Source organism: Callospermophilus lateralis, chromosome 7 (genome assembly GCF_048772815.1).
Source record: "Callospermophilus lateralis isolate mCalLat2 chromosome 7, mCalLat2.hap1, whole genome shotgun sequence".
NCBI lineage: Eukaryota > Metazoa > Chordata > Mammalia > Rodentia > Sciuridae > Callospermophilus > Callospermophilus lateralis.
Genome location: NC_135311.1, coordinates 29,511,104 through 29,583,192, shown reverse-complemented (window position 1 = coordinate 29,583,192; position 72,089 = coordinate 29,511,104). Strand labels below are relative to the sequence as shown.

Here is a 72,089-nt window from a genome sequence, read left to right as displayed (position 1 = left end):
GCATAGTTTCAGGAAAGATCATGTTACAGGTACAAGTTTGTGAAATTGAAAAGAGCGTGGCCTAAGAAAGAAAACTTTTAAGAAATTTGCAGGCTGATTTAAGTGTGGGCCAAGGGAGATTTATCCTCTCTGGTTTATGTTTCCTCTTCTCAAAAATATTGCTTAATGCACATTGCATGATAGCTGTAGCATTCAAATGGAGAATGTTTATGAGTATACTTTCTAAAGTCACTCCCAGGGTTTGTTTTAGGGAGTTGAAGTAGTAAAATCTGAGGGTGGGATGTAGGGTACACTGGAATACTAAAGAGGTTAAATGGAGAGAATTTTCCCTTGTTAAGTGATAAAAGCAGACCTGGAGGGTCCTGTGTAGTTCACAGATGCATGGAGTGTCATGGGACAGGGTCCCTGAAGAGGAACGAGTATGTTTTCTATGAAAGTCATATTGGGAGGTAAATCACTGTGCCTGGGAAGCAGCCATGTAGCAGGAGGTAGGTATAACTGGAGCTTCCCAAAATTTACCAATTTTCTCCAGTTTCTGTTCATGTGTGGAGAAAAAGACATTTTTCCCTCTGCCCAGTTAAACAACTAGCAAGCTGCTCATGAGATCCATTTTATAGGGACTACTTTGTTTCAAGGATAAGAATACCTGGGCAGGCCATTTCTTTAAAGAAATGCATGAGATCTTTCTAAATTCATACCAATAATTTCTCTGTGCCATGATAGGCTACTGTGTTTTTAACGAGTGAGGTAGAATTGCTTAATATCTAAAGGGTCTTTTATAAATTCAGTTGTAGGAAATAGTGAAGAGCATCATGATGAAGAAAAAGCATTACTTGAGTCACTGGCCCCCAGGGAATCATCACGGGAGGGTAATTATCAGACAAAAAGGAGCACACAAACAGGCCAAAATAGCTGCAAAGGTAAAAACCATCTGCTGGTGTCACTGGTTTCCTTTGCTAAACCACTCTGTATTGCCTGTTTTCGGTTGAGCATTTTTATCATCTGTCTGAGAAGTCTTGGGGATTTTCTCCCTTAAAAAAACTCAGTTGTTCCTTTAAAAGAACTAAAATGAGAATGACATGAATAATTTCTTTCTGCAGTGTTATCCCAAGATCCTGGTCAGTTCTGCCATAGCAAAAATAGCAGCTACACAAACAACACCAATATATCATATGATGTAAAAATATTGACAGTAAGAAGCCTAGAAGGCACAAGTTCTGTGGGACTTTCCACATGCAGGAAGCTACATTCACTTGATGGGAGAGTGTAAAATTCAACTTTGGTTATGCATAACGTTGACTCACTTCTATGATTTTCACTCTGAACTCTTTTCTGTATCCAAAGCTGCTGTCTTGCTCTTCTCTGTAACTGCCACACTGACGCAGAGCCAACTCTGTGTCCAAATACTATAAAAATTATTATTTAAACACATGGTGCTGTTTCTGAAATCACACACTTTGCAGGCTGTTTTGCCTTCTCTTCCCAGCTCCCTCAGCTCCACTCCCTCTTTCTCCTAGGAGGCATGGTCTTCGTAAATCACTGGCACATGGATGCTTTTCTAACACCTATCTTTTAGAAGAAGCGTAAGTCAATGTGTAAGTCTTTTCTTCATTCAACCTATAACTTTTATACAAATTAAAACTTTTAAAAAAATTAAAACTGACAGAAGCACTGATTACAAACCCTAGAGTGCAATGTGGATTATAGGTGTGAAACAAACTGTTCTCAGGACAGTTTTCTTTTCTTCACATCTGCAGAGTAATGTGCAGGACTCTGTATGTGGCACTTGTGGACTCATTGAAGGGGACAGTAACTAGAAGGCTTTAGATGACACTGTAAAGGGACTTCATTGTAATAACTGTGGTATGCAACCACTTTAATGCATTCATTGAGTGTAACCTGCCTCAGTGCTTGGGCCTCACTGGAAACTGTGAACACAGAGATGGGTCGAACATAATCTTAGCTTATACAGAATTGTCAGTCTTGTGAACAGCAAGTGAAAGAATTGATAGTGGACTCATTGGTGAGTGTAGCCAGTGCTGTATCAAAAAAATGTTGGTAGTCAGGTTGATCCCCCTACTGGTTGTTTCCAACAGGTCCCAGCATAATGATGGATGACTTCTCAGACCAACACCTGCTCTCCAGTTTGGCTCATAGAAATCCATATTCTCAAGATCTGAAGATGATTTTGATGACATCAATAGATACTGAGTATGTTCTGGCCAGCTGGAGAAAGAGGCAGGATAAGTAAGACACATAAGTTCTTCCTTGCGAAGATTATCGTGATGTTTTCTCTAGACCTCAGCATTTTCTGTCCACTTCAAAACAAACTAATATTGTCATTCCTCAAAGTTCAACTCTTGTTTTTACTCAAACTTCATTTCAAATGCAGGTAAGTAATTGAAGTAATTTTCAGGTTTGCAGTCCAAATGGAGGAAGGTGTGGCTAAAAGCCTGGCTTTCTGACATTCAAGTGGATGAGAGTCGATGACTCTTGTGTTCATAGAAGCAGAATAAACTAACTCCCCTGCTTTGCTCCTCAGTTTACCCTGTGATGTGTATAAAGTGTAAAATCTCCATGTATATAGAGAACTTACATTATAAGTGAGTTAAACCAAATGAATGCATTTGCTGAGCTTGTACAGGTAAAGCACTGGGCTCATTTCCTTGCAGCATGCTAGGAAGGGTATCCAATCCTTACTGAAAAGAGCTTAATGTATCTGCTTCAGATTCAGCCATGGTTCTCAGTAGGTGAGAACATTGATAGCAGACACCAGTTGCCTGACCTAGGGAAGGGAAGATTGCCATGAAGAGCAGAGTCAGCATTGGACATTATCTGCTTTGGACTTAGTAAGAGGGATCTGGAAAATTTCTTCCAATGAGTGTTCCACAGTTGAGGGTTCACAAAGACTTAGCATGGCTCCCCTCCATGTTTCTATTCTCCTTTCCATGTTCCTATTGCCTGAGCCAATTGGAACTTTTATAATAAGTAAGGAATTCCTTCAGAGTCCTATACACCAACAGATGTCCCAGTGAGAGAAAAGAGGCCACAATAAAAATGGAGTATAACAAAATAATATTGAGAGAGTACAAAAAACAATTTCAAACACTCATGGTTTACTCTTTGTTCTGTATTTTTAGTGGATTTTGAAATAATGACTGCATATTCAGAGAAGAACATTATGACTATATTACATTGACAGTTTTGCATTGTTCCCTTGAGGAAAAGCCTTATGATCCACTTTATTATTAAGGAAATAATGAGGTGACCACTGGGTAGTCCTGTAGATAATTTTAACTTGTTGGGAAACCAATTTTACTTTGAGGATTCTCAACATATACCTGTAGGAGTAATGTGAAATATGGTGTTTGGAGAAGGGAACAAAGAAAAGTTGGTATCATTGGCATGAGGGTACACAAGTACTGAGACTGCCCAATGAGTGGCGGTCGACGTCTGTAGTGACCTTCTGAAGAAACCAGTGGGTCAGCCATCATGAGGCCATTGGAAGGCAGAGGCTCCCACATTCCATGACATCTCCTACCTTCTGATTCTGTTAGACTGTTACCTAGCGCACTCAGCCCTACCTCCTCATTTCTGTCTTGAGTCCATGCTATAGACTCAGGTGTGTAAATCTGTGAATGAAAGGTGAAGGAGTTTCAAGTGTTGTGGACTGCTGAGTACTTATTCTCAACAGTAAGTGAATCATGACAGCTTCTGTCTTCCCTTAGTCCTGATGAATGCTACTTCGGTTATTTTATTTTTTTTAAATATTTGGGTCAGAAGCACTCAAACACTGAGCCACATATGCAGCCCCTTTTTTTGTATTTTATTAAGAGACAGGGTCTCACTGAGTGGCTTAGCACCTTGCCATTGCTCAAGCTGACTTCTAACTCTAGATCCTTCTGTCTCACCTTCTGAGCCTCTGAGATTAGAGGCGTTTGCCACTGCAGCCAGCTCTTGGATTCACTTGTTTTTAACCCATAACATGTTTGGGTTTTCTTTGCAGGTCCTGGCTGTACATTTACTGTACAAACATGGCAGTATTCTTCAGCCCTTCCCCTGATGGAGGGGCTGAAATGAACCTTGACAGAGAGCCTCAGATGAAACTTCAAGAAATCATACGGGGACTACAGGCTGAATTACAAGAACACAAAATGAATTTCCGAGATCTGGAAGAAAAATTCATCTTATGTCAATCTACCATGTATACCCTGGCCAACCAGTTCCAAAAATATCGTAAGTTGTAGATAGGTTTATGGTCACTAAAGTGAGGTATGATTTTCTGTTTCCCCTCTGAGAAAAAGATTTTCTCCAAAATTTTTTCTCCTCTTTTCTTTCATCAAAAGGAAATCCATCATTTCCAGAAGTAAAGATATTGTTATTTTGCCTTCAGTTTACTAACAATGGAATAATGAAACACAAAGACTGTAACAACTTTTAGTTTACAGGGAAGTGTCGGGTGGGCATAGGTTAATTCCCAGTTAGTGATTTCTACTGGAGACATGAAAATGCCTTTTCATCCTCAAGAATAGCTCAAACCTTTTTTAACAATATTCTGTTGTACCATATTAGATCCACAGACATATAACAGCCGTGTTGGTAAAGGTCTGGGACTGATGATTCTTCATTGACTTCAGGCTTCCCCTGTGTTTGTAGTGAGTGATGTAGAAACTACTCATTGACTGACTGGAAGTTTCTGAATTTGATTTCAGGGAGTGGTGCAGAGGAGGAGAGTGGAAAAGAACAGGAATTACTGGCTCCCAGGTAACAATGAGTGTTAATAGCCTGAAAAAGGATGGGTTAAATATGAGGAGGGTCCCCAGATGAACAAACCAAGAGGTACAAAGTGTCCACACAATTCACATGCAAAGGCAAACACAACCTGCTGGTATGACTGCATTCCTCAAGCATGGAAGAAGTCCATCTTTTTTTTTTTTTTATTGTTGGTTGTTCAAAACATTACATAGTTCTTGATATATCATATTTCACACTTTGATTCAAGTGTGTTATGAACTCCCATTTTTACCCCGTATACAAATTGCAGAATCACATCAGTTACACTTCCATTGAGAAGTCCATCTTTTAAGGAGGTGTTTTTCTTTTCTCTGTGGTTCCTGTCTGTATCCAACTAGAAGTAATTAACTAAATGTTTTTTTGTTTTTGTTTTTTTTTTCTTCCTCAGAGAATCTACATCTCCTGTCTTGTATGGGTCCATTGACTATGAGATATAAATCTGGTTTCTTTCTGGTTGATAAGACTTTTTGGCAGGAATGTCATAGCCTTGGTGGGGGGAATCCACATACACACACACACATATAAAAATGCATGCACACACACACACACACAAAGTCCATTTTCTGTGTATGCTGTGGCTCATGGTTGTATCACACAGGGAGAGTGGAGTCTCTGTCCTCACCTCTTTTCTAGTTAGTAGATTGAGCCCCTCTTTCTATCTCCTGTCATGAAGACATGTGCACCCTGCCCACATCCTAGGAGGATCATTTTCTTTCTCTTTGAAAGGAGTATCCTCTTGCCCTTCTGTGACCACTCCCTTAGGCCTCTATTTAGACCAACTGGGACTCATATTTACTACTCTATTTTAATCGTACTCTTTATCCCTCCAGTCTGAGACAAGCCCCACAGGAGGTGAAAGAAATCCTGCAGGACGTATTGAATGAGGGCTGTAACACTTGCCCCGGTCACTCTGAATCATCAGATATCCACCAGCCCCCCTGCTTCAGTGCTGATCTCTTGGGTGAGCTTGAAGTCTCCCTTTGTCTAGCTGCAGCTCATGACTACCCCATTAAAACACAAATGCACTCCTATTAATTATACTTCTGAGGGTCCCGTGACAAATTCAGGATGGTAAACCTAGAACTAACAAGAGCAGGGAAGTTGTAGAGATTGTAACCTACTCACAGGCACCATTTATGTGTGTGCATATCAGGGCTCTGCATGACCTTATTCTTACAACCTAGGACAACTGATCTCTCCTACAGTGTTCTTACTCATGTTTGATCCTTTGATTACAAGCACAAGCCTATAATCCCAGCTGCTCAGGAGGTTGAGGCAGGAGGATCTTGGGTTTAAAGCCAACTCAGAGGGCATGGGATGTGGCTCAAGTGGTAGGACAGTCACCTAGCATGCATGAGGCACTGGGTTCAACTCTCGGCATCATAAAAAATTAAAAAAATGAAGATATTGTGTGTCCACCTAAAACTAAAAAAATTTAATTGTTTCCTTTACTGTAAAGAAGCTTTGCGGTTTGCCATCTCATTTATTGATTCTGGCCTTCTTAGCATTCAGGCACAGAAACCAAAGCTGACATATCCATCACACTCATGATCTCTGTCACTGTAGCTGAATCACAAGCTGGTTTCCCCAACAGACAGGGACATAAGAAATGGGCATTCTGGGGGGAGGTACTAAAGACAGAAAGAACTGGGATAGTTATTGAGCCCTCTTCTCTTTTTAGGTATCTCTGAAAAGGGCTGCCTCCAGCAGCCTTTGTGTGGGCATGTGAGCCCCAGTGTGTCAGAGATGCAAGCCTCAGATGTACACCTGGATGTAAATGCCCAAATGAGTAGTTGTCAGGGGACAATGTTGGATCACCAGTTAATCTATGGTGATGGTGGAGCCAGGCTGAGCCTTTCCTCTGCTCTCAATAGCTGTGTAGCCAACACTGACCCTAGAAAACAGTGGATGCTCTTCCCAGGTAGGAAAGGAAAGGTAATTTGTAAACTCTGATCCACGTGTTGGTTGTCAGAATATTGTGGGTGGCAGAGATGGTGGGCCTGTTCATGTTCTCTCGGTCAGACTTAAAGCTTCGATTCTCTGACACAGTGATGTGAGCTGGAGCCTGGGGCCTAGGGTTAGATACACTCTCAGGTCCTGGGCTAGCCTTTATCAAGTGGGTATCTTAGGTGCTTTTATCTCTTTTATTGTTTATTAAAATAATTTCCATACTACCAGTTCAATAAAAATAAAAACTTTTAATGAAAGCTTTTACTCTGTAATCTCAAATCCTCAGATAACTTCTGGTGATTTGATAAATATAATTTCACAAAAGATATTTTTATTTTATACAGAACAATTTTTCAGTAATAGTATCAATCCTGGGCCCACAAGTCTATGTCCTGACATCCAGCTCACTTTTCTCCTTTCCTCATCTCTTTGAATTAATGTGACACCTGCACACAGAAAGTGCACAAATTGTCTCCTTGATGATTCCACACTGAGTCCATCCTCTCCATTCATCTGTCTCCATAGCCATGTTGTCATTGTCCTCATAAGGACTCAATTCTGCTCAGATGTGAAGACTGAGTTTCAGTCCCTCCTGCCCCCTTAATCTGGGTTGTGTGCATCTTGATTCTCTGTCTCCCTCAATGTCAGCTTCTGGAGCCTCTGGTTCTCATGTCAGGTGCCACACTCATCTGACAGATGTGGGCACCCTTGCCCTCATTACAAACCTCTGAGGGTCATGCAAGAGAAGAAACACCTGTCCTTCATGTAGAGCACTCTCTGGCATGGGCTCAGTGTGTGTCACTGGTGTGTAGTTCTTGAAGCACATGTGATAACTTAAGGAGGCTCACCATCTTTTCTTCCTGCTGGACTCTCTAGGATGCTCCCATAATCCCAGTCAAGACTCAGCCTACCAGCTCAATTGGGTGATAGTGTTCTGGTGTCTCACAGGGAATTTTTGAACATCTGCTTTTCAAACATCTCTCTTTTTTTTCTTCAGGTTTCTAAATTATTTCTGACTTCTAAGTGGCCAGAATACTGATATTATACAATCCCACATGTAAATGTTCATAATTATCTGTTCATCAGATGTATCCATTATATGTTAGGCATATACAGTAGTTCTATTAGTAATAATGCCTGTATATAAAATAAGTCAGTCATAGTAAGATTTAAAATATCCCAGGGATGATTCTTCCCTAGTTCTCTACTTTCATATAGTTTTCCTTCTACTATGATTTTGCTTAACTTTAATAATCTCTCTCTGACTAAAAGCTCTGTCTAGATCTGTAGTGGTATTATTGCCTTTTATATTGGGGAGCTATAGGTGTCTATAACTTCCATATTTCCTGAATATTTTCAAGAATTGGAAGCACACTTGCCTCCTGTCAAGTTTATCATACTGGATATACCAGAATCATCAACAAAATGAAAGTATCAGTCTCAATGTCTTTATTTTGATGTGGTGCTGAGGATAGAACCCAGGGCCTCATGCATTTGAGGCAAGTGCTCTAACTCCAAGCTACAACCCCAGCCCTTAAAGTATCAGTCTCTATAAGCTACACATCAATACTTAGACTTTCTTGTGCAACGCTGCTTTCTTGATTAGGTGACTCTTTGGGATCAATAGGTGTGTCACAGGATAATACTTCCTGTTTTATTTTCAGAACTGAATTTGGATACTTGCATTGAACGGCAGAACCTTCCCACGCTTGAGGGTGATGCCCTTGGAGGCTTGGCTGTCAAAACACCTGGATGTGAGCTGCGTGTCCTCACTGATACCAGGAGTGTCCTGGAACAGAAGATCATGAAAAGAAAACAACTCTTCTGCAAGTGGAGAATGGCATGCAGATTCCCAGTACTTCAAGCTTCGGGTAGAGTGGTGACAACTTTTGTGGCTCTGGGATGCACTTTCCCATTTTAGCTCTCTCTATGAGGATGTAGCTCCTTTTGCTGTGATTTCTCTTCACCATTGGTTCTTTCCAAAACAGATGGAGACTGTCTGGTCTTATGTCTCTATTTTATGGTCTCCCACCCTGAGAGGCCCTTCCATCTCCACCTCCTGTTTGCATTCTGAAGTCTGCTCTGTTCCTACATCTGCTGTCCTGATATTCCCTGTAACTGCCACAGGAAAGCCCAGCCTGATTGGGGGTCCTAATCCCATAAAGAGCATCTTTCAGACACATGCCACCTTCCCTGGAATCACACACTGTCTAGGTTTTTGATCTAACCACCTTCCTTGACTCCGCTGCCTCTTTCTTCTGGGAACATGGCCTTCATAAGTCACTGGCACATGGCTCCTTTTGGACCCTCCTTGGCAAACAGGACTAAGTCAACCCTGGATTCTTATCTTGTACACACAAAGGAAAATTGTGAAAACTGATGAGAAAGATATGACAACTGAACTTTATCTGGGCTATAGGTGGCAGACCCAAACAGGTCTGGAGTCATTTTGTCTTCACCCCTTAGCCCACTCCATTTTCCATGACTCCTTTTTCTGCTCATTCCTGATCTAAATTGTAATAACTTTCAAGATTTCCTGCAGATCTTATTCCTGTCTAGCCAAGGTGACTGAAGAACCCACATGGGCTCTGTGTTGAAATGGGTGAAATAGCACTATGTAATGACTCCTGGATGTTTTTGAATTGTTTGCAGAAAACCATGAAAATGATGATGAAAAAGACCAAAATTCACTGAATTCCAGGTAACAACAAATAATCTGGAGATTGTAAAAAAGGGCAAAATAAGGGGTTAAGGATAACCTGAAAGAATAGACCATGAGGTCAAAAGTAGACACATTTGATGACCAAATGTAAAAAAGACTACTGTTGCAGTGGTGATGTTGACTAAGCCCAGTGTGATGGAGCCCTTTAGCAAGGTTATCTTTTATCTTTCTGGTGCTGGTACAGTGAGTGTGACTGAGAAGAACTACGCAATCAGTCTTGGGCATTTCTTCCTTTTAACAAAAATCACTTGTTTATTTTTAAGTTGAATAATCAGAATCAGAGGCATACTATCTTTCTATACTATGGCCTGATAATCGCAGAAAGGTATGTCATAGCAAGAAAAGCAGAAATACGCTCCCTTTCACCCCCCAAAAAAAGTATTATGTCAAAAAAAAAAATGGATAGAAAAAGTTCTAGAAGGCACACATTCTTTGGGCACTCTATCATGTACCAGGCTATATTTGCTGGCCATCTATATGTAAGTGTCAGTATCAGTCATGCCCTAGGTTCAACTACAGCTTTGTTTCTCATTGTATGATCCTTCTGTAGTTGTACTTTATAGATGAAGTTGAGCCTCCTTTCTCATCAGCTTGTAATCTGGCCAGTACACTGGACACTGGTGGCTCTCCCTCTCTCTCTCATACCATGGCACCTGAACTATGTTCATCAGATGAAAATAATTTTATGGATCACTTTTGAAGGGAGGGATCTGTTTGGGGACTCCACCCTTCATCTTTAAATCAGGACCAACTGGGAGGCTGTACTTCTAAACCACCTTGATTTTTTTCTGTTATTCTTCCTTGTCTCAGCATTTCCAATGGTGAACTTCTGGAGAAAGAGGATGACCTCCTGCTGGGGAAAACTTATTTTCTACCCTCGGATCATCCTAATTCCTCTAACACACAAGAACTTGTCAGAAGCTCTGTCATTCCATCAGCTGAGCCTAAAGTCAGTCCTGCTGCCGATGAAGCCAGTGAGTACTCCTATCAGAATTCAGATGAATCTAGCTTCTCTCCCTGGGAAAGCACAAATTCTCTGCACTCAACTCTACTATGTAGGCTGAGATATATGCATGTAGAGGCAGGAGACCCATTTTGTTTCAGAGTAGGTACAGTGGTCAGGTGGATCTTAAGCTTTGCTGTTTTCCTATGGCCTGGTCAGGTTTATTTCATTGTTGCCTTTTCTGTGTCAGCCATATATTTGCATGTAGGTTGCAATTAAGAGGGAGCACATCATGAGCACTTCAGAGACTCTGACTGATTCTGTCTTTAAAGTATGTCTGCTGTGCTTGGAATGGGGCTCAGGTCAAAAATCCCAGTGGCTTAGGAGGCTGAGACAGGAGAATGAATTCAAAGCCAGCCTCAGCAACAGTGGGGTGCTAAGAAACTCAGTGAAACCCAATTTGTAAATTAAACACAAAATAGGGCTGGGGATGTGGCTCAGTGGTCAAGTCCCCTGAGTTAAATCTCTGGTGTCCCCCCCTAAGAAAAATATGATGTTCACCATTTCTATTCATGATCTTTTCTGCCTGTGGAGCAAGATCAATAAACTCCTTTTTTTGTCCCATGCCCTGGTGTCTCTGTAGAATGTTCCCTCCAGAAATAGTGAGTAAGATTAATCATATTTGGATAATAAACATGAACACATTGTTACTTTAAAGCCCTCTTTGTCAATTGGATAACTTTATTTTAGGAACTTTTGTATGGGTACCACCCACCCAAGAAATACCTAGGCACATGTACAAAAGATGACATGTCCATTGGACACATGATTTCTGTCACTGTGCCTGGGTCGCTAGATTGGGTCAATTTGCAGGGACATAAAAAATGGGTTTTCCAGGAGTGGTTAGCAAAGAAAGAATTGGGATTGTTACTGAACCCTCTTTTCCTTTCAGCTTCCTCAGAGAAGGCCCAAGGGCCTTTGAGTGGATATGTGAGCCCATACATATCCTAGATGCAAGTTTCCCATGCACAGGTGAAGTCAAGAGCCCAAAGGAGCAGTTGTCCATCAGATAAATATAGAGATCCCTCTTGTGTGTATTACACATTGTTGATACTTGTGCTTTATCATATATAATGAGTATACATGAAGTATATCATTATTATGCATATTTTTTAATTCCTTAGGATGAGTTTTCCTTTCTTTAATAATGTGTTTGTTTCTCCTTTGATTTTGCTTGATTTTTATTATCTCTTTCTTCTCCAAAGCACAACCTACGTGCACTCTGATTTTCTAGTGTTTGGCAAATATATCTGGGTGCTATTGGATTTTACAAATCCTGTCTTACTTGCACATACTTACAGAGCATGTCCTCAATGATGCCACAGGTGTCAGCAAACAGAGGATAATTACAAGAAAAATTCTGATGAGCAAGAGGAAACTAGCATGCAGATTCCCTGGCCTTCAGGCTTCAGGTATGTTGGCTCTGGGATGCACTTGACTCCTTTTAACTCTATAGAAGATGGTAGCTCCTACTTCTGCAGTGATTTTTCTTCACCTGTGCTTGTCTCCAACAGCAGATGGAGCCTCTGTTTGGTCTTATCTGTGTTTCCCATGGCCTTGTGGCCCTGACCTGCCCTTCCATCTACATTTCCTGTTTCCATTCTGAACTCTGCTCTGTTCTCACACCTGGTCTCCTAATATTCTTGATAACTGCCACAGGGAAGCCCAGTCAGATTACGGTCCCAACCTTATGAAGAGTATGTTTCAGACCCATGCTACCTTCCTTAAATTCTATACTTTCTAGACATTTTTGCCTTCTGTACCTGACTTCCTTGACTTCATTACCTCTTTCTGCTGGGAATGAGTCTTTCCTAAGTTACTAGCACATGGATCTCTCTCTGGGGGTTTTCATATGGAACAAGTCTAACTCAAACCTGGGTTGTTATCTTTTTAATATTTTTTTTAGTTGTAGTTGGACATAATGCCTCTATTTCACTTATTTATTTTTATGTGGTGCTGAGGATGGAACCAAGGGTCTTGTACATGCGAGGCGAGTGCTCTACCACTGAGCCACAAACCCAGCCCCCTGGATTGTTAACTTAAACATGCAAATTAAAGTGTTATTTTTTATTATGTTTTTTATTACTTTTTAGTTATTCATGAGAGTAGAGCCCATTTTGATATCATATAGAAGCATTGAATATATCTTAATCTAATTAGGACCCCAGGCTTTTGATGTACATAAAGGTGACATTCTCTGCATTGTGTTCCAATATGTACATAGTAAAATTATGTCAGGTTCATTCCTTTTCTGACCATTCATTTCCTTTCCTTACCGTACTCTTTTTCCTTCATTTTCCTTTGTATAATACCTGGAACTTGTATTCTTCCCCTCTTCCCTCCTTAGTGTAGATTAGCTTCCAAATGTCAGAGAAAACATTTGATATTTGTATTTGGGAAGATTGACTTAATTCACTTAGCATGGTAGTCTCCAGATTCATCCATATACTGGCAAATATCATAAAGTTATTCTTCTTTATGACTGAGCAATACATGTGTATGTGTGTGTGTATATATATATATATATCAAAACCTAGGTTGACTCCATAGCTTAGCTATTGTGAATTGTGCTACTAAAAACATTGATGTGACTATATCACTATAGTGTACTGAGGATAGCCTCTTCAACAAATGGTGCTGGAAAAACTGTAAATCCATATGTAGTCAAATGAAATTTAGTCTTTCTCTCTTAACACTGAACTGAAAGCATATCAAAGACCTTTGAAGTAGACCAGAAACCCTGCATCTACCAGAAGAACATGTAGGCCCAACACTCTAACATCGAGGCTCAGGAACTGAATTCCTTAAGTACACTCCTAAAGTTCAAGAAATAAAATCAAACACCACAAATGGGATGGCATCAACCTGAAAAGTGTTAAAACTGATGAACAATCATCCTGGATAAAAAGCTGTATTGCAAGTCCAGAAGATGGTGATATAGTAGAAAGCTGCATTACCTTGTCTCATGAGCACAGCAGCAGGAATACAGACACTTACTGAGGTTGATGCAAAAGGAATTTCACAAAATATAATAGTGTACATTCAATTGGACTAGGGAATCAGAAATTTGAGTACAAAAACAAAGAATAAGAATATATAGATGCCAATGCACCTTCCACATGGGTACTGAAAGCAGCAAAGATTCCCCACAAAGGGAGAGGAGAACACAGAGATACACAGACTGAGTACAGAAAAACCTGAGATCAGAAAAGCTGCCTAAACTTGGTTGATCCAGAGGTTGCAGTATTTAAATTCTTAGCAATTAGAGAAATGTAAATCAAAAGTACACTGAGAATTCACTCACCCCACTCAGAATGGTAAATATTAAAAATAAAAGCAACAGTAAATGATGGCAAGGATGTGGGGAAAGAGATTCACTTAATACATTGCTGGTGGAATTGCAAATTGGTGCAACCATTCTGGAAAGCAGTGTGAAGCTTTTTTACAAAACTTGGAATGGAACCGCTATTTGACCCCATTATCCCACTCCTCACTTTATACCCAAACAACTTAAAATCAGCATAACACAGTGACATAGCCACTTGAATATTTAATAGCAGCTCAATTCACAATAGTCAAGCTACGGAACCAACTTAGGTGCCCTACATCAGATGAATAGATAAAGAATTTGGTATACATACAAAATGGAATACTACTCAGCCATAATGAAGAATGAAATTATATTATTCACCAGTAAATGAATGGAACTGGAAACTATCATGCTTTGTGGAATAAGGCAGTTCCAAAACCCAAAGGCAGAATGTGGATGCTAACTCACAACAAGGGAGTGAAAGATTAGAGGTTCATTGGACTAAACAATGGGGAATGAAGTGAAGGGGGGAACATGTAATAGGAAAGACAGGAGAATGAATAAGACACATCTTTCCTATCTTCATGTATGAATATACAAACAATGAAGTTCTTCATCATGTACAACCACAATAATGGGGGATCCTATTTTCAACAAGTTATAATTATTCTATGTATGTATAGTATGCCAAAATATGCTATTATGTAAAAATAATATTTTTAAAAAGAATTTTCAATAAAAATACTGTATTCCTAAATTTGGGGTTGTAGCTCAGTGGCGGAGCACTTGCCTAGCATGTGTGAGGCACTGATTGGATCCTCAGCACCACATAAAAGTAAATAAAGTAAAAGTATTAAACAAAAATAGCTCTGCCAAAGGAAAAAAAATACTGTATTCATATATATATATATATATATATATATATATATATATATATATATATATATATATATATTGTAATTCCCAGGATGTTAATATATTAGCCTACATAGTTGTCTCCTACTATCTAATTCTTGAACTAGTTTTCTATTTCAGTTTGTTTTTTCTTATTGGTACCACTGTTAAATACAAAACACCCCACAATAAGTAATGCTGCAGAGCTCTAGTAACAAAAAGCATGATATTGTCACAAAAATAGACCCAAAGAACAATAGGACAGAATAGAAGACAGAGACAAATCCACATACTTAGAGCCCTGTGGTACTTAACAAAGGTGCAAAAATATACATTGGAGAAATGAGCCTTTTTAATAAATGGTTCTGGGACAACTGGATAACTATGTAGAAAAATAACACTAAAACCCTATTTCTCACCCTGCACAAAACTCAAATGAAAATGGATCAAACACTTAGGAATTAGACCAGAAACCTTACAACTGTTAGAAAAGAACATAGGGCCAACATTCTACATATAATTGCTGGCACAAGCTTCCTCAAAAGTACATGAACTGAAACTATGAATAAATAAGTGGGACGCCATCAAACTACAAAACTTCTTCCCAGCAAAGGAAAGAAAGAAGAGTGTGAAGAGAGAGCCTACAGAATGGGAAAAAATCTTGTCCAGCTACTCATCTGATAAGGGATTAATACCCCAAATATATAAATAACTCAAAGCACTTCATACAAATATATCCCAAATAACCCAATCAATAAATGGGCAATAGAAAAAATGAAATAGAAACTTCTTAACAAAAATTTACAAATAGCCAAATAGATGAGAAAAGGTTCAACATCACTAGCAATTAGGGAAAGCAAATGAAAGCAATACTAAAATTTAATAACTAGAATTGCAATGTTCAAGGATATAAATATGCAGGCAAGGTTGTGGGGAAAATGTACACTTGTATATTGTTAATGGGACTGCAGACTAGTACAAGTCCAGAAACCACTATAGAGATTCATCAAAAAACTAGAGATGTAAACATCCTATGAGGATCTGCCCACTCCTTGGTATTTTGCCAAAACTTCTAAAATCAGCATACTACAGTGACAGCTACCTCAATGTTTATAGCAGCACATTTCACAATAGCTACATTATGGAATCACCTTAATAGATAAATAAATTTTATAATTCTGACACATATATATGATATGTGTGTAAACACACACACACACACACACACACACACACACACACACACTGGGGTTCTTCAAAGGCATAAAAGAAAATGAAATAATGGCATTTACAGGTAAATGGATAGCAATGAGAATATCATGCTACACGAAATAAGCCAAACACAAAAACTCAAAACTTGAATGTTTACTCTCATGCAGAAACTAGAGTAAAACAAAGGAAATGGGGAGGGCAGGATAGGATATCATACAAATAAAGGAAAGAGCAGGAATGGAGAAGATTGAGAGGCAGAGGGCAGAGATGGGTAAGGGGAGGCAATGCAGGTGATTGTTTTGTTGTTGTTGTTATAGATGAACACAATATATTTATACATATTGTTAACCTGGTGCATAGGATTGATCAAAGGGACTCAGGCATTTGAGGCAAGTGTTCTCGACTAAGCCACAATCCCAGCCCCAGAATGAATTCTTAAAAAGTTGTTACATGGACATATAAATATACCACAGGGAACTCCACCTTTATGCATAGGTAGAAAAAAGCAATCAAATATAAATTAATAGATGAGCAAAAAGAAGTCTAGTAGAGTAGATGAAAAAGATTTGGGAAATGTTAGGGGGAATGGGAGAAAAAAGAGAGAGGGAAGGGGGCAATCATGAACTGAAGTCAAATTGCATGTGTGTATGATTTTGTCCGAATGAAACCACTACTATGTATAACTACACAGTTCTCATCTTTAAAAAGAAACATAGGTACGAAAATCATTATGAAACCTAAAAAGGCAAAAACAAATTTCTATGGAAGTTTGGCTATAGGTGGGAGACACATACTGGCCTGGAGCCTATGTTTTTCAATGTCATTTATAGTAGGACAGGTTTTACTATATTTTTATATTTTACATGATCCAACTGACAAAGGGGGGGAACTGAGACATTAATAGACAAGCTGGGTTTACAGGACTTAGAGACCTAATCAGGTGCTTGGCTTTTTAGTTGGTCTTCCTTCCACTTCACTAGGCTCCGTCTCAGTATCACAGACCTTCCACACTCTCTAAAGTGGTTTCCTTTTCTTCACCTAGGGGGACCTCAGTATGTGGCACAATGCTCCTGTCCCTAAGGAAACCAGGGCTGTGGAAAAGTGCTGGGTGGCAGGCACATTTATTCCACGTGGTAGACATCCACTTGTGCCCCAGTCTCTTGCCTGCCTCTTCAGATAAGCATGTTCACAAGATTTCTCTGGCTCTCTTCAATATCCAGCCTCTATCTTGCCTCCCTAGTTTTAATTGGAGTGTTAACAGAGGCCTCACTCCCCAGCCTCTTGACACAACATTCCACTCTGTGTCTTCTGTTTTGTCTTTTGGGGGCACCAATTGATTCACACTCTCCAATCACCTCCATGGCCATATCCTCAATCACATCTGCTCAGGTTTCTCAAAATCTGAGCCTTGAAATTTTCATGCCAGATATTCTTGGGTCATGTTAATCCTTACTTTCTCTGTTGCGCTGAATACTCATTTTTCAGATAATGACCTCAGGTGTCAGATGAAAGTGGACTATTTCATGGACTTTTTATTATGGCCTGTAAGTCAGATATATCTGTAAACTGCTAAGCACAGTACCCAGCTGGCAGGAACTGCTCAGGATACATTAGGTTGCTGCCTTGCCCTTTTGGAGCTGCCATGGTGGGTGTGGTGTTAAGGCTCCTCTTCACTTCCTCCTGACAGGGCTTCCCTGTCACTGTTTTCCCATGTACCAGCTGAGATGCAGCAGCATGGCTCAGTCCCTGCTCTTCCTCTTGTTCCCAGCCCCAGAGGCCTGAACTGGAACCTGGCTCTGACGCACACTCCTCTTAGCAGGAACTCCTTTTATTGAAAGTTTACATTTTGTTGAACTTTTGTAATACAGAGAATTTGAACCCAAGTTCTTCTGTGTGTGCCTGACCTGCCATACTCTATAGAGTGGTTTCTTTTTCTTCATTCTACCACTGAACTGCACCCTACCCCTCGATAAATATTTTAACATATACATATTTTACATATATGCATATGTATATGTATTTTCCATATGTATGTCATTTTGTGCATATTTAAGTTTCACTACAAGGCAATGTACTAGAAAGCACATAGAAAAGTATACACAAAGTTGGTTTATGAAATTGTACCTAACAAGTTTTTACTGGAAGTTACATTCATGTGGAATATCCATCCATCAAACATTTTTTTTTCTAAATAATAGAAACATAAAAATCTGTAAACTTTTGCTTTTCTATGTGACATATATGGGCTAATGATATGAGAGGGAAGTCCTGGCACCTTAGATCTTGTGTGGTGAAGGCTAGACTGTGCATGATTTGGGGTGCAGGCTGTTTGTGATGTCCTAAACACTGGTTGTTTTTACTCCCTAGATTCAGTTATTTCCTCTGTACTTGGGGTGTTGGCATAGATTTTCTAACTCTGGTCCTCCAAAGCTCTTCTTTCTCTTCTCCTGGCTCAGATACTGTCATTGTCACCAGGACAAATGGTATAAATATGACAAGTAAAAGGCTTGGACACAATGAAGGAAAATTATTAATGCAAATAGCTGTTGGTCCTCTGTAAGTGTGTCATGTGAATTTAGAAAATTTTCTGTGCGCAACATCCTTTTTCCTGACAGAGAAAGCATCGTCCATGTTCCTTGACTCTTCTGTGGCTGCCTTTCTTCTCATTCTTCTTCTTGCCACAGTTGTCCTATTGCTCTCTTTTGGTCATTGCCCTGTACACATTCTTATTCAATTGTCTATGCCTTTTCTATACAGGAAACTTTCATGTTTATAATATTGTCCTGAATAGCCCACTTGTCAATGAAAACAAAATTTGTCTTCTGGAAAGTTCATTATTATGTAATGATGTAAGAAAGATTATAAAAATAAAGAAACCAAAAGGTGTCTATGGGCTTGACCCACCCTGCATTTCTGAAGGCTGCCTTTCTTGAACCTGGGCTCTTTCACTGTCTCTGCACTGGTGAGAACTGAGGATATTATCATGAATAACAGCAGATCTTTATTATTGTGGTTTTCTTTTTCAGAGCTGGATTCAAATGATCCTTCAGGAATGAAGAACTCTCTGAAGCTAGAGGGTGATTCTATGGATGGCTCCTTCGCCAACAAGCATGGCCGCCACATCATAGGCCACATCAATGACTATACTGCTCTCAGAGAGCAGATTGGGGAGGGGAAACAGCTGGTTGAAAAGATCCAGTCTCTCCTGAGGCCCACATGCAACTTCCTGGGCCTTGAAGCTCAGAGCTTAGAGGTAGTCACACCTGCAGCTCCTGGGTTCACCCTTTCTTTGTGCCCTTTGTCCTTAATTCTAGTTTCTTCTCCTCTATTTACTTTTGTGGCCTGCATCTCCCAATGACAGAGAAAGCATCTTCCAATTATTCTAGCCAATCCCTTCTTTCCCTATCTCCTGATTCATTCTATGTTCTACTCTGTGGTACAGGAAGCAAACTAGATATTCTCCCTCAGAGCCACAGAGATGTCTGTGCAGTGTGCCACCATACTCAGTAAAGTAATTTTTAAGAGTTGATGCCCATATGATGTTGAAATCAGCACTGTCTCATGGTTCATTATCTGTTACAGTCATGCTGGCCCATGTGGATTAAAATCAGTCAGATGGACAGGTAGTGAGGGATTTGCATCCTTGTATGTGGAAAGAGTAAGAACCTGGCAATGGGAGGGAGGAAATCTGCAAATGCTTCTCAGAGTACATGTCTGTTCAGAGACAACAAGGGCCAATGGCTGTGCTGTCTGAGCCACCAGAGACCCATGGATGTATAGACAGAGCCTTGCATCCAGGTAACCCCCACTTCAGGGCAAGACACAGACCCCCATTTTTAAACCAAATAATGGGCCACAGGCGCAATGTGAGAAGTCACCTCTTGTGCCTCAAGTTCACTGGTGCAGAGGGGTCTTTTATTGCATGCAAGGAAAGTAAAAGGTCTGTAGAGGACATGACATGGGAATGAGCTTTGATAGCCTTATAAATGGTGTCCAGGTGAGGAGTCATTCCAGGTAAAAGGAGCCACACTTCTGTCCTGGGACCTCAAAGGGATGAGCTAGGGTTTTCCAGGTTCAAGCAGCCTATGCTTTGTGCCTCATCAACAAAGGAAGCTTGAGTCTTGTGCAGGACTGCAATGTCATGAGCCCTGAGATGTCTCAACTTCAGTGATGTCCATGGCTCCCTCCCACCTTTCCACAGGCACCAGGCAGCAAATGTTTCCATGAGCTAAGAAGCAGTGCTCATGCCCTGCAGCACACCCTAAATGAGTCAGCCTCACTCCTGACCATGTTCTGGAGAGCAGCTTTACCAAGCTTCCACGGCCCCGGGCTGCCTGGCAAAGTGGTAAGAGGCCAGTGTTGTCTTCTGGTATAAGCCCTGCTCTTCTGCCCCATGAGATTCTATATTCTCAGTTCCAGGGCTTTCTGAGGGTCAGAAGTTACATAGGTTGTTAGAATGTGCTGGATCTTAATGTAGCATCCTGGAGGGAGATCCCTGGTGGATGTTTTCATTGAAACTCTGATTACCTTACTTTGTCCTCATACCCCAAACCCCAAGATAATAATTCAAAGAGAAGAAAAGGAAATGGAGAAGCACAGACGTGGATGCCCTGGTAATCTATAAATATCTGCTTCCAATAAATCTGAAGTTTGAGCTAAAATTCAGGGGCCTTTGAAGTTTCTTCATTCCTCTGAGCTTCTTGGTCAAAAGATCAAAGGAAGTCACTGTGATCCTGCAGCTTCTTTCAGTCATGCTCCTAGAATCCCAACACACCTTTTATCTCTGTTCCAGTCTGGGGAAAAGGTAGAGCCCCTAAAGGATTGTCCTGTTTTGGGTGGGCTAGTCTCTGAATCCCCTCACTAGTTTTTATTTTCATATTAATGTAACTGGTATGTTTGGGGAACAAATTATGCTAATTACAAGAAGCACTTTACCATCTTCAGGTTCGTACAGACATTTTGAAATGTGAACACTGTCATCAGGTAGCCCTATGTCCCAGACATAGTATCTCTGAAATTCCAAGTCCTTCACGGATGGGATAAGGGTGAGACAAAACTTCTTCAAGGACTGATTTGGAGGTCTTGTTCACAGTTGGGAGTCGCAGTGGGTCTGGAGTCAGGGTCTCCTTGATCACAGGAATGTAGGCCTGTGCTAGTCTGATTGGGGGCTTACAGGTTCTCAACATTCCTACGTGTGGTCTTTTTCTCAAGTGTTCTGAACTGAGGGATTGAGACGTTATAATGAATGGTACTCAGTCTGCAAGTGCTCAGAAGAGAGTTCTGCTTCTGATTGGTAGGAACTACAAAGAACTGGATATGTTTGGTCTCCAAACTGTTGTCTGAGAGGCTGTCCTTCTTCCCCAGGATGAGGCAATGGAAAGGGAGCTCCTGGATCTGCGAGCCCAAGTATCCAAGCAGGAGAAGCTCCTTGAGAGTACAGCTGAGCGTCTGAAGACTGCTAACCAGCAGAAGGAGAACATGGAGCAGTTCATTGTCAGCCAGCGTAGGTGCCCCTGAGCTGTGGAGCAGCAGAGGAAAGGGCTGGTCTTGCAGATATCCCACTTGTGCTGCAGATAAACAGTGACCACAGAGGCACTGGAATGTTTGGAAGGGAGAGTCTGATGCACTGGGCCCAACCCTCCTGTGACATGAGCAATTGTGGTTGCAGAGGGAGCGGGGACAAAGGGGGTCAGCAATAGGCCATGATTGAGGGGTGAGAAGAAATGCTCTAGAAAATGCATGCCCAGCAAGTAGAGCCTAGCTGGAAATTCCTTCTTTGTGGGGCTCTTTTCTTCTTTCAGTGACCAGGACACATGTTTTGAAGAAGGCAAGCACTAACTTGGAGCTAAGGCAACGGTTGCACCTTACACAGTCACAGAGCCTGCTTCAAATACATCACCATCTGACATCAGATCTGTAAGTGACCCTGACCTCCTTTACCTTCTAGGAGATATCTGGTCCACCACACAGGTCTTAGCTCCTGGATAGCCTCCTCTTAAGATTCTATCCCTTCACCTCCTGCCTGCTCTGCTTTCTACCCTGATATTATTCTCCTCTCGTCACCATCTCTCCCCTTTAGCCCAATTTTCTCTCCTTGATATCAGTCAAGCAAGGAGTCAGAGAAATATAGTTCAGTTGGTCCTTGAGGGAAGAAACTTTCAAAGTCTCTCTGTGAATTAGTTGTCTACCAAGAGATCTTGAGGCCATATGTGCATTCTGGACTTTCCTGAACTAGTTTATGAAAAACCAAATAAGGCATAACGTTATAAATTGACTTTAGTGCACAAAATTAGGTTAAGAACAGCAATTTTATTTTAACACCACATTTTCTTTAAAAAACAAGAAGGAAGATCCACTTGGTCTCCTGGATATAAAAGAAAAAACTGATAATGAAAAAAAGACACTTTAAGGGAAATTTTAAATATATATATATATATATATATATATATATATATATATATATATATATCAGATATTCTCTACATTTACTTAAATGCTGTGCTAATAATTCCCTAGAAATCCTATTAAGAGAAACTTGATGTGTAACTGATTGTTTTAAATATGAGACATGAAACCTTTAAACTTAGAGGGTAAATATCAGAGCAGTTGAGCCCTCTAGGAATGTTCCTAAGTTGTACCCTGAGAGCCTTGACACCCACAGTGTGATCAAGCATGGGATGTATATTAACTAGCTCTTGCTTTCTAATTCCCTTTGGATCTTCTCTGAGAATTGCTTTCTTTCCTGAGCCTCTTATCACAACACTTAGCGGATTGGCTCTGTACAGCCTCCTCCTATTGCTGCCAAGTTAACCCACAGCCTCCACTTCCTGCTGGCTCCCTCCAGTGTGCAGCCCACCCTCTCCTTGTTCATGATTTCTGGTCTCTAACTCCAGGCTTAATGTTAATTGGTTGTATGCCTTTGGCTGGCCCCTTTGCCTCTGTGAGCTACTACCCTTCATCTGTTAAAAGTGGACCTAGACTTAGATAATCTCTGAGGTCCCTGCCAACTTGACTTCTCCTTAAGAAAAATGAGACACAAACTTAACAGGGGAACTTGCCTCAATATGTCCTCTTCAGTACAGGCTGTTTCTACATGTGTATGTTTCATGCTCCATTCTTCTTTTCCTGGAATATGACAAAGGCCTTTATTTTTCTTCAGACCACATAACGTAGTATGAACTGGGTAATAAAAGGACAGTAGTAGGATCTGACCATATGACATGCAGTAGGGCTATGGCTGGGGCACCAGGGATTGGGGTGCACAGGGAAGCTTATCCTCTAAACTGGAACCTGGAATCTCCTCCATACCTAGTGCATCCCGTTGACTCATTCTTTTTACCACCTCCCACCATGTTTATTCCTTCCTGCATGCTGTGCCCTAATTCCAGTGTCTGGGCATCATAAGTGGGGTCTAACAGTTTCATCTGAACAGGATTCTTTTGTTTACTTGCAGGTGAAATCCTTAAGGGTCCTTCTGTGTGCTCCAGCATTGAGACCCTTGCCTTCCAGGAGCCACAAAAGAAGCAAAGCCACCACAGGTCCCTTAAACACGAGGAAGCCTAGGCCTAACCCCCTCACCACATCTGAACAACTGTCTATCTGCTAAGGAGCACCTGGGCCCTATTCCTTCAAATCTGGTGCAGGTCTGAAGAGGTGATCAGAGATGTCTACTACTAGGGTAGTCAGAAAGGCAGAATGACTTCCTGGCAGTGATGGAATACCAGTAGTCAAATACCACCAGGCCTCTCACTAGATAAAATGCACCTAAGAGTGCATGCTAAACCTTGAGACACTGCTTCTGAACAGCCTCAGTGACACAGCACCTGTCACAACACAGTTCTCACCTCAGCAGCTCTCCTCAGAAAATCAGCTCTGGGGAAATTGTTGCCTCCTACACAAGGGTCATGTGGTTCCAATGTAGAGCTCCTTGGCAATTCTAGAAGCACCCTAGTGAGCAGCAGGGCACTGCTGGACAGTGTCAGAGAAACTCAGCACCTTTCACTGATCCACACCTGACCAAGTAGCTCCTCTAGGCCAAGCCAGTTTGGACTTTGCACTGCACCACCAGGTCTGACCACTTTGAGTCCATGTGAGGAAGGAAATTGATGACTTGCTAAGAAACACTCTTATTTCTAGCCTAGCACAATCTGCTTCCTTTATTCACTCATTCTCCAAATCTTACTGCCCCCACTCCTCCACATTAAATATGCTGTGCCATTTTGCTAACCTAACATCCCTCAGGGGAATATGAGACTGATGTCCACACCAAGCATATGCAAAGTCTTGCATATGGCAGCCTCTACTTGTTTCTTAGTGGTGTGGGCCAGGCCCCAATTGTACTGAAGCCTCCTGTGTGTCTTCAGAGTGCTCCTAGGACATGAGTAGGTATGCATAAATGTAAGATAGAGGTTTATTTATGTTGCTGTAGCCATATGTTGAAGGCCAACATCACTGATGGCAGGCATAGTGAAACTATAAAGGTCTTTCTGTGGCTTTTTTTTTCTTTAAAGCAAAGTTTGTATAAATAGTTTCTTTCTTTTTTTTTGTCTTTGTTTCCCATTTCTACATCATTCCCTAGAACAAGTGTTAAGAATAGAAAATAAAATTAGCCATACCCAAAAAAACAAAGACTGAATGTTTTCTCTGATAAGCAGATGCTGATCTATAAAGCGGGGTGGGGGCAATAAAGGAACTTTGGATTGGACAGAGGGGAGGGAGGTAAAGGGAGGGGTGTGGAGGTGTGAAGGATTGTGGAATGAGAGGGACTTTCATACCCTATGTACATTTGTGACTACACTACTGCTGTTGACTCTGCACCACGTTCAGCCAGAGGAAGTGCTCCATTTGTGTACAATACTGTCATGTATAATTAATTAGAATAAATTTAAAAATTAATATTAAAAAATGATAAAAATCTTTAAAAGAATAGAAAATAAAACTGTCGTGAAGAAATTTATTGGTTAATTCTGAGGCCTAAGTTTTAAAAAGTGATAATTTTTCCTCCTTGCCATTTTTCAAGAATTTGTAAGACAAGACAAGTGATTCTTAAACTTTTGATGTGCCTTTACAAATTCACAGGGAAGGACATATTTTGCTGTTTGTTCTGCAGCATTAAAACTCAGGAGTCAGTATGGCAATGGAGAATTGGTTTCTTCCCATCCTGGGTTTGAGCAAGATAGAGAAGAACATTTTCTTTGACCTGTCTTCATCTTTGATGACTGTGAGGCATGGAAAGCTTTTATTGAAAGAGGACAGAGTGTGGGGGAATGGCAGGAAATTCCCAAGTGTGTATTCAGCTAGAGTGTGTTAATCAGGAACCTGTCTCAAAGTGTATGTTCCCCTTTGCAGTGCCCAAGAGGGCCAGGCAGTCCATCAACCTTCATCGTCAGTTTAAAGATCAAAATTAAAAAAGAATTTGAAGATTTTCATTTTAAAGGGGGTCTGTTTCACAATCAGCTGTGGGGATCGTGGTAGCGACTCCCTGGGCTGCAGTATAAAGCACTTTAGTGGTTGTGGGACTCTATTCAAGGATCTGCCTCTTTATGTAAGTATCCCAGGTGATACTGATGCAGACACAGTTTAACAAACTGATGATTCTGATACAGGTGGGCCACAGATGACAGTTTAACACACATTATGCATGTCATTGAGTCACAATAAATTTATTTAAGAACCTTAATTGATAATGATCATTCCATAAATTTTGGAATAAAAAACTTTTTAAATAATCCTTCAGAAAATTTTTGTGTTCTTTCTCCTTGCAGAATTAAAATAAAGCTATTAGTCTATAGTTATTTCCTAGAAATAGTTAAAAATTAACACAATGACAGAACAAAAACTTATAATCATGATCACAAAACCACCACTATTACCAGCAGCAACAACAAAAAACCTTCAATAGACCTCCCTGTGTAGAGACATGGCCACTCCCTTGGGAAGATATGAAGTCAACCTGTGCTTTACACATGAGTGTTTTAAGTATTTGCATGAATGATTTTGGCTTTGAAATATAGGAATTTGCTGGCAGAATTAGCTGAATGGTTGGAAACTGCTCAGACCCATTACTGAATCTAAAAATAATGTAGTCAATGGTAAGGACGTGCCTGTATAGTTTCACAGGGAAGGGCATATTTTGCTGGTTAAAAGATACTATTATGTATTTTAAGCGCTACAATAGGTAGCACTTTTCTGACCCTGAGTTTATGGCTGCAAGCCTGCAAATTTCCTTCTTTTACTTCTGAACTTCAAGGGCTGGTATCCTTGATAAAATAATCAATGGTCACAGGACAACTCAAATATTTCTTCTTAGTAAGTCAGCTTACTATGAAGCAACTTTACGATGACAACGGCAGCATATTACCTCTTGTAAGTCTGAGACTGGTGGATACAGTTCCCAGCTACTTTTGGAGAAAAGTTTTGAAAGCTATTGTATTTCCCCATTTATGATTATAAGAAATGATTCAAAATATCTGTTTGAATTAATAGTTTTTTAAAAGGAAACAGCAAACGGTGGAGTTGTAGCTCAGTGGTAGAGCATTTGCCTCACAAGTCTGAGACACTGGGTTTGATCCTAGCACCACATAAAAACAAAGGCATTGAGTCCATGTACAACTGAAATAAATAAATAAAAGGTGACAGCAAAATATCCTTGAGGCAGATTCTCCAGTATTTAATTTTTATAAGTATATTCTATCCCTGTTGTGGCAGAAACACAGCTCATTCTGTAAGAAATAAAAAAAAAGGAGTCGGAGGCTGGTGCAGTTCATAAAGTTCAGTTCATAGAGTGCTAACCTTTGCAAGCACAAGACCCTGGATTCAATCTCCAGCACCAGGAAATTAAAAAAGAAAAAGGAAAGGAAAGGGGAAAACCTCAGTCATATATGACTACCACTGTCTTCCAAGTTTTTCTAATTCAAATAAAATCCATGAAGAATTCTTTGAGGAAAATAGAGTGAAAGTCCATAAAGGGAGACAGAAAAGAAAATAGGACAGGTACCTATTGTAGCACTTAAAATACAAAATACTACGTCTTGACCTGCTGTCTTAAGACCTCCAGAATTTACAGAAAATTCATCATAGGGTTAGGGTTAGGGTTATGAAATAATACTTGCCACAGTCTGGCTGGGCACAAAATAACTGAGCCGCCTCACAGCCTTGTAGGTTCAAAACAGGAACTCCTTTATTCTCTGCACTCCTGCGAACGCCAAGCACACAGCCTTCTTCCAGGACACACCACACACCAACCAGAAATCTCTACTCTGGAAATCCCTCCTCCGGCACTTCCCCAACCAACCAGAACTCACCAGGAATTCCCGCAAGAACTCCAAAATTGCAGGCCAAGTCGGACAGCTGGGGTCTAATATACAATTGAATACACAGCTTAACATAACCATCATCATCTCAATGGCTTGCTGGCATCACCTCTCAACCACTCCCTTCTGTCAAAAATGCCATGTGTCATCCAGACTTCTCTGTGGCCCTCAACAAATACTCTATTTTTAATGGTGAAGTAGAAGAACCTGGAGAAGAAGGAGGAGGAGGAGGAGGAGAAGGAGAGGAAAGAAAAGGAAAGAAAAGAGGAGGAGAGAAAAAGTTAAAGAATGAAGAAGATGTGCTGTGTCCTTGGAGATCTGCTAGGGGCTCCATTGCCTTCCAAATGCCTCCTGGATTCTAATAAATATAGTCATCTCCCCCCTCAATACAATGGCAGCCCTTTCAGAACTAAGTCCAACCACCCCATGAAATTACAATTTTCTGCCCTGAAATTACAATTCTGCATTTTTCTCCATTGGTGGCTCCTTCACCAACAAGTCTTCTAATCTGGTTCTGAAATCAGGAAAGAGGAAAACAAAAAAACTCATGCTTCATACTGTTTTAGAAAATTAATTTGGAGACACCTCCAGTCCTGTGGTTTCCTATTGAAATAAAAGAAACCACATCTCAAAACAGAAAAAGGAAACTCAAGATTAATCACTAAACACCAACAATTAACGTTCAAATAAGAGTTTTGTAGTTGAAACAATCAAATATTTTGTCTTTTTTCATTTTCACCTTAAAATTTATTTCCCTTTCACCCATTGAGTGGTGCCCTGATCTCCTGCCAACTGAGCTCTTAACTTATGTTATTAAGTTCATGAAGTGCTTACCTTGCAAGCACAAGGCCCTGGATTCAATCCCCAGCTCAAGCAACTATTTAAAATTTTAATGTGACTAACTCTTTCTTTGATTCAAACAGCAAAAATCTCATCTTCCTATTTCTTATGTTAGCCAGCATCTTTTTTTCCTGAATTTTCATTTCTTAAAATCTGTGCTGTGAAGAAAAGAAACAAATGGCCCTGAAATACTACCAGGATGGACAAAGAAGGATATGCCCAGAAAACCCACATGTGGTGCTTTGAGAAATAGCCCTGAATCTGCATACGCACATGCACATTTTGTTCATGGAATATGGCACAACCATCATGCACCGTTCTATAGCCTTTGTCTTTCAAGTTTCACATTGTTATAACACTTGAACTAGATTTCCTCCCCTTGGTGTATAATCAGGGAGAAAGGATAAGAATCCAACCAAATAAGCAGGGAAGATTCACTAACTTTTCATTTTTAAGTCAATAGATAATTTTATGGTTATTCATGGAACACAAAATGATAATTTAAAAATAATGTGTAATGACTATCATCAGGGATGTTACCATTTGCATTCCCTAATAAACTCAACACATTTTTAAAATACTAATTATGTTTACTGAACACAAAATTATGTTATAATTAATAATAGGTATCTATGAAATTCCCACATACTAGAAAGACAAATAATATCCTTTTAAATAATACAAATGAAAGAAAATAATCACAAAAGTAAGTGGAAAATTCTTCAAACTTAGTGACAATGATAGGAATATATTTTAAAATTTGCAGTCAAAGTGGTACTGACAGGAAAATATATAACTTCATGTCGACGTCAGAGAAGACAGTTTAAAACCAATGATCTTAATTTCTATCTTAAGAATCTAGAGAAAGACAAGCAAGTAAAATACAAAGTAAATAGGACAAAGAAATAATAAAGAGCAGATATCAACCCAATGGAAAACAGATAAACTACAGAAAAAAATCAAGTTTTTGAAAAGATTAATAAAACTGATAAATACCAAGCAAGAATAATTGAGAAAAATGACAGAAAATAAAATTATGTTTAGGTGGTATCCATAGATTCTACAAACATTAAAAATGAGATAATCATGGACTATAATGAACAACATTATATCCAGAAATACAATAACTTAGGTGAAGTGGACAAATCTCTTGAAAAATAGATTTCTCAAGACAGCAAGATTATCCCTCTATGAAAAAAATTTCATTTATAATTTGAAAAAAATTTTTCAATATTTTGGGTATTTTAGTTGTAGTTGGACACAATAGCTTTATTTTATTTATTTATTTTTATGTGGTGCTGAGGATCAATCCCAGCACCTTACACATGCTAGGCAAGCACTCTACTGCTGAGCTACAACCCCATCCCATAATTTGAAAATTTGACACAAATAAAATTCTAACTCTCAGAGATTTCACAGATTGAATTCTTTCATTTATTTAAAGAAAAAGTGATTCAAATATTCACAAGTTAAGGACTGGGGTTGTGACTCAGCAGTAGAGCACTTGCCTAGCATGTGCGAGGTCCTGGGTTCGATCCTCAGCACTACATAAAAACAAATAAACAAAATTAAGGTATTGTGTGCAACTAGAAAACAAATATATTTTTTTAAAAAATTCACAAGTTAGAAAATAAAAGGAGAAAAAATTCTCCCAACTAATTTCTTAGGTAGACCTAACCCTGATATCAAAACCAAATGGAACATATCTGATACCAAAAGATCTGATAACAACAATAAAAAAAATATGCACAAGTATTTTTCATAAACATTTGTGCAAAAATAAGTCTTCTACAAAAGCAAGCCAGACATATGAAACAGGAACAATGCAACCCAAACAAGTTTAGTTTGGGAATGTAAAATTTGCTCAATATTTGAAAATTAATGAATATAATTTACTTCATTAACAGAACAAGGAATGAAAAATAGATATACAATAATTTCAATAAATTTTTAAAAAGTATTTGACAAAATCGAAACTCATTCCTAATTTTTTTTTGGGGGGGGGGGGGAACTAGGAATAGGAGGTAATTTTTCTCACCTGACACAATGTGTCTATGAAGAACAAACAACTGATACATTTAGTAGTGAAATGCTGAATGTTTCCCACCTAACTTCAGGAACAAGGTGAGGATTTCTCTCCATGTTCACTTACTCCAAAGCTGGACATCTTAGTCCACAAAATAAGGAAAAATAAGGACAAGCTGAGAGGAGTAAGTGTGGAAATGAAAATAAGAAACTACTTTCATTTGAAAAAAAAATCCTAAAAAATCTTCTTCAAATTGTTTTTATTATTTTGTGATATTGACAGGGTCATAGGATTAAAAGTTAATGAACAAACACCCAAACGTGGTGACAAAGGAAGAGACCCTGCCCAGAGAAGAATTAGAAGGCTTTAGTGTTACCAAATAAGTTATTCTTCTCTTTACATCTGCTAAATTTCCAGTGTTAGTTGAAAAACTTCTCCCCAAGGCCAATGTTATACAAATACTTTTAAAAATTATCTTGAAATTAGTGTTTAAGTTATTATTATTATTATTTACATTTTGGGCTTACATTCATTTAGATTTTTTTTTTTTGATCTGATGTGTCAGTGCTCCAGCATGATTTCCTTCCAGAGAGATTTTTTTTAAAGTTATCATTTCCTCCACTGATTTGATATGTCATTAGCTTATTTGTTTATATGCCAATATAATCATATTTTTCAAGTTCAATGAATAGAATGTTTTATTCAGCTTTGGGTCACTGTGACCAAAATACCTATCAAGAACACCTTAGAGGAAGGAAAGTGCCTGTGTAGCTAAATATAAATGGAATAGTTTGTCATGCATTCTTTTCTATCTAACTCCTTTTGCGCACCATAATATTTCTGAGATTCTTTTATGTTATTACTCGTATCAATAGTTTATGTTTTTATTGCGGAGTTTTATTCCATTTCAAGGATTATGATAACTTGTTTTATTCAGGCACTTGTTGATTGACATTTTGATTGCTTCCATTTGAGCACTACTCTGAGCATAGCAGTTCTGAAGTTCATGGGAACATGTAGTTTTCTAGTTTTATACGTTTATGTCTGGTGACAGCATTGACAGGTCACATGATTAGTGTATGCTCATCTTTATAAGCAGCTACCAAACTGTTTTTCAAAGTGATAGTAACATGTATCCCTCTCATCAACAGAAAATGGAGCTGCAGTTGTTCTAAATCCCTGCCAACACTTGGCATAGTCATTTGAATTTTAGACATTGTGATGGATGTGAGTTGGTCTTGATTTTTGTTTTCCTGATGACTTATGCTCTTGAGCAAATTTTCAGGTGTTCATTGATGCTTACATTCCCTTCTTTGTGTAGTATCTGTTGAAATATTTCATCCTTCTTTAAGTTGCTTGTCTTACTATTGACAAATTTGAAGATGTCCAATGACCATAAATCTTGTCAGATACCTGAATACTGTTAAACTAATAATAATAAAATTTATTTTATTACTATTAATATTATAAATATTATATGTGACTTACCATTTTCTTTTTCTTGATGGGAAATTTCAAACAGCAAAAGTTTAAGATTCAAATAATGTTTAATTTATTTCTTTTTTACCTTAATAGTTTGTCCTCTTTATCTCAAATATAAGAAATCATTGCCAATATAAAAATTCAAGGTCAGAAAATTTTTTCATCTTATTTTTCTTCTCCAAAGTTAGAGAAGCTTTTATTTCTAATGCAAAAACAATGAATTAGCACACTGAGAGACCAGGCTGAAGTCTTTCTCTAAATAGAGCACAAGGGGTAACAGCGTCTATAACAAGAAGATAAAGAAATATAAAAGGGAAGCTAAGGTAAATGAGTCCCAATCTGACTTCTAGAACAAAAAAAAAAGACACATTGGGTGAGCACATATAAGAAAAAATAACATAAACATAAGAAAAATGTCCTGGCTTGTCTTCAGATACAAAGACATATAAAACATTAAAGAAAAGTTTAAATCACACATACATGTGTGTACACACATACACACACACACACACACACACACACACACACACAGGCATACCCCAATGGAAATTTATCATTTTAAAATGTTCCATAACCAGAGTAAAAAGAGAAAGTGCAGATTCTTCACAAAATTACAGAGGAATTCACAATAGTAGTACATAATGAAAAATACAAAGTAAGATCTTATTATGTTATAAAATTACTAATAATATAACTGTGGACTTGATAGCAAATTTTTAAAAGAGGTGCATAAATAGAAGAATGAGGTAAAGTATGTTATTAATAATCTCTTTAAAAAGTTTCACATGATGCCAACAAAATTGCAAGATGTTGGAGAAAATGGTAACAAATTATTGTGTAGGAAAACTGTGTTACCCAAGGCAATTTTTACTACCCCAGAAAGCATTGCAAACCCATGTAAAAGGGAAATATGAACTGGCCAAGGCTCCAACTGTTCTTTTCACCACGTGTCAAAATGAGAAATCACCAACTGTACAAAAATCACTGTTGCTGTTTATTTATGTTACTATTTTTATGGCTGGTCCCTAAGATCTGAGTTGGCAGAGGCAGAGGTTCTATTTTTACAGACCAACATCCCTAAATTATAGAAAAAAGTATATTTTCTCTTTTCTTATACTTAATGTAGAATGACTTTTGTTCACCAAAATGTGTGTGGATATTTGATCCTCTAACAGTCAGTCAGTTCTCTAGTGGATATCCTCTGGGAGCCCTGTAATTCAATTCTATGCTGACACTTCCTAGAGAATAGGGTTAGATACCACAGTTTGAGGGTGAATCTTATAAGGCTGTGCTCCACTTTGGATTTCAACAGCAAGCATAGGCTGTGACCTGTGCTCATGTATGTGGGGTGTGTGTGTGTGTGTGTGTGTGTGTGTTTATTTGTTTGTATATTTATATTTTATCATATAAACATTTTATTTTATAAATCTATCTATTATATGTATAGAGGGTAGGCTATAAGTTGGGGTTCCTAATCCCCTTCTTACTTATGGTTAATTTGCTAGAGCAGCTCACAGAACTCAGGAAAACACTTGTGTTTGCAAATTTATTGGTCTATCAACAAAATATATTACAGAATAGATTGACATGAAGCCAGATGAAAGAGAGCACAGGTAAGGGAGAAGAGGGGCAGAGCTTTCGTGCCCTCTCCAGGAATGCCACTCTCCAGGAACCTCTCCATGTTCTGCTACCTGAAAATTCATTCAAATCATGCTAATTGCATTTTTAAGAGTAAAACTGAAAATACTTTTGATGTTAGTATGTAGTGTGTCAATGTCTAGGTCAATTCTGACATGCCTGGTCATGTTACTGGAAAGCAGAAAACTGTTCTGTACTGGGGCAGAGTATCATGAGTCCTTGATAGCCTGTGGATTTCCAGATTTGGGCATGAGGGGAGTGGTGCTTCTTGTAGTAGACTTAATATGTGTTGGGGATGAGTTGAAGTCAGAGCTCTAAATTAACAGTTGACCTGAGAAGGGCAACTGCCAAGGCATTTGCAATAAGAAAAAACTGCCACTGTTCTTTTGACTGGGTCCTCCTTTCTGTGGGGAGCAGGCATTTTCAGGAAGTGTCCAAGTGGGCCTGCAGGAGAGATGAGAGGACCTGTCCAAGAAAGAGCATGTGCCCTTCATTCTTTTATTGGTTTCTTTCTCTTGCTGTTGTCTGCAATCTTCCATTTTTCAGGGTAAGGATAGGAAAATATCTTCAATATACAAAGATCAGAAAACCAAAAAAGATGTCCCATGCTGAAATTAAAAAAGACACCCAAGGTGAAAGTAAAATCAAATCAAAGAGATGTAAAAATATAAAAGCTACCTACGCCTATATATTCTGTAACATCAGCTTCTATTCTAAACAGTACATCTTTAGGATAACTTCCCTTTGCTCCACTCAAAGTCTTGACAATATCAGTGACTGCTATTTTCTTTAGGCAAAGAATAGTGTAATCTACTTAGAAATTATATATATAATATATAATTATTATATATATAATAGTATTCTAAATAAACCATTTATGACAATCACTATCAAGAGTATCACTCTATCTTGACTAGACTAAAAACAATTTTCCTTTGGGGCTGGGTCATGACTCTGTGGTGGAAAGGTTACCTGACATGTGTGAGGCCCTGGTTTGATCCTCAGCAACACATAAAAATAAATAAATAAAATAAAGTTATTGTGTCCATCAACAACTAAAAGACTGTTTAAAAAGAGGAAGAAACACAATTTTCTCTCATGAAACCTTATTTTAGGGGGTACTCCTATAAATTGGTAGTCCAGCAAAGGTTTTGATTGTATGCTTTTCATTCTCATTCACTTTTGTATATCAATTCTTTTAAATATGATTTTCTCTTACATTTTCATTAGTGAGTAAATTTGCTTTTCCTTAGTATCTTTGTCAATCTGATTTTTAAAAATCAGCTTTCTTGGGGCTGGGGTTGTGGCTCAGCAGTAGAGCACTTGCCTAGCATGTGTGAGGCCTTGGGTTCGATCCTCAGCACCACATATAAATAAATAAATAAATTTAACAGTATTGTTTCCAACTAAATCTAAAAACTAAATATTAAAAAATTTTAAAAATCAGCTTGTCTTGTTCTAAAATTGAAAAAATCATGTTGATATTCCTTTTGAAATTATAGTCTTTTATTGCCGCAGTCTGGCTGGGCACAAATCACGAGCCACTGAAGCAGGAACAAACTTTATTTTTTAACTGCAAGAAAAAACCTCACACACGCTCCTGGGGAAATCTCCCGAATGCCATGCAGCTCCTCCAGGAACCCGGCAGCAGGAAATATCTCCTCCGGAAAACCCTCCTCCTGCACTTCCTCAACCAATGGGAACTCTCAGGGAATCCCTGGAAATCCCCACGAGAGCTCGAAAGTAGTGTGAGAACTCAAAATTAGCGGCAGAGGCGGATAGTAATGCCTCGCCTGTCAATCAATACTGTTGGCAAAATGCCAGGGGCCATACAGACTCCATTGTGGCTCTCAGCATTTTATGAATCTTTTAGGCAGAAGAAAAAATTTAATGATATTAAGTCTTTCTAAGAAAAATCAATTCAAGTCTCTTTTTGTGTATAACTTAGTATGTTAAATTATCCTTCCAATAGATTTTGCACATCTCTCTTATATTTTTTCTCTAATTATTTGGTTTGTTGTTGCTATTACGAATGGATCCTTTCTTCCTTCACATCTTGTGGTAGTTGCTGTATGTGTAGCACTAGTGATAATAATAGAAAAATGTACTGAATATTAACCATGGGCAAGTCAACTGTTATAGTATGGACCTAGAAATGTCCCCTAAAGAACTCAAGTATTAAACAAAGCAACCATGTTCAGAGGTGAAACAGTTGGATTACAAGAGCTGGATTGATACATTTGATGAATTAAAAATTTGAATGAACTCTTGGTTGGTAACTGTAAGCAGGTGAGTCATGATGGGAGGAAGAAGGTCAGAGGGAGCATGACCTTGGGCTCTATATATCCTGGTCCCATCCTCTCTCTCTCTCTCTGCTTCTTAGCTCCCATGTGCTGAGCAGCTTTCCTCCATCACATCCTTCCCCCATAATATTTCTGCCTTGGAGCCAGCCACTGGTAGTCTAAACACTCTGAAATTGTGAAACAAATCAATCTCTCCTCTAAAAGTTATTCTTTCAGGTATTTTTCATCAAAGCTCATTAGCATAGCAATGGCATGTTTTAGGTCAATCAACTCAATCTTTACAAATAAGGCATCAGCCAGGTCTTATATGCAGAGAGTAGAATTCACTCCAGTAATTATATAATTAATTACATATAATTATGTTTTGTAATTAATTATATAATATAATGCAATTATATTACATTAAGGGATATATTCAAGATATTTCCATAATTTATAAAATTTCCAGGAAGGACAGAGACCTCTGTTTGGATTCTGCACAGCTAGAAAAAAATGGAGCTAGGAGGAAGGTCCCAATACAGCACAGAAGTATTCTGTGGACACTGCCCCCCCAACTTGTGCCACATAACACCTTGCTGCCAGGAACCCAACTTCAAGGGATCCTACCTCCTGGATGCACAGAGCAGTTCCACTGGACACTCACTGTCTTAAAAGAACACAAATTACCTACATGCCACTCCTACCCTGAATTGCCCATATGAGCATGTAGGTTTGTCTCACATGAATTCATCTCATTGAAGAATCAGTTTCAATTGGAACTCTTACTTCAGATGAGACTGGGAAACTGCACTTGTCTATGCAGCAGTAGAAGGCATGATAAATGGAGAAAAAGACATCTGCCATAGTAGACATTAGATTCATTATGTACTTTTGAAACAAATTTATATACTGTTCAGTCCCCATGAGGATCTTGCATCCCTTGCTGGCAGCAACCTTGGTTTTAGGGGTTAGGTGAGTGGCTCCGAGTGCTGGGAGAGGTAGAGCTGAGGCTGAGAAGGTCCAGCAGTCGGCTGAGGGCCGAGTGTACACCCAGGGAGATAGGGAAGCTGAAGACAAATTGTGAGGTAAGGGTGGAGATGGGCTTGCAGCTCCCCTAAGGGGCCTGAAGGGCTGGCTGGCAGCCTGGAGGGGCAGGATGTGGCCAGCACCTGGAACAGCTGCTCCATGCAGATCAAGGCCTTCTCCAGCCTCAGCTGCTCACTCCTCATTCCTGCTAAGCCAAGCAGATGGTAGCAGAGCACACGATGCCCTTTTAACAGTGCACCATCCCTGGACCACGGTAGTCCTTCACCTCACAGTCCTACTCCATGGCTTCCATGAACCAGGAGCCCATGTCGGACTTGTGGTTGTCTTCCACCAGATGCCTTTGTACTGGTAGCATCCTTGCATGTGGTTTGGGCATTCGGAGGAGACATTCAACAGGACTGTGATCCCTAAGGTATTCAGCATGTCTATCCAGGCAGCGTGGTAGGCACCGTGGAAGTAGAGGAACTGAATAATCTCCAAGGGACCCCTCCGCCTGGATGCACAGAGCAGTTCCACTGGAGCTGCAGCCCAGGTGACAGAACTCAGTGGCACTGGTGGGAGTTGGTTTTGGAACAGAATTCTGGGTAAGCAGAGGAAAACTTCTCATAGCCACTTTTGAGCAAGCAGACGTCTGCTCACTGGGGCTTAGGATGGAGTGTCTGCACTACTAGGGTCATGGTACAGTCCTCCCTGAGCCCTTGGCAGGGGAGCTCCACTCAAAGTAGAGGATGACAGCCAAGTAGAGGATAGAGCACAAGAGGGCGCACTTCCTCTTGGGCGTGCCGGATGGACTCCAGACTCCTGAAGCCTTTGTTCCTCCTATTGTCCTGGGTGTTGTATCAAAGGAGGTGGACCGAACCTCTGATAGGAAAGGTGTGCAAAAAATCGAGCAGCAAGCATTTGCTGGTGCTCCCCAGCCCCAGGGTTGGGGGCTGCCCCTGCTGTCAGCCCAGCTGCCGCCAGGCACTGCACCATCCACCCCGCCCCTCAACCCATCGCAACCACCAGCTCCTAACCTCTGCCTTGGTGGTTCTCACTTAGCTTCATCAGCCTTTTGAGCACATTGCCGTCCATCTCTCCCAGTTAATCAATCGTCACCATGGAGTGTAGGAACTGGGGCGATTGATAGTCACCCAGGCCAACCAGGCAACAGGAATGGGCGAACCAGGATTAAGAGAAGGAGCCTTCAGAAGTGACAACCAACTTGGCCCCCAGAGGCTTGGGCGGCCAGACCCCTATTGGGTCACCTTCCTCCTGCATGTTCAGGTTACATAGCAGTCCTAGCAGCCTCAGGTGCCTTGCATGACCTTGCACTCACTAGGGGGTGGCAGCGGAGTGTGTGTGTTGAAGGGAGAGTAGTGCTGGCTCCTTCCTTTTGTTGCCTCAAATGTGTTTTGCTGCTCCTACACATTGGGCTGCAGCCTGCTCATTGCTGCTCTTCCCCTAGCACCCGCCAGAGCTCTGGGCACTGCATCCACTTTTTCTGGGAGGAAGTTTGATAATTGGTTTGGCAAGATGCTTGTCATCTATGTTGGTCACTGAGATAATTGTTTTTCATATCATACATCATTACAAGAGTATTCATAGTACTAAGTTATTGTAACATCATAGGATCAGTTCAGATAACTTTTGTATTTGGTATTGCTCATTGTGCTTTTCCGTCTTACTTGGCCTTGTCCTCATAAAGTTTAGTGAACTTTTTGAGAAATTCTTTTCTGTGTTCTTGTTTTTCTTTATGGTGTCATCATTTTCTCCTGTCTTTATTTTACCTAAGGGCCTACCCTTATTATCTTTTTTCCATCCACTTTGTTCTAATTTCTTCCTTCTTGTTTTTTGTTTGTTTGTTTGTTGGTTGGTTGGTTGGTTTTTTGTTTTGCTTTATTTTGTTTTTGCAACTACTCAAGGTGGATGATCAGAATCAACATTGATTTTATCCATCCATGTATCTTTTTCTAATGTAAGCAAGTTGAAGTAGAAGCAGTACTTTAAGAACTTCTTAAGATGCATCCTATTGCTGTTGATTAGTTGAATGTCAGTTATCTTCTGCTCAAAATTATTTTCAAATTTCCTTGTAAGCTTTATCTTTACCCCATATGTATATTTTACTAAAATGCTTCGCTTCATTTCAAAAATTTTGGTGATTTTCCACATGGTTCACTTTGTTGACTCATCATTTAGTTCTGTATTAGATCACTTTCCAACACAGTGACAAAATACCTGAGATAAACAATTGAAAAGAAGGGAAGATGCATTTAAGATTTCCAGGAATCAAGGAAAAAGTGGGAATGTCCAAGAGTGCTGCCTGTACATGGGTCCACTGCCCAGAAACCCCAGTTCCTTTTTGCTTTTCTTTCAACCCACTGTTCAGCCATGCAGCTCCCAGGGAAGCAGGGCACCCATGCAAGGGCACCAGTGGCTTTTCTGAAAACAGTAAGCCTCACCCAATCGTGGGGCTTTGAGACAGGCAGACAGGATGAACCATGCCAACACAGGTTGACCATTCATGGAAGCATATGTGGTGAACCTGGGCCTGTCTGTTTTGCTGGGTGAGAAAGAGTATTCTGACCTGATGGTGACATAGAGGCTTGAAGTCATTCATGGGTGAACAGAGATGTTTGTTGCCACATAGCCTCTCCAAGTGCTTTAAAAATGCCCTCCTTTCTAGCCAAGTTTGAAAGGACCTCTAATCTGGCACTCAATGACAACACTGTTCAACAACACTGCAAATGAAGTAACTTTTTCCTTCCCTGCTCTCCCAGCCGTTCCCAAAGAAGTACATCCTTCTTTCTCCAAAACCATTGCTCCATCTGGAATGGCTCCTTAAATGGTGTTAGTCCAGGTCAGGCTTCAACATGGCTCCCAGATGCTCTTCACAGGAGCTGGCAGGAGGCAAGGACTCTGTCCCACCTCCACCTCCCCTGCACTTCTAGAAGTCAAGGAGAACTGAACAGTGGAGTCCCCATTTAATCCAAAAGAGGGCCTTTGAAGAGAGTCTCCTCACAGGAATTTAATTTTGCAAGACTATATTAGTATACTTCCAGTAATCTGCCTAAAATTAAGAACTGCAACATATGCGAAGGAGAGGAGATGGTGCTTCCAAGAACAAAGGATTCATTTCAGGTCTATGCCTAAGTAATTGCTTTCCCCCATGATCTTGCCAGATAATTCACTGAAGAAAAATCTGAATTGTGCCAGAGTTTCCAGGAGCACCTTATGTAATGTGGCCTCTGTCACAGAGAGTAGGCCTAGAAGAAAAATGCTCCAAAGACCAAAAAAATAGTTCTATGGTTATGGTCAATGTGCCCAGGATCCAGGAGCACAAATAAATAAGAAATAGTCCTTTCCCTTCCTTTCTCTTCCCACCCCATCCTGCCTCTCAGTGACAACAAAGTCAAGATCTTCAGCTGACCTGTGCACATCTTCAAGACACCATTCAGCTCCTGGCCACTTGTACATTTGCCTGCTATGGTGCTGCACTCTTTGTGATCGCACATTGGTATATGCTACATCCACTGGCCCTGGACTCCATGTACATATCTACTCTAAGCAAATTCTTAATTATTATTAGAAATAAATTATTATTAGTGCTTCTCAAGTTTCATAATCAGAGTCAACACTGATTTTATCCCTGTGTCTTTTTCTAATGTAAGCAGGTGGAATTATGAACTGCTTCATCTGCCTCCTATTGCTTTGATTTGTTGGATCCTTGTTATCTGTCAGCTCAAAATCATTTCCAATTTTCCTTGTAATGTTTTTCTTTACCCCATATATATATTTTATAAAAAGTCTTTGCTTTAATTGAAACTTCTGATGATCTTTGACTTATTTTTTATTGCTGATTCATAATTTAATTCTATGTTCAAATCATCTATTCTCAATAAATCCTTGAGGAAATTTTGAGTCTTGCTTTATGACTGCATTTGGTATCTTGCCTTCACTATTTCAAAATACCTGAGATCAACTTTTTTCCCTTGTACTTTTTCTATTTTCTATTATTATATATTAAACATATATGTTTCCAACTATATATATGGCAGTGGATTTCATTTAGTTATTGTCAACATTTCTCCATATAATGTTCTTTTTTACTAGGTCCGTGTTCATTTTTCATATATGCTTTATATGTATTTTCACATGGATATTCTTTGAATACTCATGGTTTTTTACATATATTCATACCCTAACTTTAACCTTTACACTACACAATATTTAATACTAATCCTAAATTTACCTCATTCCTAATTGAACATTAATACAAAAGCATATATAGTAATATGAATATTCTTACATACATATTCAAATATCCAGTTGATAATTGTATACATAAGTATTTATATATGTTCACATATAATTTATCTGTACATTAGGAAATTAATAAATGCGTATTTATACATCTCACACTTTTTCCTATCTCAAAACACATATATTTCTATGTATTTTAATGCACATTTTTATGTGTATATTCTTATAATTACTCATGTTTTTCAATATATACCTATTCATTGCCTAATATTTATGTGTAATTTGACTTGCATTCAAATATCATTGGTATATTTGCATATATACAATTTATATACATATATATACATATATCTGCTTTCACAAATTAAAAATGTGTCTTCCTAAATCTCATATTGAACTCTTCAGAATTTCAAAACATCAAAATTGCACATGTACATTCTTAAAATATTCATATATTTCAATATAATTATTTATTTGCTAACCCTAAGTATATACAAAATTTAGTACTAACCATAATTTTACCCCTATAACTACCCTACATTCAGATAAAAGCATATATACTTATATGAATACTCATATGTATTTATATTTATATACACATTTATCACTTATATTTGCAGAAGTGTTATTATATATACATATATACAATTTATCTTTGCATTTGCATATTAAAAATTTGTATTTATAGCTCATATTAACCCTTCCCTATTTCAAAACATATACTTATGTTAATTTTTATGCAAATGTTACCATGCAAATTCTTAGGTGTATTCATATTTCCAACAAGTATATTTATTCCTTAAAGATAAACGTAAATGTAAACCAAAATTTGAAAGTGATAATAACCCTATATTTACTTATATAGTTAAACCTACCTTTAAATAAATGCATATATAATAATTTTAATATTCATTTGTAAATAATTATGTATACAAGTATCAATGTTATATTAGAATATGTATAAGTATATATTCACATATATAATAAATCTGTGCAATTCTAGTTTTAAAAATCTGTATTCATATGTGTCATGTTAAAACCTTTCTTAGTTCAGGGCTGGGGCTGGGACTCAGTGGTAGTGCAATTTACTGGCATGTATGAGTCACTAGGTTTGATTCTCATCACTGCATATAAATAAATAAAATAAAGGTCTATCAACAACTAAATTTTTTAAAATAATAAATAAAAAATAAAACATTCCCTAGTTCAAAACATATATATTTATTTATATTTTCATACGTATATTCATCAGTTATTCTAATGAGTATTCTTGGTTTTCCATATGCATTTCTTTTACTAACCCTAATTATTACCCTACACAAAATTTAACACTAAACCTAAATATAACCTTATACCTGAATTTCTACATTAATATAGAACATACATAAAATTGTGAATATGCATGTGTAATGAGACATATATATTCAATTATCAAAAATATATTTGCATATATATTATATATGCATATTTATTTGTGCATTCACAAATTTAAAAATGTGTATGCATACATCTCACATTAAACTCTTTTCTATTTCAAAAAAATATTTTTATATATTTTCACATGTACATTCTTAGAAATATTCATGTTTTTTGATATACAGATTCATTCCATAGCCATATTGCTAACTCTTGCCATAATTTACTACTAATCCTATGCATACCCCTTTAAGTAAATCTAATTTTGCATAAAAGCTTATGTACTTACATAAATGTTTTTGTGTATTTTGATACATATATTCAATTATCAATGGCATATTTGCATATTTTTGTATTAATATATATTTTATATTTCTGAATTTGCAAAATAAGAAATGTATATTCATACAACTCACATTAAACCTTTCACTGTTTTAAAGCATATGTGTTTATATATATTTTCATAGGTATTTTCACAAGTATATGCTCATTAATATTTATGTTTTCTGAAAAACTTATTCATTCCCAAACATCAACCCTAACCCAAGCCATGATTTAATGCTAACTCTCACAACACCCTTATACGTAAACCTATTTACATAAATATATGTGCAGTAATACGAATGTGTATGTATATTTCAACTTAGATATTCAATTACAAATGGTATATTTACATATATGTTATCGGTTATGCATATATAAAATTTATCTCTACAATTGCAATATTAAAATGTGTATTTATAAGACTCACTTTCCTATTTCAAAACATATACCAGGGGCATAGTGACACAAACCTGTAATCCCAGTGGCTCTGGAGTCTCAGGATGATCTGAAGTTCAAAACCAGCCTCAGGAAAACAAGGCAATAAGCAACTCAGTAAGACTCTCTAAATAAAAATTGACATAGCGCTAGGGATGTGGCTCAGTGGTCAAGAGTGGCCCTGAGTTCAATCCCTGGAAACACCTCCCAAAAAAACAAAACCATATATAGGGATATATATTACCATACAAATATACTCAAGTACTTTCTTATGAATATTCATGATTTTCAATATATATATATATATATATATATATATATATATATATATATATATATAAATTCCTAACCCTAACCCTAAAAACAATAGTAATCCTAAATTTAACAATATACCTAAAAATATTAATATAGCATCATATATAATAATATGAATATTTTTGTTAATTATACACGTCCATTTTATAAGTATTATTACATATTAATATACATTTATCTGTGTTTATAATTTTTTAAAAATGTGTATTTATGTCTCCTATTAAACCCTTCTCCATTTGAAAAATGTACACTTACATATATTTTCATTTGTAATTATATTTTTGTTTTTGATTTACATATTCATTCTCTAACTTTAACCCAAGCTATAATTTAATATTAACTCTCAAAATATCTCTGTAGTTAATTTTACATGAATGTGTTTGTAGTAATACATTTTCAATGGTATATTTGCATATATATCAATATATTTTATATAATTTATCTCTGCATTTGCAAATTAAAAATGTGTATTATGATTCAAATTAAACCCTTGCCTTTTTCAAAACATATATAGTTTCATACATATTTTCACGTGTACATTCTTATGAATATTCATGCTTTATATATATATATATATATATATATATATATATATATATATATATATATTCATTCCCTAGCCCTATGTCTAAACCTACAGTATTCCTAAATTTAGTTCTATACATAAAACTACATTAATATAAAGCATATGTAATAATATGAATATTCATGTGTAATTAGACATAAATTTAATATGAATGTATAAAGAGTGTGGCATAGGGAGGCAACTTACACGATGATCAGAAAGCAGAGAAAGAGAGAAACTCTTTTCTCCAGATTCAAAATGTATACCTCATAGACATGCCTCCAGTGAAAAACTTCCTCCAGCCACACCCCACCTGCCTTGAGTTTACCACTCAACTAATTCACTGATTAGATCAAGACAAGCATTCAGTTATTTCTCCTCTGAACAGTGATTTTCTTTGCCTTCAACTTCATTGATTGGCATGAGACAACCTTTTGCAAGGCCTCACTGACAAAATGTAGCTCAACTTCATCTATTTGTGCTAATCTTCCCATGTTAGCTCTCAAAATATTTTGTGAGTGCTACTCAGGAAAATATGAAATGGTGATCAGTTCTGCTAACACTGAGTATTTGTTTCACTAATATCAAAATTTCTACCCTGCTGCTCTGTTCCCATGCTTTTCTGTATATATGATAAACTTGAGTCATAGGGTAATATTTTTGAAGCCATTTTACAATGCCAATCAAACCTGGCATTTTTGATATTAATGATATGCAGGTCAGTCAAGGGGATACCACTATAAGCTGTAATTCACATGTGCACAATCTGGGATAATTCTGTGACTATCAACTGGTTGGTGGTAATGAGATACATCCCAATTTCAGACAAGCTAAAATGTGAAGAAAAGAATACTCTGGCAGACACCCGCAGAATCACTTTGATGATTCCTTCTATCTTTCTGAAAGTGATGAGAAATACAGTATGGTGAGCATGGACAGCACGCTGGAGAATGTCCTGGAGGAGGACACCTTCCTGTGCACTGGCTGTGCCAAGGATTTAGGGCTCCTTCAAGCACTGGTAGAGTGGGGTTCTTGAGATGAGCAGGTGCAGGGGACCAACTGCAGTGCTTGATGGGCCTTTTTGTTGTCTGCTTTGTGGACACTGTGGTGACCTTAGCAGAGTGTTCCCATAAGTCATCAACTGGCAAGGCAACGAGGAGAACATGGCCCTAATAACAGCTGTGCCTGCAGGACATCCCACCATCACCAACTACCTATTGAAGTATTTCTCTGGTCTGGATCTTGAAAGAAGGAACGTGTTCAGCTTCACTGCCATGATGAAAGCCACCATGCAGGGCTAAATGGAGTGTGCCAGAGTCCTGATGCAGGGGCAGATATACATGGAAGGGAGACCCATCATGAAATATCCCCCCAGAAGTGAGCCGCTTACATAGGCTGGGTGGAGGCTGTGCGCAACTCCCTCCCGAACATTTTGGGGAAAAGTACAGGCTAGAGCTGCTGCTGGCCTCTGAGGAAGTTCTGAAGCCTACAACCTCCCAAAAATGCTTCAGAGACTCACTGAGTTTGTGTGGTCCATGCTGACCTAGCACTCCAACTGGGGCCTGGAGGATGGGAGCATCCTAGACCATATGATCAGGATGAGCATCAGCTTTTACAGTCCAATTGTGGCCATCATCTGCCAAACTGTGTGCCCTGAGGACCTTTCCTGTGTGGGAAAAAGGCAGCAGGCAGTAAGGAAATCCTAGCAGCTAGGGAGGAACCAGGACACCCTTGCCCAAGAGAGGGATGAGGAGGAAGGCACTGAACAACAATAGCAGACTTCTGAGGCCATGAGAGCCTCCAGAGAGGAGGTTCCAAGAGTCAGCACCCCATCTCTTTACCTTCCAGGGGCCCAGGGGTCAGCCTCTTCCAGGTGGAAGGCCAGCCTCCTGTCCCACAAGCTCCTGCATCAGAGAAGTGAGTGGACAGGTATTGTGGTCCTCAGCATCCACATCAGCAAGGTGCAGGCACCCATCTTCCAGAGGGACCAGAATGTCTTCAAGGGCAACACCAAAACAGCACCCACCTGCAGATCCCCAAGTGGCAGGACAAGAGTCCAAGAAAGAAACAAGGAAGGCAGAAGGGGCAGGGAGGAAGCACCAGGCAGAAGCACAGAAGAAAAGGGGAGGGACCATGCTGGAGGAAAAGGACATGAGGGGTTTTATTGAGCAGAGGACCTGTTTCAGGCTAGCAGCTGTGGACTTGGTGCAGAGCCTCAGCTAGGAGGTGGGTGGGGTCATGCAAGAAGTTGAGACATGCAGGGGAGGGGAGAAACACAGGGAGGGGGCCCCAGGATGGATGCACAGAAGGATGCACAGGGCTCATACAGTGTGCTCTGCCAGTCCTGCACAGCCTCTCCTAACAGACTTCTTCCCAGAATCTAGGAGGTGATGAAGCTGTTTCTAACTGGGAACAACACAAACTGATTTGTCTAACACCATTCTCCTAGCAATCAATTCACCTAAAGGACAATTTACCTAAATGTCACCATTTATAGAACCTCAATTAAGAAATTTTAAAAAACCAATTCATCAAAAGGCAGTATTTTTGCATTATTTTGTATTTTTATTCATTATTCACCAGTTTGCACCATTTTACAGGTGATGTGGCTCTTTGTATTTAAAGAACAACCTACAATAAAAATTAATTAAAAAAAAAAGAAGTTTAAATACATGTGCCCCAAGACCCTTGGATTAAAATATTTGTGGTGGCTGTATGAATACACACAGAACTCATGGGTTCTTCGACTTTTTACCATTGGTTTTGGCTTTTACATTTTCCATCTAACTGTGGGTGCAAATTTGCACTACATTTTCCTATTAATTTGATTAATTGATGTGTACATTTGTTTTTATTTGATGGAAGCTTTGACTTTTACAGCAAAATGATCAAGTGAAACAATTCAGATTTCAGTGTATCTAATTTTAAATCTCTCTTGGCCATACAGTAATAATAAAAATAATTGTCAAAATTTATGAAATAATACATAAATAAACTTCAATTTATTGATAGATTCACTTTAAACAGAGACTTTGGATACACCACCTAGTAAATCTTTAACTAGTTATAAGAAAAAAAATTGAGTTTTAATAAACGGAGTAAGTTTTAAAAGTGATTAGTAGAAATAGAAAATTAAGTCATATGCCCTTAGGTAAGTCAAATCTGTATATTATTAAAAGGTAAAAATGATGCAAAAAGGATGAGAAAACCAGAGTGATGAAGTTGCTGAAGTTGGCAGGAGGATGATTTTTAGAAACAGGTGGTTAGAGTTGAGTATAAAGTTAGATGTTTTAGCAAATTTCAAAAAGTATTTGGCACTTTCAGGACAGCCGTCTCTTCCAGGCTCAAGTGGAATTTACCTATAGTTTTCCTTTGATAATTGTCGCTGATGTTTAGTTCATCCTCATGCCAGCTTTATAAAATTTCCAGGATGTGAGGTCTTTGGCAGGACACAGATGTGATTTGCTTGGGTCCTGAGCTCTCAGCGGAGTTTTCTTTCTATGTGTTTATCTCCAAAGCACTGAGAAATTTTTAATGGATTTTAAAGTATCTGTCACATATGCACTTTATTTAAATGTTAATTTAAATACTGGTGACATGAATTAAAACTATTGTACACTGTTTGAAAGCTCTTCACAATAACCCTGGATTCATGCTGACTTGTACCTGTCTGTCTCATGATGCAGGCAGGGGCTGGCACTTGGTTCTCCTTGCTGCTGCCTATTGGCACTTCTGGGTGTAGAGATTATCAAAGATTTCACACTATCCCTTCCCAACTTAATAGATCATAAGGCTGCACCCAGGCTGATGGAGAGACTGCTGAGATAAAAATACCATGTTGCAAAATCAGATTTTAGCACATTTCTCCTAAATCCCAGAAAGGCACCAGGATGAATGCCTCAAAATCCTGGACCCACCTTTAGAACTACCAATGTTTGTTGGATTTGGAACACCCCTATGGCTTAGAAGTTGAGGTTGGTCACATCACCTTGGAGAACAGGGCTGCAAATAACCTCCATTATCTTTGGGGTTGTACTGTGTCCTTGGCATTGTGACATCTTCATACTATGTCTATGGAATCCATAGCTTCACCAGTCTTATCACAAGTCCCTCCCTCATCAGCTGAGAGCCCAGCCAGGCAGTGCCAAATGGCCTCTGTTTTGTAATTCTCAATACTGGATGCCCTAGGGATCACCTGGCAGCTTTGCAACATTTCCCACCCTTACTCCTAGTGCAGAGACTGTTGCTGTGTTGCTCTGGGGGAACTGAACATCAGTGTTTGAATTCCCAGGAGACCACACTGCAGCCTGTGTTGACAACTGCAGATTCTAATTCTCACTGATTTAGAGACTGTTCTTCCTAGACACACATCCTGAGTTCCTACAAGAAGCTCCAACTTTGTAAGAATGCCTAATTGTCATTGGAACAGCCAGTGTTAGGCAGATTCTTCTCTGGCTAATTTGGCATCTGGCTTCCAGCAGATTGTCTAATAATCCTGCCTGTTAAGCACCATGGTATACGGGCACTGGGAATGGCATGAAGCCCCATCCTGATAAGCCGTGGCTCTTTGCTGCTACCTGACCAGAAATGCACATTCCTGGTCCCATCCAGCCCTTTACCTCACCACAACCCATTGTCAGAGTCTCCAGTGATGGGAGGACTGTCAATGGTATGGCAGGTGATTTCTTCAGTTTCTGAGTTATTGTGAGGTGTGTGACCTGGGACTTCTTTTCATGTTTGTTCTAGTCTTGTCCAGATGCACAGAATATGCCTGACCAGCATGAGGCATAGCCCATAATACTGCTGGGCCCACAGAATAGCTCTGAGGATACGTGTGTTTAGAAAATCCACTAAATCAGCAAACCAAGGTCAGCCCAACAGCTTTTTTTAGTAGACTTGAAATTGAGCCTGCCATTTTTCCTGTTAGGTGAAAGCAGTCATTATCCGATGAGTATCGAGAAGTGAGGAGAATGATACATGCTTGGGAGAGCTCTGACAGTTCTTAGCTGTGATGTAGGTTAGGGACAGAAGAATGTGACTGTGAATCCCAAAGGAGCCAAGTGCAGGAAGAGTTGGTGCAGAGCCTGGTGCAAACTCTGTCCAGTTCCTCTCTCCAGAATCAAATCACTTCCAGGCTACCTGGGAAGTCCTTCTCTTTGATATCCACAGGTGGGGTCCAAGTGGCTTCTGGATCAGGTGCCCAGCACTTCTCAGTCTGGCAGTGGGGAAACATCTTTGGTAGTAAAGTTCTTACACTTCAAGGACAATGTCTCTTCCCTTTTCTTCTCACTAAGGAGGAGGAGATTCCCCTTATTCTTTAGTCTCTTTGGAAAGGGCTGCAGTACAGCAGGTGGACACTCTGCCTAGGCTTGGGGGGGGGGTGGGCAGTGCAAGATGTCAAGGAGCAAAGTTTGGATGTTTTTCAGCAGTTGGTCTTTGGACTCATACCTCTCTCAAGTTAGGGATCTGTGGGAGTACAAGGGCAGATATCCTCAAGCGGAATCCTCCTACCCATACTTGACAGATTGGTAGTGTCCCTATGATAAAGGTGATGGAGGCAAGTGGGGGATCAACTGGACTTGTGATCAGCCCCTAGGTCACCCTGAGGAGTGTTGGGGCTCAGGTGGGCCAGTCAGTTCTTAGGCAACATTGTTAAGTTGACCTCTTTCTGGGTATGGGATTCACAGAGATGTGATTTTATGATCCCTGAGATGGAGAAAAATAGCCCCTGGTCTCCCTGACAGTCCAGCTGACATTATTTGCTGTGTTTTTATGTCTTTGAACAGCTGCATCTAGTCCCAGACTGTCTGCCCTCCATTCATCATCTTTCCAGGGGACAGGTGCTGATGAGTGGTGACCTACCACAGTCTTCCCTCCAGCTTCCAAGTTCCTTCCCTAAAATCCTCCTCACTTTCTCTTTTCTTCCCCTGTTCCTTTTATTTCTTGGCCCATTTTCTTCACCCAATTTGGTTAAACTCCTTGCTCATTTTTGGCACCAGCTGTCCTGAGGTCTAAAAAAAGCAGAAAAATAGGGTTCCTAAGAAGCATTATGGTGGGCCTTATACCCTATTAGGTCAAGACCTCTGAGTCCCCAAGTATGAGTGAGCATCATGCACCTCATGCTCCTGTGCTGGGATTCTGCATCTCAGCACCTCACCCTACCCTGCTTTTAGAAAGGGTGGCCTGGTCTACAACTCTCCTGACATGTGACAGCATAGATGGCATAGGCTTGGGGTTTCTGCTTCCATACAGAAAGTTTATTAACTCTAAAAGCAAATTTCAAGTAGATAAGTATCTTCTCAGGGGTTTATATATAAAAACAATTAGAGAAAAGTTGAAGTACATTTTAATACTTTTCAGAGCATGAGTAAATTATGATCAAATTGGACAGAAGAAATCATTCCAAAACATGGTTAATGCTGCTGATTTTAAAGCGAGATTCCTGAATCTTGGTTCTGTGTGAGCAGAGGTTGCTCATTGACAACACAGATGGGCCTTTCATCGCTTTAAACTCCATAGCTGGTTACTCCAGTTCTAATGGTGGGGGCTACCCAGTGACACTGATGTAGTTTTTCTACTTGCTATGTTCTTAAATTGCCCCACAGTCAGCTCAGCACCAGTCCAACAAGAAGAGCAGGAGAGCATGCAGCTACTCCTGCCTCTGCTTCCTATAGTGAAATGCACATGAAATATCACTGACATCATGGACATCATGGTGTAGCTTCTCAGGTTACTCAAGCAGACTCCTGGCAGCACTAGAATACCTCAGAATGTGAAGAATTGCAATGCCATTACCACCTCCACTTTGGGCACTCCTGAGACACCAGGCTCATCCCGTGGTTCAGGAGAGCTTGTGACAAAATAGGATTTGTGATGCCTCTTCCCATTCCTTCCCAGCTGTCAGCAGATAACAGGTCTCTGGGGTAGAGGCTGCTGTTGGTGAGACAGAGGCCCAGGAGTGTGCCAGATCTCAGGCAAGAAATGATGAAAAACCTGCTGTTCCAGACATTTGGGAAGTATCAAGACTTCCAAGTTCCATGAAGAAATGCCTCATAGAGGCTGGGGAATGAGCCCAAAGCAAGGAGAATGTAGCCCCTGCATGCCCCCCCTGCCCCCTGTATAGATGAAAGACCTTTTTGTATAATTTGCCTTCACCTAAGTTTGCTTGAGTTACACCCTGATGCAAGTCTCCTGGGCCTTTCCCCAAGTGCACCTGCAGGGTCATACTGGCTCCTCTGATAACACTACAGTTATTTCCCACATGACTCAGAGTGATTGGGCACTGCTATAAAATCCAGCCCAGTTGGTTGCTACATGATGAAGTGCTTTTCATTTACAGTATTGCAGATGGTCTCACACTGTCAGAACCACCCTCCCACAAAGTTTCGGGAATGCTCGAGACCAGCTGGTGCTTCCCTTATCTGTGCGAGAGGGTGAGTGTAGCAACCCAGCCCACCACCCAGCCTGGCCAAGAATCACACAGAGTCGGGAGCTGAGTCAACCATCGAGGTGCAGCAATCTCAACTTTATTGTGTTAGGGACAAGGTTATATAGTGATAGAAAGAGGGAGTAAGAAGAGACAGTAGCAAGAACCAATAAGGAGCAGTTAAGTCACTATCACTAAGGGCCTAAGCAAATTTCAGGTTAAACCATTAGGCAGGACTAAGGTCAAAAGCCCACGCACAGGCTAAAAGCTGGCAAACCCCAATCCAGACACATCATGTATACAGAAATGCTCTGGAAGAACCCATGAGGCCACCTCAGTCAACACCCAATAATGGCCGCAGTCCTAAAGTAGGTAAAAGATTCCAACATCACACATCTGCACTGGTTGGCTTAGGGTCCTAGTCCTCCAAAGAGGGTAGTTGTTTGGATTCTGAACCTGTGCCCAGTTCTTGGTTTCCTGCCAACTAGGTACACATGAGTCTGGCTTTGAGTCAGGCAACCCTCTGAAGGGCCTCAGTGTTCTAAGGAAATAAAGGGTGGAACATTGGTCATGCAATATTCTTATAAAACAGAAAACATCAATCATGATAGATCCTTATATTACAACTAAGTCATGGTCATTGAGACACCAGGAAACTTTGCAGTGGGATGCCATTAGCCACAAAGAACTTACAACAAACACAGTTATTTCTAAAATGAGAATTGCCTAATTTGCCACTTCTGCATGCATTTAGAACTTGTTTTATGCATCTGTATAATAACTCTTGAGTCAGCTAGTCATTTCTGTGCCCATGAGTTCACTTGTCTTCATTAAGATTTTAAACAAGTGGCTTAAAAAATGCTTCTGCATTTTTTTTTTAATTTAAAGAAATGGGAGAGGACTAAAAGACCAAAATCACTCTCTGCACTGATTTGACTTGATTTTCAAGGGACGTTGAATGCCAGTGCTTCACACTAAATTCCCTCACTCTGACACAGTTTGCAACAAGACTGTGCAAAGTACAGCCCCTTTTGTCCTTCAATGAGCACAGTGTGTCACTGGGTGATTGTGTGCAGAAGCAACCAGGTACATACACATGCCTGAACACTATGTGCGCACAGATGGCCTCAAGGAAGACCAAACTGCCTGCCTGATCATGGCTTCCTAAGGGAGTGTCTCTTGTGACGCACTTAGTCAGAAGAATCACAAGCCTAAGAATTCTCTGGGAGTCCAGGTGAAACATGTTGTGGTACATGAAAGAAAAGTGACCACAACACTCGGAGCAACCAAAAGATCTTTATTGCAGCAGTGCAACAAAGAGAAAAGAAAGAAGGAAAGAAGGAGAGAGAGAGAGAGAGAGAGAGAGAAGAGAAGAGAAGAGAAGAGAAGAGAAGAGAAGAGGAGAGATGAAGAGAGCAAGAGCAAGAGAGAGATAGAGAGTGCACACAAGAAAGACAAAGAGAGCAAGAGGGAGAGAGCAAGAGAGGGGGGTCTGGAAGGAGGGAGTTTTTATAGCCCAAATCTAATGGGGCCTCTGGGTCTGCAAGCTGCCTTGTTGGCCTAATGGGGGGTTAAGTGTTCAGCCTTGAGTGGGGTTGAATGTTCAGACTTGATGTAAACAGGTGATAAAGAACCAGATAGAGGGAGGTTTGAGTGAGTGCGTAGACTATCTTGTAGCCAATATCTGTTCAGCCTGCTCTGCAGACAACACAATTCAGCCTGCTCTGCACCCAACATTCCTCCCTTTTTGTTTTTCTAAGTGACATGGGGGATGGCATAAAGTCCTCTGGCTACTTCCTGCGTAATGGTGGGAGGCATTGGACCTAGAAGAGGAAGTGGAGGAATGTTTCAGGGGACAGGTTTGAGAACACCAGGGCAGCCAGAAATAACACTCAGTGGCTACAGACAACTACTGTTGTAGGGGTAAAGTCTATAAAAGTTCCTTGAGACCACAAGTCCTTGATGACATCAAACCAGTCCTGGATGGAGGAGATTCTTGGTATCAGCCACTGTTCCTGTAGCAGGGACTCTAGGAAGTATTGGACGTGGCTTGGTTGAATCCAGCAATGTTAAGGGTGACAGACCGATTGCAGCCAGTGGAAGGGCAATTGCCTTGACCCATAAACTGAGAGTGGGTGGTGTCATCCTGGTGTCATGTCGCTTGGATGTAGAAGTGGTATCTGTGGTTTGAGATAAAAACTTGAGAGAGAATAATGATTAGTAAAAGAAGAGGGTTGGCGAGAAATTTTGAGTTTGGTGGGCATGGTGGAAGTTCAGGACTGGACATTTGGAACAAGTGCCTTTTTAAGGTGGGAGACATGGTACCAGGGGAGTGGCCCAAAAGTTTGGCCACCATTAGGGTAGTAAGTATGACTGTATGGGGTCCCATCCATTGAGCTTCCAACGATTTAAAATGGAGTTCCTGAAGTAAGACTGAGTCATCCAGTTGAAGAGGGTCCAATTCAGTTGGTGGTTGTGTGGGGATTGAGGCAATGAATGGAACAGGAAGGCACCCATCTGCGTGTTCCCTTAGGAGTTTGCATAGAAGTGTGAGATTAGGCAGGTAGGACACAAGGGGAAGAGGAGTGATTGGAAAGCTTTGGTTGATTAAGAAAGGGCACCCAGAGAGTAGCTCAAAGGGGCTAAGGCCTGAGGGAGCTCTTGGGGCTACCTGAATTCAGGTGAGGGCCAATGGCAGGAGATTGGGCCAGAAGAGTCTGAGTTCAATAGCATGTTTAGTGAGATAATCCTTGAGAATGCCGTTAGGCCTCTCAACCTTACCCAAGGATTGGGGTTGATAGGAGATGTGGAGCCTCCAAGTGATGTTGAGACCTTTGGAGATTAGTTGAACAACCTGAGAAGTGAAGGCCAGACTGTTGTCTGACTGGATGGAAGTGGAAAGTTCGAACCTGGGAATGATCTGCTGGATGAGGACGGAGGTGACAGTGTCAGCAATTTCCCTGGATGTAGGAAAGGCTTCTATCCAACCTGAAAAAGTATCAACCAATGTAAGTAGGTAGCAAAACGTTTTGTGCCTAGGCACATGAGTGAAGTTGATCTACCAGTCTTTGCCTGGCTAGTGGCTCCTCATCTGAGGTGTGGGGAGTTTAGGTTTGATGCTTCCTTGTGGGGATACTGTAGAACAGACAGAATAAGCAGAGTGGACCTGCTGGAGAGTAGTTCTCATTCCTAGGAAGTTAAAGAGAGGTTTTGAAAACTGGAAAAATGGGTTAGAGAGAGTTTTAGATGGGCACAGAGTCTCTGGAGCCAGAGGAGTTGGTCATGAGTCATAGATCTCCATCTTGGGCATCAGAGATGGTAGTCTTAAAGAAGTAGTTGATTGACCAGCTTGTTGGTGAATTTGTGTATCTGATCTTGCATGAACTTCTGTAGGCAATTAATAGACATGGTCCTATTAGAAGAAACATAGAGAGGACTAATAGGAGTCCTGTGAGGGGGAGGAGCCAAGGCCATACTTGATGAACATTCCCCATGGAGCCTGTTGGCTTATTTGCTATCTCCTCTTTTCTAGCTGTTCTTGTCTTTTATTACTCCCAGGAAAGACTGTGTTTTGGCTTAACTGGTTTTGGTAGTTGTTTAAGATCAAGTTGGTCAAAATTGACTTTGTTTCTATCTATTGTTAAGAGTCAGCCGAGTTCTCATAGGGGTCGCTCATGAGGGAACTTGAGGGCAGCTTCTTAGTTCTGCTAGTTCCATTTGTGCTAGGATGGGTCCAAGTCTTGCTTGATCATGTGGCTTCCCTTGGAAGCATCAGGGATGTCTCCTGTCTCCAATGACCCTCCAATTCACAGTAAGTGCACTGATTGGCTTTTCATTCTCCAGTGGTCTCAATAATCTCCCTGACCAGGAGGTTATGTGGCCCAGAGTTGCAAAGCTCTTTAGAGAAGTTCCCTGTTCCCTGGATTCAGACTGACTCAGAGGGCCAGAACCAAATATTGGTTTTCTTGGCCATTTTAATTTAACTTTAAGTCTTGATCATAAACATCCAGCAAAGTCATTTTTACCCTAAATTAAGAGTATTGGGCTTTAGCTAAAGTCTGGCCTACATTGGAATCATTCTGACATGTAGTAAGATGGGAAACATAGCCTTATCTCAGGTAAGGCTAAGATTTATAAATCTTAGGTAAAGTGTTCTACTATCGAACTGATCTTTGTTTTTAAATATTACTTTATAAAGTTTATATATGTTGTTGCTTGATGTCACATGAATACTAGGTAATACAGTATATTACATTTAAATTGTACCCAGTGTATAGAACTTTATGTTAATCTTATTGATAACAGGTTCAGTTTTAGAACATTAAATGATATAAATAAATCTCCAATATGTTATTTTTATAAGCCTAAAATAACCATACAACCTTTTGGAGAACACTAGCTTGACTTAATTTTTTTAAAGCTTCTATCTTAATGACATATACCTGGAAAATATGAACACATTTAATATACAAAGAAGAGTGATAGTACCACAATTATTATTGATGTTTTTATATTAATCAAGTTTAGCTTTTAAAGAAATAACATATTACAATATTTCAAAATAACAGTGGTTGTTCAACCATAGTTGTATACACAGACCTTCTTTAGCACTTACTTAAACCTATATAGCCAGCATACACAGACTTTCTTCATCACTTGCTTCAATCCTCTTATTTACTTAATAGACTCTCTTATCCAGAAAAATATTTTTCTTCTATTAAATCCATACTTAGAACCTTCTAATTTCTCTCTCCTGTTAACTCCTTCTTTAATAACACTTTAAAACAATCCTTGTAAATTTCTGAATTTAGGCAAATTATTCCATTTTAATAAGAGATATTTTGTTATTTGCAGCACACAATTAATCACATCTGTTGACCATTTCATGAAAACATGAACAATGTTTAAGTGTATAGAATTATACTGTAGTAGGGACAGACAAGGCAAGGCACCTAAGATAGCACTGAAGATAGGGAAATAGTTTTATTTGGTTGCAGCCAGATTCAGAAGGCACAGCTTCTGTTGTAATCAATTAATCCCCTGAACCCCAAGTTTAGGTTGTTTCAGAATTTTGTACCCAACATGTAAGGGAAGGGGCTCAGAAGTTCACAGTCTGCAGAAGTTCACAAAAAGCAGTTTTTGTGTGTTTGTGTGTGTGTGTGTGTGTGTGTTCTGGGCAAGTTAACCCTTCCAAGGACACACCTGGGAAGGGGAGAGCTTTTTCTTCCTTTTCTCTTCCCCCCCAGCTGTTATCATGGAGTCCAGTTGGTAATTTCCTTATCTTAGAAATGTAGCCTTCTCTGTGAAGCCCCAGCTCAAGGCCAGAGGCCTTGTTTACATATTTTTTGAAAAACTAGTAAGGGGGTGTCCAGCACCTGGAGTGCTGATTTTTTTCCAGAAAATGGCCAAGTAAAACAGGGCAACAGGAAAATAGGAAGTTTATCTACATTAAACTTTTTTGTAGAGATTCTTTTGCTGAAAGTCATAAAATCAGCCATAGTGAAGATTTCTGGAGAAGGTCAGTTAAGACTTTTCTGTGGGCCTGGCTAAGGAGGGGAAGACGGGAAGGTGGGGCTGAGAGCAGCTTGGTGGATCTGAGAATGAGGAAGGAGTGATGTAAAATAATGTAAATGTAAATGTAAAATAATAGGATTTTCCCTAGCAAGGAAAACTTGAGCAGTAGAACAGGTAGAGCAGAGGGGAGGATGGGAGTGAAAATCCCAAAAAGCCTGTAAGGGACAATTCTTAGTAACCTGTTTTCAGTGATGACAAAGCAACTTTAAAGGCCATTTTCACCAGATATCTGATAGGGTCCAAGGGCTCTCCTCAGCTAGTTTGAGCTTTGGGTTAGCTGGTAAGAGGACGTGGTGTGGGTGCTGACAGAAGAAGAGAGGAGTGAGTGGTTGAAGGGATTCCTTCAGTACCTGCTACCTCAGAAAAGAGGCAATGGTTTGAGGAAAGGCGGTTGTTTAGGTTTTTGATCTAGTGAGTGGAGAGGAGAAGTCAGGTTGTTCAGGTGGGGTAGTCAGTGGAGGGGCTGGGGCAGAAGGTTGAGGGTGAGGTCCTATTTGAGCTGGGTGATGGGGTGGAAATTCATCAGTAGGGTCAAAAGTAGTGGATGAGTCGGGAGGAGGTCAGTGGTAGTGGGTGTTGGTTTGCAAGCTAGAAAAATTTGCAGAGGTCTGCAAGAGATGCAGAGAGCACAAGAAAGATGAAAGCTTTGATATAGCAGCTTTTTACCCATTTTTTCAAATGCTCACAGTAATTGTAGAGATCCCTTAGAATGGGGGGACCCAAAAGGGGGGCCATCTGCTTTGGTTGTCTAAGGGAAAAGTGGGCCAGACTTGGGTGCTATATTTGATCAATTTTGGGGGTTTGATGTCTGGTGTCAAGGAGAGGGTTTTGAGGTTATCCAAGAGGCATTGTAGGGGAGAGTTGACCAGCAGACAAGACACATTACCCATGTCGCAAAAGTAGTATAAGCAGGAGGCAAGAGGACGCAAACGTAGTATAGGGGAAAAGGAAGGAGACACAAATGTAGTATGAGGGAGAGGGGAGGAGACACAAAGATAGTATAAGAGAGAAGGAGGAAACTGATTTATTGGCAAAAGGGGCATCCCCACTAGAGCCAAAAATCAGGAGTGCCTTAGTGGCAGGTTCGAGCTACAGAGATTGGTCGTCACCGAATCCTGACAGTCAAAGCTCTCATCCTAGACAGAGCTGGAGCCATGGGAAACCTTGGCCAAGGCTTTTCGGGACCCTTCCTGGAGAGGCCGGATACTCCCAGGGCCAGAAAGAGGGGAAAGAGAGAGACAGGAGAAGTGAGAGGAAGGGGAGGGTAAGGTTCTCTCTGGCGGCCAAGTCTTGAAGGTGTGAGGACTAAGATTTTAGGAGAGCCACCAAGACGGTGGAGGTCTGGGTGGGGTGTGGTGTTCAGTTCTCTGTTATGTGTCCCTGGAAGTTACAGAGTCCTTCGAGGAAAACCTACAAAGCCTATGCTGGTAAACTACCAGTGGGAAGGGAAGGGAATAATTTTGAACCCAGGAGTCTATTCTGGCCTAGGAAGGAGTCCCTGAGGGCCACCGTAGCCTTAAAGGCTGTGGTGGGGTGCTTTCCTCCCCACAGGTGGGCAAAGAGGTTTGCCACACAATAAACTGTCAAATCCTCCTGACACCACCATTGGATTTAGGACTCCAGGAAGGGGAAACACACCAATCGAAGGTTGGTGTTGGATGGAGTTCTGGCAATCAAGAAAATGGGTTCAGGCCATCCAGTGAGTGGCACTTCCAAAGGAAGAGGGATCCAAAAGTGGGTTTTAACCCTCTCCCGGGTTTCAGCACCAATGAAAGAAAAGTGACCACAACACTCAGAGCAACCAAAAGATCTTTATAATAGCAGTGTGACAAAGAGAAAAGAAAGAAGGAAATAATGAGAGAGAGAGAGAGAGAGAGAGAGAGAGAGAGAGAGAAGAGGAGAGATGAAGAGGGAGAGAGCAAGAGCAAGAGAAAGACAGAGAGCATGCACAAGAAAGACAAAGAGAGCAAGAGAGAGAGAGAGAGAGAGAGAGAGAGAGAGAGAGAGAGAGAAAGAGAGAGAGAGCAAGAGAGAGGGGGACCTGGCAGGAGGGAGTTTTTATAGCCCAAATCTAATGGAGCCTCTGAGTCTACAAGCTGCCTTGTTGGCCCAAGGGGGGGGGGGTTAAGTGTTCAGCCTTGAGTGGGGTTGAATGTTCAGACTTGATGCAAACAGGTCATAAAGGATCAGATAGAGGGGGATTTGAGTGCATGGGCTATCTTCTAGCCAACATCTGTTCACTCTGCCCTGCAGACAACACAGTTCAGCCTGCTCTGCACCCAACAGTACAGGCCTTATTAAAAGATGACCCAGGCAGCTTGAATAGAACTGCATTGGCTGGGTCTGCAATCTTTTCCTTAATCAAGGCAACTTAACACCAGTTTGAAGTTCTGAAATCTGGTTTAGAGCACACAACTATGGCTACACTTGGTGGAAACAAGTGTGTGATACCATACTCCCAGAAATGGTAGCAGCAAATTTATGAGCCCTTAGTATATTTAGATTCTTAGTTCGAATCAGATGCTTCATTCAGATGAAGGGCTAAAGCTAATCTTTATGGAACTTTCTCAGTTCAGATGATAGATGGCATTTACTGGATGTCCCAGGATCTGTGTTTTTATCAGTGGTGGTCAGCTATGTACTGCTATGCCCTACTTGGTGGTATAAGCCATTATCATCTAGAAAAGTCATCTGAGACACATCAATTTGGAGAAGCAATCCCCCATAATACATGAGAAAACTTACATATACACAGTGAATAGATTAAAGGAGAATTCAAAATAATACAGTAAGAACAGTCAAGCTGAGAGCCCATTTTGTCATTGTTTTCAATTTGCCTAAACAAATAAGTACAGTGTTGTCAATACAATATTCTTTGTAAGAAAATTAACTTAAGATTGCCAAAACATAAGATCAAGAGTTAGAGAGAATTCCTGCCACACTCTAGCCCTTAATTGCTGGAAAAAGCATTGAGTGTAAAGGTGAGTACCTCAATTCTTATTTCTGCCATTTGCTAGCTAATATGACAATGACATAACCTTTCTGCATCTGTGACATAAAAACTTTTCATATCTAAAAGGCAATAAAATATAACAAGACTAGATTAGTTCATGACACACCTTAGTTCATCCTAAAGGGAAAATATTAAAATTCTTGAGAATCTGGTCTTTTTCTAGACCCCCTCTTTCCTGTGAGAAGATGTACATGCTGGATACCAGGCTGGTGAACATTAACCAACTATGATTTTCTGATACCCAACTCGCATTTCTGGGAAAGAGTATTACAAGTTCCCTTTGAGTTTAAATCGAATTCTACACATTAACAAGAACCAATGTTTGCTGAGTCTTTACTATGTGTCAATTCAACACAAGGTAGCAGCATGCAATTATAAAAGAAAAGCTCAATGTTTACTCATCCTGTGTATCCAAACAATGTAGCTGGACTGCTGAGGTGAATGCACACTAATCAACCCGGTAGCAGATTAAGGGGGGATTGCCAAGTTCTGGAGTGAGATACTCAATGCTGTAGAAATTCAGGAAAGAAAGGATACTGGTGGAGGAGTGGGGTCAGATGAGATGGAACGGGGTTGGGTGTAGAGTTGCAGAGAAAGGAGACCCTGAATTAGAGACTTGTATAAGGAAAACTTGAATCAGTCTCAAGAAATCTCTAAGTTTCTCATTATTCAGGTTTTAACCAGTTACTAGCTCAGAGCACTACATGTGCACAATTACCTACCTGGAATGCAGGAATGCCAGCAGCTTCTCCAGCAGGTGAAATTTCCCACTTAGCCTCAATCAGGTGGTCTCCAAATACAAAAGGCTTTGGCTCTACACCTGGAAAAAAAGAGCCATTCCTAATCATGTACCCTGAGACAGGGAAAACTTCTTGAATAGAAAAGCCAATCAGTAGGCAATAAGAGAGAGAGAGAGAGAGAGAGAGAGAGAGAGAGAGAGAGAGTCTGCAAGAGTATTGCAAGTTTTTGGGAACCTTGGGTAACTTAGTGAGACTTTGTGAACAAAACAGGTAGGAGATGTGTCTCATTGGTAGACCACCTTAAGGTTCACTTCCATACACCAAAACTACTACAACAACACCTGAACAACAGAAATCCAACAAATAACATGAAAGAGTACTTCATGAACAAGAGAATACCTTCATTTAAAAAAAAAAAATAGAAGTGTTGGACACCATGTGAAAAATGGGAAGCTTCATGCACTTCTGTTAAATATATAGAATGGTATAGTAGATATAGAAATAAATTTGATGATTGCTAAAATTTTAAACATAGAATTACCACATGAACTACCAATTTCATTTCTAGCTATATTTCCAAATTCACTGATAACAGATATTCAAACACTTGAACATGAATATCAATGGCATCGCCATTTCCACCAGAAAATATATGAAAATTCAAATTTCCTTCAAAAATGATAAAAAAAATGTGTCTATGTATTTATATGTATCCATGTCTAAGTAAGCACATGTACATATAGATATATTCATATAAACAAATATATATCTCTATATAGCATTTCTATATATGTATGAATATTATTTACTGTGCCATAAAAATGAAGTACTGAAACAGGCAACCATGTAAACAAAATCTCAAAAATATTAAGCAAAGTAAACAAAATCAGACATGAAATTTTACCTGTGCTATAACTACATTTATATTATATATCCAAAACTGGAAATCATAGAGTTAAAAAGGAGAGAGTTGTTTTCCAGGGGCTTAGAAGGCATGTAAGTGAGTGGTTGATTAACAGATTACATAATTTATTTTCAGTAATTAAAATGTTTAAAAGAAGGTAATTTTGGTAATTAAACCACAACATTGTAAATGTCACTACTTAACTTATTTTTTGATGGACACTCTTATGAGAATCCCACCTCAATAACACCAGTAAGAAAAAAATCTTGAAAACACTGAAGTCTATACAATTATAGCTAGAGATGACAGAAATCAACTATGGAATTGGACATTACTTCCTTATCCTTGTATTTGAACACATGACCAGAGTAACTGCATTATGTAGAACCACAAAAATAGAATCCTAAATACAATGTCATACTCCATGTATGTGTAATATGCTAAGATATATTCTGTCATCATGCATATCTAAAAAGGACAAATAAAATAAAATAAAGAAACTATGAAGTTATAGTCTCCCACATGTACTCTGCATCACCAAACTAAAGCATGAATGGTTGCACTGGATACCAGAATTCAAGAGCCTTCTCTGTATCAGGCAGTATTGTTGATTCATTATTTACTTTGTCCTTATCTTTCCAATATCTTGAGTCCTGATTGGAAGACTTCTGGTCTTACAGATGAGTACACTTAATTTGAGGAATGACTGATTGTTCCAAGGTCACCATCTATGCAGACTAGGACTCTGACAGTCAATTTGTGTGATTTACAATCTACTGTATCATGTATTACAATACAAAGTCAGTCCATATTATTGTTGCTTTTTTGTTTTGTTTTGTTTTGGTTTGGTTTGTCTTTTTTCCCCTAGTAGGAAGAGGAAGAAGAGGTATAAATTACAACAGGGGACCAAAAATAATCTGCATGATTCTTGAAGGAAATTTGGATTTTCATATATTTCCTAGTGGAAATGGTGATGCCATTGATATTCATGTTCAGTGATTATGGTCACTGTTACACTGGTAAATAGATATGTCCAATCATGACAAAGTGTGAATTATATATGTATAGTTTATTGTATTTTAGTATTACCCTAATAAAATTTTTTAAAATTTGAATGAAAGAAATAAACATGTTTCTAAAAAAAAGTATCTTTGGATAGCATAGTAAAAGATGGCTGAATATTATATGTCATTAAGGAATTACAAATTAAACACACCTATAAAAATTTACAAAATTTCAAATCTGACAATATCAAGAGCTGGCAAAGATGGGGAACAAGAAGAACTCTCATATGTTGTTGTTGGGATAACAAAATTTGATAGCCACTCTGGAAGACAGTTTGGGTAGCTTCTTAAAAATCACAATATACAATTAATATGGCCCACTGATTATATTTATCATTATTAATTCAATGGAACTGAAAACTTTGTTCACATAAAACCCATATACAAATGTCTACAGCTTCTTCATTCATGATTGCCAAGAACAGGAAGCAGGTAAGAGAGACTTCAGTAGTTATTGATCTGTTATTAATGTAAACACTGTGATACATCCATACACTGGAGGGTCATATAAAATTTAAAAAAAATAAAATTTACTATCAAACATGAAAACACATGGAGGCATCATAAATACATATTGCCAGAAAGACTATATTGTCTGAAATGGCATATTTGTGGGATTCCAAATTAATGACTTTCTGGAAAAGTTAAAACTTAAAAATGTTAAAAATTGCCAAGAAATCAGGGGGAGTAGAAGATGCTAAAGAGGTAAAAAACAGGGACTTCTGGTGTGGTGAATCTACTCTGTAAGATGCCATCATGGTGAAAATTGACATTATTCTTTGTCAATGCTTAAAAAAAATGTAAAATTAGTGTTTTAATAAATAATTAAACTATTTATTGTCATTAATAATTATTTAATATCATCACTATTGGCAATGATTTTGTGCTTATATCAAATGTTTCTCAGTAATATACAAAGAAAAAATAGTGGAAACTCTGAATAAGGGAAGGCATATGGGAACATGGTACTAGGTGCTTCATTTTCCTGTAAACCTATAACTCTCCTTAAAATAAAGTCTGTTCATTTAAACAATGAGAGAAGGCTTGGTAATTTTCCTAGCCTCAAACATGTCCTGCCTTAGGACTGGCCCTCAACAATATAATTTGTACTGAGAATAAATATTTCCAACAACCTTGTTTTCTTTCTTTCTCTCTCTCTCTCTCTCTCTCTCTCTCTCTCTCTCTCTCTCTTTCTTTCTCTCTCTTTCTTTATCTCTTTCTTTCTTTCTTTTTGTATATTTTTCTGTGAAGTGTTGCTGGTCTTTTCCTACAAGAAAGTCAAGAAAATCTACGTTTACAATTTTTATTATCTTTTTAGAGAACAATGAATATAAGCCCTTAGTGAATAAACTAGTACCTTACATTCAAAAGATGCTTATATATCAATAAAAATGATTATTTATCACTCTGCTCCATAGGTAGTAATTCTTTAAATACTAAGGAAAATATGTTCTAAACTTATTTTACTACGTATGAGAAAATTATCTGAGATTTTTTTAAGTCCACCCCACTTTCAATATGCTACCCATAAAATGAGAGTACTTTCTTTTTCTACTCAATAAATCTCTGGTTGAAATAAATAAAGATACTCCAAGTAAAAAAGGTGTGCTGATACACATTAAGGGGCAGATAAATTATGGGTGATATTACTGAGAAACACAGTCCTATTGATCAGATAAATAGTAGGCATTTGGTGATACTGAGAGCTCCATATTTTTTCTCCATTTTTTTAATAACTTAATCCTTTCCATGTAGATCTTGCATTGCTGAGTCATGGTAGTTACTAACTAACACTAACCTACCAGAAACAGATAACAGGGTCTATGAGTCATTTCTGTCCAGATCAAGTTCCATTATGCTCACAATAATATTGTAAAGGTCGGGTGAACGTCAGAGGAAAAGACCACCAAGAGACTGTCTCATGCAACAGCAAAGGGTTTATAGGGGGTCCAGCATGCTGGGGCTCAGAGCTCACTTCAGAGGAGCAAAGAACAAAGAGCCCTGGGAACAACTTAAGCAGAGCTTATATACATTCTTTGGAGGGGGCAGGGACTTCACATACATCATAGCATCCCTTAGCAAATCATCACATACCACGGGAAAATCAAATAACAACTCTAAAACATGATTAGCACATTCACTGGTGGGAACAGGTTGGGTAGGGGTGATTGGTCAGTACTAAGATGGATATATATTTAAACTGATTGGTTTAAGCCCTGAGGTGTGTACGTGTGGGACTGCAGGGTTTCTGAGGAAAGGGGGTTGTTCTCATTGAGCAACTAGGTGGTCAGGGGAGATTTCGACACACATCTAATGGGCAGTTCTGGGAATTGTTTTATGCTTTCACAATTTTCAGGTCCCAGGAGAACAAAACTTAATCTTACTTCAGAAATGTGTAACTTAACAGAACTAGAAGAAAGACTTTATAGAATCTAGTTTTATCCTTTACATTTTAGCTTCTTCAACCTTTCAATATTTAGAAGAGTTGGACATGACCAGGGCCAGTCAGGACCTTCCTTTACATTTCTCAGCCAAGGTTAACAGAAAAGAGCTTCTCATTTTGGTTTCTAGATGGGAAAGAGAAAATCCTGCATGATTGGCATCCAGAGTTCCATTTTTTTTTTTCACAGTTCTTAAACTATCTGCTCATGGCTAAGCTGAACTGTACAGTAGTTGAATTAATTATCTTCAAGCACAGATTGGTTCACAGTGACAATGTATATCTGCTAAATATTCCATATGATAAGGGTGAGAGAATGAGAAGATGGACTACAATGGAAAGGGGAAATTGGAAGAAAAACTGGCCACCTCAGGAAGAAGGTGCTTTAACCTGTCTCCATTCCCAAATGAGAAAAACCATTAGTCAAATTTCTTCCTTCCTTTCTCTCTTGTCTACTTTCTTCCTTCCTCATTTCATTGCTTATTTCCTTCTTATCTCTCATTCTCCATCCCTTCCTTGATTTCTTTCTAAGAGAAGATGTCTCAGCTCACTCTTCAGAAACTAGTCATTTGGAAGATAAAGCTCTATGGGAGGCATATCCATTTATATTGGGTGTAATTACTCTAAGTTGTTTTCAATTGAAAAACCTGAAAAATATATTGTAAGAGTATACGCACTCACATGAAACATTAGTTTGGGGTTCTTAAAAATTTATTTTCTAATACAACAATCCATACATATTCTGGGGTCTAGTGAGAGGCCTTACATTGTTTTGCTAGGAACAGAACAACAACAACAACAACAAAACACAACAACAGCAATAAAACCAAGTTATTTTCTATCACAATACTGACTTTTCTGTAATAGAAGCAGATTATAATGATTTAAAGTTAATTTTTCTTGAAAAATATTTAAACTTTCAAAGAAATTTTCACTGATTTTTTCACCCAAATATCAAAGGATGATTTTGTTCACTGATAAATTTAAAGAAAAAAATGTTTTTCGAAGACAATTTAAATTTATTCAAATGAATGACAACAGACTTTGGGTGTTCGGGTAAAGAAAGCATTTTCTATAGAAATTTTTGTAATTTTAAAGGAGAAAGGTAACTGGATCATCAGAGGAAAGCTTTGCCCCAAATATGTGCATCCATACATTGATGTTAGGATGGTCAAAGCTTGGGAAAAAAGGAAATTTTTCTTGAAGAAGACTCAAAGCCCTGGGTACCTACTTCTTTGTACCCATGAGTCTTTCAGGCATGGAGTGACTATTCTGTAAGAGGTGCCAGAGTTAATGAATATTTCAGCATTATTCAAAGTGTAGCCATTTATCTGAGAAGACTTTCTGTTATTACTGAATTTATTCATGGGAAACAGTCATTTTTTCCTTCTTGGTCATAGATGTGTCAAAGACAGTTTAACAAGTTGAACTTGACAGTTTCTTCCACCACAGCGTGGTTTATTAGTTTCCCTTGAAATGAAGCATTTATTGAATTTATTAAAAATATGTGTGTAAACTATTGCCTTCTACTTTGTCCTCAGTAGAAAGAGAACTGATGATCTATTTGCTTAACTTTGTTGCTTACAAAACATCTCTAGGGTTCACATTTGGGCTTCCAGCTAAATTCAGCATGATTATTTATGAAAGTGTTCCTCTTATTTTCCTATTTCTTAACACTGTAATATTATCTTATATTCCCCTATTTGACAAACCCCTAAATATCTTAGTGTAGTAATTATCCCAATACACACATGAAAACTGTCGATTTCACTTTTCATGGAACTTAGCTTTTAATTCAGAATTATTTCATAATCTTCATCCTGCTCTCGTGGGACTCTGTCACCTCCCTTGACTGATCCTCATATGTTTTATTTACTTCAAAGGTTTTTACATTTATTGTAGGAGCATTATGTCAAGAGTATGAATAACATTAATTTCCATTAGAAATAAATTTGATAATATTGGAGAGTTAGAGTATTAAAATATCTTATCCCATCATTTCATACTTCCATGTAGAGACTCTGATAGAAATTATAGCTACTTTAAGTGTTGTATGGATCAAAAATTTAAGATGTGGGTTAAAAACCTTGAGTAAAATACCCAAATTGGAGTCATGGCTGTGTTATTTAATGAAATTTTACCAAGTGACCACAAAACACTGGATACACACACATACACACACACACACACACACACACACACACACACACACGTTTAAAGAAAGGAGTCTTGGAGGTGTCAGTCTTCTCCTGGGGAACACAAAAAATGTCTAAAAAAATATTATTTGATGACTAAGATTTGTAAAAGCAGTATAATGTTAGGGTAGGCATTTCTCCTCTAAAGCATGAAATCTTGAGTGTATTACATTAATTCTCCCAAGCCAGGGTTTATCACAAGCCTAACAACTAAGAAAAAACCAGTATCAGAGAAATTCTCAGCCCAGTTCTACAAGAAGTTCAAAAAAGAATGAACATCAATTCTTCTAAAATCATTTTATGAAATAAAAAAATAGCAAAACCTTCTAACCTCATTCTATGAAACTAATATCAACCAGACCAAGAACCAGATAAAGACACATCAAGGAAAGAACATTTCAGATCAATATTCCTGAGGAACAGAGATGTAATAATTCTCAATAAAATTATGACAAGCAGCATACAAAACCATATTAACATGATCAGTGGGGTTTGTCCCAGGGATAAAGGGTTGGTTCAACACATGGAAATCAATAAACACATTTTTTTAAATAAATAGATGTAAAGACAAGAATCAGAAAATTATCTCAATAAGTGCAGAAAAAGCATTTGACTAAATACATGGTCAAAACACTAGAAAACTATGTATAGTAGAAATATATCTTAACACTATCAAATATAAAAGCTGTCTATGGTAAACACAAGGTAAACTTTTTCTTTCTTTCCCTTTCTTTCTCTCTCTCTCTTTCTTCTTTCCTTCCTTCCTTCCCTCCTTCCTTCCTTCTTTCTTTCTTTCTTTCTTCATAGGGAGACTTTACATAAAACAGAAAACTGGGAGAGCATGAACAAAAGATTACCAACAGGAATGTGGACTTCTAGCAAAACAAAAACGAAAGAACAAAAAGGGCAGGGGGGAGGGGTGTGGGAAGGACAGAAGGGGATAGCGAGAGCGAGGAAAAGGCATACAATTTTTTTTTCTTCTTCCCATTTTTTTTTAAACCAACACAAAGGAAACATACAAGCGTACACAACCGTTTCTATGAGTAGAACCATAAATAGGGCAGAATCGAAGATTCTGTTTTTCTCTCTTCCAAAGGCAAAAAAAAAAAAAAAAAAAAGTCAGGGTGGAGGCTGCTCCCCACAGAGCCCCCTTCCACAGGGATGTGTTGATGTGTATGAAGGGGCAGTCAGGGCGCGAAGGTTTGTGCAACACAGGACAGCATCACTGGGAACAGAGGCAGCGCAATGGGGGAGGGGGTCATGCGCTTGCCCCACCCCATGAGCAGGGGGTCCCGCTTGTTGAAGTCCAGGGCGCCCTCTCTGAGTTGTGGGCACCCACGGGGATATCCCTGGGGACCCTACCCTCTCCAGTTGCCAGGGCTGCATCCTCTCCAAGTCGGGGCGCCCACCCCTTCCTCCGTGAGCCCGCCCCTCAAAGAGGGGGTCCACGCATGCACCAGGTGTTCGGGCTCAATATGCAGGTTCCTGATGCTGGAGCAGCAGCTGGCAGCTGATGTTGATGTGGCTGAGGATTTTCTGCTTGAGCTAGGCCACCTGCAGACTGGCAGTGGATGCCAGCTCCATATTCTGGCTCTTGAGCGTCTTCACTTTCTCCTCCAGGCCCGCAAGATGCGCTCCAGCTTGCAATTGTGGCACTTGGAGGCTGTGATGCAGTTGAGCAGCCGCTTGCGTTCCACCTTGATGTGCTCCTGCGTGTCCATGTCGATGGGTGACAACCCCTGGCTCTCTCGGAAGTTTGGCATGTCAGACATCCTCTGTAGCTAGTCCTTGAGCACTGCCAGGTGCTGCCCCAGTGCCGTGGCGGGGGTGGGGGTGGGGTGCTCTGTGGCCAAGGCGACCATCGCAATGCCCCCAGCATCCCCAGCGCCACCTGAGTAGCTGCTCAAGTTCCAATAGACCGCTGCCTCAGTCGCCGCCACCGAAGGTGCTGCACTGGATGTCATGCCAGGGGGGTCCTCCTGTGGCATCCGCAGCAGCGGCTGCACCCGCGTCCAGCTGGTTCTGCTTGTGCAAATCCTCCAAGGCCTTGACAAGGTCCTTGGTGAACTCCTGCTCCTCACTGGCCGCCACTAGGGTAGAGGAACTGCGTGCTCATCAGCGTGGTGGCAACCAGCCCATTAGACTGTATAATGAGGTGCTCAAGCTCAGGAGAGGGGAGCTTGAGCAGCTCCAGGTCCGGCGAGGAAAGCAGGCCCTGGGGTACACACCTGGCTGGGGGCGCCGTCTGCATGCAGGGGGGCCGTTGGTGCCTCCACTACCTGCTCGCTCTGGCTCAGCCTCAGCGCACACTTTTTCCTCTTGGTGCCGGCTACCACAATCCGCCCTGCCAGGGGAACAAGAGGTCTGGGGACACTAAGTTGCTGCTGCTGCCACTGGCGCCACCAATAGGCCCCGCTCAGCGCTCCATCACTATAGAACAGTGTTTCCATGCTCCACCTCCCATGCTGCTGCGCTGTTGGGGGTGGGGGGGAGTGGGCCGCGGCCTCCCAGGGGGCCACGCCCCCCACTTCCCTGTCACTGGGCCCTATGTCCACCCAGGGCGCCTCCGCTGCTCCTGGTTCTCTGATAGTGGCGGCTTTATTATTATTATTATTATTATTATTATTATTATTATTATTATTTTAATATATTTTAGTTGTCAATGGAGTTTTTATATTTATTTATTTATTTATTTATTTGTGGTGCTGAGGATTGAACCCAAGGCCTCAAACATGCCAGGAAAGTGCTCTACCACTGAGCCACTCCAGCCCTAGAAACATTATTCTTAAGGGAGAAACATTTAAAGCATTCCCTCTAAAATTGAAAAAAAGTAAAAGGATGCCCTTTTTTTGCCACTTCTATTCAACATCCTCCTTGAAACTCTATCCAAAACAATTAGAAGAAAAAATTAAAGATAAATGAATAGAAAAAGAGGAACTCAGACTATCACTATTTGCTAATGACATGCTTCTATATTTAGAAAATCCAAAAAATTTCACCTGAAAACTTTCTTGACTAATAAATAAATTCAGCAAAATAGCACAATATGAAATAAACACCCATAAACCAAATGCATTTCTATACTTAATCCATGAATCCACTGTTTAAAAAAATTAGGAAAACCACTCCATTAACAATGGCCTCAAAAAAGAAAAAGAAAAAATAAAATAAAATACTTGGGATCAATCTAAAAAAAGAGGTAAAATACCTCTACAATGAAAACTACAGAACACTAAAGATAGAAATGGAAGATCTTAGAAGATGTAAAGATGTTCCATGCTCTTGGATAGGCAGAATGATCTTGGACAAAATGGCAAATCTAACAAAATAGTTATACAGATTCAATGCAATTCTTTTTAAACTCCCCATGACATTCCTAATAAAACTAGAAAAAGCAATCATGAAATTCATTTGAAAAATAGAAGAGACACAATAGTCAAAGCAATTCTCAACAAAATGAGTGAATCAGTAGGCATCACAATACTAGATCTTAAACTATACTACAGAGAAATAGTTAAAAAAAAAATGTACCCAAAGACATGTAGACCAGTCCATACTAGTCAAAGGTGCCAACAACATAAATTGGAGAAAAGATAACCTGTTCAACAATTGGTGCTGGGAAAACTGGAAATCTATTTGTAAAAAGATAAAATTAAACCTCTGTCTCTCACTGTGCTCAAAAATAAACTCAAAGTAGATCAAAGACTTAGACAAGAGAACAGAGACCCCGTGCCTAACAGAAAAAAAAAAAAAAAAAGAAGAAGGTCCACATTCTCATCATGTTAGCTTAGGACCTGACTGATTTCTTGAATCACAAGAAGTATAAAACACAAACAGTATAATTAGGTATCAATAAATGGGATGGATTCAAACTAAGAAGCTTATTCTCCACAAAGAAAACAATCTATAACAATAAGAGAGAGCCTACAGAATGGGAAAATAAATCTTTACCACACACACATGGTAATAATCTCCAAGATATATAAAGAACACAACAAACTTTAATGCCAAAAAAAGAGACATAATCCATCAATAAATGGACTAGAGAACTGAGCAAGACACTTCACAGAAGAAGAAATACAACTGATCAACAAACATATAAAAAAGATCATCATCTTTAGCAATTAGATAAATGCAAATCAAAGCTATTTCAATATTTAATTTCACTGCAATTATAATGGCAATTATCAAGAAAACAATCAATAATAGTGTTCATACAGATATGAGAGAAAAGATACACTCATACATTGCTGGTGGCCACATCAATGTAGAATAGGTCAACTCACAATAACTAAACTAAGGAACCTACCTAGGTACCCTTCAAGATATTAATGGATAAATAAGATGTGATATCTTTGCCACCCTGTAATTCACTTTTTAGTGGTTTTTAGAACAAGAGATTCCTGCCTTTCTTTTTAAAATAATCTCTTCCAGAAATACATGTCATTACATTTCCCTGATTTTCTATCTCCTTAACTGGATGCCCTCACTCTCTATCTCCTTCTTAGACTTTTCTTCTCTGTTGCTAAATATAGGTTTCTCTGAGCCCCAGCTCAGAGAAAAACTCCCTGTACTTGTATATCTTCACCCACACACAGGGTCATGCTCAGTCTCATGGCAGTATTTTCCGAATTCCCTTCCCTCCCAAATATTCATTTTCTTCCCAGTCCTCTCCTGTCACCTTCAGACATGTTCATATGGATATCTAGGAAAAATCACAAACATCAACACAAAAGCCATCCTCAAGACTAGCACTCTTTTTCCTGACTCATGTGGTCTTTCTGCCCCATACAGGATTGGGTATCAGCAACTACCCTAGAGTGCTCAAGTCAAAAATCCAACAATTGTCCTTGGTCTTTTCACCATTACACTCACCCCAATCCATCCCCAAACCTTTCTTATCTTAAAGACAATATTATAAATA

General features: G+C 39.4%; 2 pseudogenes; both read right to left on the bottom strand.

The window, feature by feature from the left end:
* Positions 1-36,426: 36,426 nt before the first annotated feature.
* On the bottom strand, positions 36,427-57,699 carry LOC143404145 (dual specificity protein phosphatase 4-like; annotated as a pseudogene).
* Positions 57,700-68,635: 10,936 nt separating this feature from the next.
* LOC143404144 (transcription factor JunD-like) overlaps positions 68,636-72,089 on the bottom strand; it is a 13,379-nt pseudogene continuing 9,925 nt past the window's right edge.